Source organism: Bufo gargarizans, chromosome 6 (genome assembly GCF_014858855.1).
Source record: "Bufo gargarizans isolate SCDJY-AF-19 chromosome 6, ASM1485885v1, whole genome shotgun sequence".
In the NCBI taxonomy this organism is placed as follows: domain Eukaryota; kingdom Metazoa; phylum Chordata; class Amphibia; order Anura; family Bufonidae; genus Bufo; species Bufo gargarizans.
Window position 1 is genome coordinate 272,432,556 of NC_058085.1, and position 72,089 is coordinate 272,504,644.

At 45.2% G+C, this 72,089-nt stretch overlaps 1 protein-coding gene across 1 annotated transcript; it reads left to right on the forward strand.

Moving 5' to 3' along the window:
- Window positions 1-38,905: 38,905 nt before the first annotated feature.
- Window positions 38,906-49,981, forward strand: LOC122942140 (protein kinase C delta type-like). The gene is made up of 7 exons (XM_044299636.1): window positions 38,906-39,188; window positions 46,915-47,192; window positions 48,486-48,577; window positions 48,888-48,950; window positions 49,076-49,214; window positions 49,605-49,745; window positions 49,856-49,981. Exons 1-7 carry the CDS (start codon window positions 38,906-38,908, stop codon window positions 49,979-49,981), a joined length of 1,122 nt encoding a protein of 373 aa, XP_044155571.1.
- Window positions 49,982-72,089: the final 22,108 nt, after the last annotated feature.

The window sequence follows — 72,089 nt, forward strand, 5'->3', positions numbered from 1 at the left end:
TCATGTCAGCAGAGAATCAGTCTGCATGTCATAGCAGAGAATCAGGCTTCACGTCAGCCACCACTGCAACAGTCCATTGTCATATATTTAGGCCCAGCACACCAGGCAGAGGAGAGAGGTCCCGTAACAGACTATCTGGCTTCATGTCAGCAGAGAATTAGTCTGCATGTCATAGCAGAGAATGAGGCTTCACGTCAGCCACCACTGCAACAGTCCATTGGCATATATTTAGGCCTAGCACACAGGCAGAGGAGAGAGGTCCCGTAACAGACAATCTGGCTTCATGTCAGCAGAGAATCAGTCTGCATGTCATAGCAGAGAATGAGGCTTCACGTCACCCACCACTGCAACAGTCCATTGGCATATATTTAGGCCTAGCACACAGGCAGAGCAGAGAGGTCCCGTAACAGACAATCTGGCTTCATGTCAGCAGAGAATCAGTCTGCATGTCATAGCAGAGAATGAGGCTTCACGTCAGCCACCACTGCAACAGTCCATTGGCATATATTTAGGCCCTAGCACACACAGGCAGAGGAGAGAGGTCCCGTAACAGACAATCTGGCTTCATGTCAGCAGAGAATCAGTCTGCATGTCATAGCAGAGAATGAGGCTTCACGTCACCCACCACTGCAACAGTCCATTGGCATATATTTAGGCCTAGCACACAGGCAGAGGCAGAGAGGTCCCGTAACAGACAATCTGGCTTCATGTCAGCAGAGAATCAGTCTGCATGTCATAGCAGAGAATGAGGCTTCACGTCAGCCACCACTGCAACAGTCCATTGGCATATATTTAGGCCTAGCACACAGGCAGAGCAGAGAGGTCCCGTAACAGACGAATCTGGCTTCATGTCAGCAGAGAATCAGTCTGCATGTCATAGCAGAGAATGAGGCTTCACGTCAGCCACCACTGCAACAGTCCATTGGCATATATTTAGGCCCAGCACCCAGGCAGAGGAGGGAGGTCCCGTAACAGAGAATCTGTCTTCATGTCAGCAGAGAATTAGTCTGCATGTCATAGCAGAGAATGAGGCTTCACGTCAGCCACCACTGCAACAGTCCATTGGCATATATTTAGGCCCAGCACACACACAGGCAGAGGAGAGAGGTCCCGTAACAGAGAATCTGGCTTCATGTCAGCAGAGAATCAGTCTGCATGTCATAGCAGAGAATGAGGCTTCACGTCAGCCACCACTGCAACAGTCCATTGGCATATATTTAGGCCCAGCACACACACAGGCAGAGGAGAGAGGTCCCGTAACAGAGGATCTGGCTTCATGTCAGCAGAGAATCAGTCTGCATGTCATAGCAGAGAATCAGGCTTCACGTCAGCCACCACTGCAACAGTCCATTGTCATAAATTTAGGCCCAGCACCCAGGCAGAGGAGAGAGGTCCCGTAACAGACTATCTGGCTTCATGTCAGCAGAGAATTAGTCTGCATGTCATAGCAGAGAATGAGGCTTCACGTCAGCCACCACTGCAACAGTCCATTGGCATATATTTAGGCCTAGCACACAGGCAGAGGAGAGAGGTCCCGTAACAGACAATCTGGCTTCATGTCAGCAGAGAATCAGTCTGCATGTCATAGCAGAGAATGAGGCTTCACGTCACCCACCACTGCAACAGTCCATTGGCATATATTTAGGCCTAGCACACAGGCAGAGCAGAGAGGTTCCCGTAACAGACAATCTGGCTTCATGACAGCAGAGAATCAGTCTGCATGTCATAGCAGAGAATGAGGCTTCACGTCACCCACCACTGCAACAGTCCATTGGCATATATTTAGGCCTAGCACACAGGCAGAGGAGAGGTTCATTCAACTTTGGGTAGCCTCGCAATATAATGGTAAAATGAAAATAAAAATAGGATTGAATGAGGAAGTGCCCTGGAGTACAATAATATATGGTTATGGGGAGGTAGTTAATGTCTAATCTGGACAAGGGACGGACAGGTCCTGTGGGATCCATGCCTGGTTCATTTTTATGAACGTCAGCTTGTCCACATTGGCTGTAGACAGGCGGCTGCGTTTGTCTGTAATGACGCCCCCTGCCGTGCTGAATACACGTTCAGACAAAACGCTGGCTGCCGGGCAGGCCAGCACCTCCAAGGCATAAAAGGCTAGCTCTGGCCACGTGGACAATTTAGAGACCCAGAAGTTGAATGGGGCCGAACCATCAGTCAGTACGTGGAGGGGTGTGCACACGTACTGTTCCACCATGTTAGTGAAATGTTGCCTCCTGCTAACACGTTGCGTATCAGGTGGTGGTGCAGTTAGCTGTGGCGTGTTGACAAAAGTTTTCCACATCTCTGCCATGCTAACCCTGCCCTCAGAGGAGCTGGCCGTGACACAGCTGCCTTGGCGACCTCTTGCTCCTCCTCTGCCTTGGCCTTGGGCTTCCACTTGTTCCCCTGTGACATTTGGGAATGCTCTCAGTAGCGCGTCTACCAACGTGCGCTTGTACTCGCGCATCTTCCTATCACGCTCCAGTGCAGGAAGTAAGGTGGGCACATTGTCTTTGTAGCGTGGATCCAGCAGGGTGGCAACCCAGTAGTCCGCACAGGTTAAAATGTGGGCAACTCTGCTGTCGTTGCGCAGGCACTGCAGCATGTAGTCGCTCATGTGTGCCAGGCTGCCCAGGGGTAAGGACAAGCTGTCCTCTGTGGGAGGCGTATCGTCATCGTCCTGCCTTTCCCCCCAGCCACGCACCAGTGATGGACCCGAGCTGCGTTGGGTGCCACCCCGCTGTGACCATGCTTCATCCTCATCCTCCTCCACCTCCTCCTCATCCTCGTCCTCCTCGTCCTCCAGTAGTGGGCCCTGGCTGGCCACATTTGTACCTGGCCTCTGCTGTTGCCAAAAACCTCCCTCTGAGTCACTTCGAAGAGACTGGCCTGAAAGTGCTAAAAATGACCCCTCTTCCTCCTCCTCCTCCTCCTCCTCCTGGGCCACCTCCTCTTCCATCATCGCCCTAAGTGTTTTCTCAAGGAGACATAGAAGTGGTATTGTAACGCTGATAACGGTGTCATCGCCACTGGCCATGTTGGTGGAGTACTCGAAACAGCGCAACAGGGCACACAGGTCTCGCATGGAGGCCCAGTCATTGGTGGTGAAGTGGTGCTGTTCTGTAGTGCGACTGACCCGTGCGTGCTGCAGCTGAAACTCCACTATGGCCTGCTGCTGCTCGCACAGTCTGTCCAGCATGTGCAAGGTGGAGTTCCACCTGGTGGGCACGTCGCATATGAGGCGGTGAGCGGGAAGGCCGAAGTTACGCTGTAGCGCAGACAGGCGAGCAGCAGCAGGATGTGAACGCCGGAAGCGCGAACAGACGGCCCGCACTTTATGCAGCAGCTCTGACATGTCGGGGTAGTTGTGAATGAACTTCTGCACCACCAAATTCAGCACATGCGCCAAGCAAGGGATGTGCGTCAAATTGGCTAGTCCCAGAGCTGCAACGAGATTTCGCCCATTATCACACACCACCAGGCCGGGCTTGAGGCTCACCGGCAGCAACCACTCGTCGGTCTGTTGTTCAATACCCCGCCACAACTCCTGTGCGGTGTGGGGCCTGTCCCCCAAACATATGAGTTTCAGAATGGCCTGCTGACGTTTACCCCGGGCTGTGCTGAAGTTGGTGGTGAAGGTGTGTGGCTGACTGGATGAGCAGGTGGAAGAAGAGGAGGAGGAAGCCGAGAAGGAGGAGGTGGCAACAGGAGGCAAAGAATGTTGCCCTGCGATCCTTGGCGGCGGAAGGACGTGCGCCAAACAGCTCTCCGCCTGGGGCCCAGCTGCCACTACATTTACCCAGTGTGCAGTTAGGGAGATATAGCGTCCCTGGCCGTGCTTACTGGTCCACGTATCTGTGGTTAGGTGGACCTTGCTACAGATGGCGTTGCGCAGTGCACACTTGATTTTATCGGATACTTGGTTGTGCAGGGAAGGCACGGCTCTCTTGGAGAAGTAGTGCCGGCTGGGAACAACATACTGTGGGACAGCAAGCGACATGAGCTGTTTGAAGCTGTCTGTGTCCACCAGCCTAAATGACAGCATTTCATAGGCCAGTAGTTTAGAAATGCTGGCATTCAGGGCCAGGGATCGAGGGTGGCTAGGTGGGAATTTACGCTTTCTATCAAATGTTTGTGAGATGGAGAGCTGAACGCTGGCGTGTGACATGGTTGAGACGCTTGGTGACGGAGGTGGTGGTGGTGGTGTTGGTGGTACATCCCCTGTTTGCTGGGCGGCAGGTGCCAACGTTCCTCCAGAGGCGGAGGAAGAGGCCGAGGCGGCAGCAGCAGAATAGGCCGAGGCGGCAGCAGCAGAAGAGGTAGCAGGGGGAGCCTGAGTGACTTCCTTGGTTTTAAGGTGTTTACTCCACTGCAGTTCATGCTTTGCATGCAGGTGCCTGGTCATGCAGGTTGTGCTCAGGTTCAGAACGTTAATGCCTCGCTTCAGGCTCTGATGGCACAGCGTGCAAACCACTCGGGTCTTGTCGTCAGCACATTGTTTGAAGAAGTGCCATGCCAGGGAACTCCTTGAAGCTGCCTTTGGGGTGCTCGGTCCCAGATGGCGGCGGTCAGTAGCAGGCGGAGTCTCTTGGCGGCGGGTGTTCTGCTTTTGCCCACTGCTCCCTCTTTTGCTACGCTGTTGGCTCGGTCTCACCACTGCCTCTTCCTCCGAACTGTGAAAGTCAGTGGCACGACCTTCATTCCATGTGGGGTCTAGGACCTCATCGTCCCCTGCATCGTCTTCCACCCAGTCTTGATCCCTGACCTCCTGTTCAGTCTGCACACTGCAGAAAGACGCAGCAGTTGGCACCTGTGTTTCGTCATCATCAGAGACATGCTGAGGTGGTATTCCCATGTCCTCATCATCAGGAAACATAAGTGGTTGTGCGTCAGTGCATTCTATGTCTTTCACCGCTGGGGAAGGGCTAGGTGGATGCCCTTGGGAAACCCTGCCAGCGGAGTCTTCAAACAGCATAAGAGACTGCTGCATAACTTGAGGCTGAGACAGTTTCCCTGGTATGCATGGGGGTGATGTGACAGACTGATGGGGTTGGTTTTCAGGCGCCATCTGTGCGCTTTCTGCAGAAGACTGGGTGGGAGATAATGTGAACGTGCTGGATCCACTGTCGGCCACCCAATTGACTAATGCCTGTACCTGCTCAGGCCTTACCATCCTTAGAACGGCATTGGGCCCCACCATATATCGCTGTAAATTCTGGCGGCTACTGGGACCTGAGGTAGTTGGTACACTAGGACGTGTGGATGTGGCAGAACGGCCACGTCCTCTCCCAGCACCAGAGGGTCCACTAACACCACCACGACCATGTCCACGTCCGCGTCCCTTACTAGATGTTTTTCTCATTGTTATGGTTCACCACAACAACAAATATATTATTTGGCCCAATGTATTGTATTCAAATTCAGCGGGATATAAATTTGAGGCCTAGTATTTAGGCGCTGGGTGACCGGTATGGATTTAGTGACAGAATTAGACTTGGAAATGCACAGAAGCGTGTGTGTGTGAAGTTATTCTGAATGACCCAATGTGCACCTTGAATATTATATACCCTTTTAGGGATAGATTTCAAATAGCTCTGATATAGCAGAAACCACTAAATTATGAAATTGCTAAATTGGGAATTGTATTTCAACCCAGAACAAGAAATGTGCTTGAACGGACACTAAATAACTCGCCCAGCTACAGCACTAACGAGAGATTTAGCAGGATATAAATTTGAGGCCTAGTATTTAGGCGCTGGGTGACAGGTATGGGTTTAGTGACAGAATTAGACTTGGAAATACACAGTAGCGGGTGTGTGTGAAGTTATTCTGAATGACCCAATGTGCACCTTGAATATTATATACCCTTTTAGGGATAGATTTCAAATAGCTCTGATATAGCAGAAACCACTAAATTATGAAATTGCTAAATTGGGAATTGTATTTCAACCCAGAACAAGAAATGTGCTTGAACGGACACTAAATAACTCGCCCAGCTACAGCACTAACGAGAGATTTAGCAGGATATAAATTTGAGGCCTAGTATTTAGGCGCTGGGTGACAGGTATGGGTTTAGTGACAGAATTAGACTTGGAAATACACAGTAGCGGGTGTGTGTGAAGTTATTCTGAATGACCCAATGTGCACCTTGAATATTATATACCCTTTTAGGGATAGATTTCAAATAGCTCTGATATAGCAGAAACCACTAAATTATGAAATTGCTAAATTGGGAATTGTATTTCAACCCAGAACAAGAAATGTGCTTGAACGGACACTAAATAACTCGCCCAGCTACAGCACTAACGAGAGATTTAGCAGGATATAAATTTGAGGCCTAGTATTTAGGCGCTGGGTGACAGGTATGGGTTTAGTGACAGAATTAGACTTGGAAATACACAGTAGCGGGTGTGTGTGAAGTTATTCTGAATGACCCAATGTGCACCTTGAATATTATATACCCTTTTAGGGATAGATTTCAAATAGCTCTGATATAGCAGAAACCACTAAATTATGAAATTGCTAAATTGGGAATTGTATTTCAACCCAGAACAAGAAATGTGCTTGAACGGACACTAAATAACTCGCCCAGCTACAGCACTAACGAGAGATTTAGCAGGATATAAATTTGAGGCCTAGTATTTAGGCGCTGGGTGACAGGTATGGGTTTAGTGACAGAATTAGACTTGGAAATACACAGTAGCGGGTGTGTGTGAAGTTATTCTGAATGACCCAATGTGCACCTTGAATATTATATACCCTTTTAGGGATAGATTTCAAATAGCTCTGATATAGCAGAAACCACTAAATTATGAAATTGCTAAATTGGGAATTGTATTTCAACCCAGAACAAGAAATGTGCTTGAACGGACACTAAATAACTCGCCCAGCTACAGCACTAACGAGAGATTTAGCAGGATATAAATTTGAGGCCTAGTATTTAGGCGCTGGGTGACAGGTATGGGTTTAGTGACAGAATTAGACTTAGAAATACACAGTAGCGGGTGTGTGTGAAGTTATTCTGAATGACCCAATGTGCACCTTGAATATTATATACCCTTTTAGGGATAGATTTCAAATAGCTCTGATATAGCAGAAACCACTAAATTATGAAATTGCTAAATTGGGAATTGTATTTCAACCCAGAACAAAAATGTGCTTTGACGGACACTAAATAACTTCCCAGCCACAACAGGACAGCGTTAACGAGAGATTTAGCAGGATATAAATTTGAGGCCTAGTATTTAGGCGCTGGGTGACAGGTATGGGTTTAGTGACAGAATTAGACTTGGAAATACACAGTAGCGGGTGTGTGTGAAGTTATTCTGAATGACCCAATGTGCACCTTGAATATTATATACCCTTTTAGGGATAGATTTCAAATAGCTCTGATATAGCAGAAACCACTAAATTATGAAATTGCTAAATTGGGAATTGTATTTCAACCCAGAACAAGAAATGTGCTTGAACGGACACTAAATAACTCGCCCAGCTACAGCACTAACGAGAGATTTAGCAGGATATAAATTTGAGGCCTAGTATTTAGGCGCTGGGTGACAGGTATGGGTTTAGTGACAGAATTAGACTTGGAAATGCACAGAAGCGTGTGTGTGAAGTTATTCTGAATGTCCCTATGTGCACCTTCAATATGATCTACCCTTTTAGGGATAGATTTCAAATAGCTCTGATATAGCAGAAACCACTAAATTATGAAATTGCTAAATTGGGAATTGTATTTCAACCCAGAACAAGAAATGTGCTTGAACGGACACTAAATAACTCGCCCAGCTACAGCACTAACGAGAGATTTAGCAGGATATAAATTTGAGGCCTAGTATTTAGGCGCTGGGTGACAGGTATGGGTTTAGTGACAGAATTAGACTTGGAAATACACAGTAGCGGGTGTGTGTGAAGTTATTCTGAATGACCCAATGTGCACCTTGAATATTATATACCCTTTTAGGGATAGATTTCAAATAGCTCTGATATAGCAGAAACCACTAAATTATGAAATTGCTAAATTGGGAATTGTATTTCAACCCAGAACAAGAAATGTGCTTGAACGGACACTAAATAACTCGCCCAGCTACAGCACTAAGGACAGATTTAGCTGGATATAAATTTGAGGCCTAGTATTTAGGCGCTGGGTGACAGGTATGGGTTTAGTGACAGAATTAGACTTGGAAATGCACAGTAGCGGGTGTGTGAAGTTATTCTGAATGACCCTATGTGCACCTTGAATATTATATACCCTTTTAGGGATAGATTTCAAATAGCTCTGATACAGCAGAAACCACTAAATTTTTAAATTGCTAAATTGGGAATTGTATTTCAACCCAGAACAAAAAATGTGCTTTGACGGACACTAAATAACTTTCCCAGCCACAACAGGACAGCGGTAACGAGAGATTTAGCGGGATATAAATTTGAGGCCTAGTATTTAGGCGCTGGGTGACCGGTATGGATTTAGTGACAGAATTAGACTGGGATATGGCCAAAAAATAACCACACTATTGCTGGTTAAATGCACTTGGTGATGGGCGCAGCTTGCCCCTGATGTAGTATATGGCCAAAAAATGAACAGACTATTGCTGGTTAAATGCACTTGGTGTCACAGCTTGACCAACCACACTACTGAGGGTTAAATGCACTTGGTGACGGGCGCAGCTTGCCCCTGATTTAGTATATGGCCAAAAAATGAACAGACTATTGCTGGTTAAATGCACTTGGTGTGATAGCTTGACCAACCACACTACTGAGGGTTAAATGCACTTGGTGTGACAGCTTCACCCTGATGTAGGCTTTAGCCAAAAAACAACCACACCATTGAGGGTTAAATGCACTTGGTCGCAGCTTGTGCTGGCGCACCACAAGACACAAAATGGCCGCCGATCACCCCAGAAAAATGTGACTGACAAACGGTCTGGGCAGCCTAAAAACAGTGAGCAATTGAGGATCAGCAGCTCAATGATCCACAGCTGCAGATCGATCAGTTAATCAAGTCCTTTGGAGGAGTTAATCTGCCTAATCTCGCCCTACTGTCGCAGCCGCAACCTCTCCCTACGCTAATCAGAGCAGAGTGACGGGCGGCGCTATGTGACTCCAGCTTAAATAGAGGCTGGGTCACATGGTGCTCTGGCCAATCACAGCCATGCCAATAGTAGGCATGGCTGTGATGGCCTCTTGGGGCAAGTAGTATGACGCTTGTTGATTGGCTGCTTAGCAGCCTTTCAAAAAGCGCCAAGAAAGCGTCACAAAAGCGCGAAGAAAGCGACGAACACCGAACCCGAACCCGGACTTTTACGAAAATGTCCGGGTTCGGGTCCGTGTCACGGACACCCCAAAATTCGGTACGAACCCGAACTATACAGTTCGAGTTCGCTCATCCCTAGTTAAGATCTTCTAAAATGGGCATTGATTTTCCTGGCCTGCCGCAAGACGTTTTGGACCCCGGGGTATTTGGCAACAAATCGCTGCACGACTAAGTTAAAGGATGTGTGCCATGCACGGCATGTGTGTCATTTTGCCCTGTTTCAGCGCGCTCAGCAGATTTGCACCGTTGTCGCATACCACTTTGCCAACTGTGAAATTGAGCGGGGTTAGCCACTGATCAGTCTGTGACTGCAAGGCTAAAAGGAGTGCAGGACCAGTGTGGCTCTTGGCTTCCAGGCACAACAGCCGCAGCACAGCATGGCAACGTCTCACTTGGCACGTTGAATAGGTTCTGGGGAGCTTAGGGGTTGCAGCGGATGAGGTAGTAGCAGTGGAAAAGGAGGCGAAGAGGAGACGGAGGATGTAGTAGAAGGAGGAGAAGAGGCAGGCCTGCATGCAATCCGTGGCGGTAACACCAAATCAACATGGGTGCCATGGGTTGTGTTGAGGAAGGGTTGAGACGTATGCATATATATCCATGCATGCCTGCAAACACGTGCGGGCATGTATGGTATATATGTGCATACATTAACCACAGCATCATGGGACGATGTGCGCAGATGTGCCCAGCATCTGCGCACGTCTGCCCATGGTGATCCCCAGGGGCTCATGGTGGCCCCTGTGGGAAATATGTGGTCCCTGGAAGCTGTGCCCCCTTATAATCCCCCTTATATTAGTATATATGTGTCCCCTTATAGTTAGTATATATTTCCTGTATGACCGTGTATATATTGGCCATGTATGGCAAGTGGGGACATATGCATGTCCCCTGTATGTGATGCCCCAGATATATGCGAGGGTGTGTGTATATATAGATATGTGTGTATGTATTTGCACACGTGTCTATGTATATACACTTATGTCAGTATGACAGTATGTATGTAGGCTTATTGCTGCCCATTCATACCCCCGGTTCAATTCCAACTGTTATCAACAGAGTTGTTTAGAGTAAAACTTGTGCTGATAGCCTGTAGGATAACAGCTGATTAGCATCTAGTCCCCTTTTGTTCAGGCCTAAAGCAATCAGACACTTTGGCACCATTTGTGAGGGGACCTTCTAACCAGAGACATCAAAAACCACACTATGATGTCACATGCCTGAGGAAGGAGGAGGGGGCTGTTTTGGGGCTATAATAACCCAAACCGAACAGAGGCCTGGGCTCTTGCAACCAGACTAGATTCAGAGACACATGGGAGAGAGCGGCTCCATGATGACGGTCTGGAAGAGGCCTACTAACGCTGGAAGGATTAAGTATATCCCCTGACCCCCGACCGCTATATCTCTCACCCCTGGTCCTGTAACCCCTATATTTGTGTCCCTGATGTGCACCTTGGGCCCTGCCTTATAACCCTTGCCCCTGGTGTGTACCCTGGGCCCTGATTACTGGACACCCTGACCCCCCAAACCCTTGCCTTATTGTATCCTTGTTTGTACCCCTGATCCCACTGGTCCCCCCCCCCCTCACTGTACACTTGCAGGGTATTTATCCCCTGCATTGCTGTACAATTATCCCCATTGTTAATACCCCAGCTCTCCTGCTGGTATTAACCTCAGCACTCACTGGCAAATAACCCTTGCAGTGCTGAATCTATACCCTCTTGGAACCCCGTAGGGACAGTATAGAGCTAGGCGGGTGGGTTGTTATACTTGTATGTGTGTATTGTATAGTTAGTTTATGGGTGGAATTGGGAACTTGTAGCGTAGTTTGAGTATTGTATATGTGTAGTGCTGTGTATTGTTAGTGTATTGCGTGCTTAGTGTGTTAAATAAATACCGTTATATTTGTACCCTTTGTGTAGTGTGTACTTGTTAGCGGTAGCGAGTTAGTAAGGCGCATGCAGCTAGTATTAGTGATTAGTGTAAAGCATAGCGAAAGTATTGTGTTATTATTATATAAAGGTATAAATAGGCGGAGTCATCACCAGGTGGTTCCTCCTATTTAGGAATATTAATTATCGATATTCATAATATTGGTGATTATTATTCCCCCATTACATTGGCGAGTCAGGCCCACTGCTTAGATTTTGAAATCTGTGTTTGGTTTTGAGGCTAGAGGTCAGTTGTCCTGTGAATTGTCAGGCAAGAGAGACGTGGTCAGCGGTCTGAGCGTCTAGGAGAGACGTGGTCAGCGGTCTGAGCGTCTAGGACCTGATAATTCGGACAGGTAACGCGACTCTTCCTCACAGCACCAGGCGCAGATCAAAATCTTTAGCAGAGAATCTATAATTGTTCTGTGAATTAATATTTTGCTATTCGCTTTCAACGGTCACTGCATCGCTCAAGTGATTGCGAGGGAGAAGAGGATACGTCACTGGAAAAGATCCATCTTCGTGGGAGCAGCGTACAAAGTCAGGCTGGTCGGGAAGAGGCGTTCCGGGAAAATGGACTTCTTCCAAGCAGCTGCGAGGAGGTACGGCCCCAAGGAGAAGATGGACGCTCAAACGGTGAGTATGGACTTCCCCACACTGCAACACTTGAGCAAACACAGTACATTCAATCCCATCCTCCCCACCACATACAAGTCAGCAGAAATGCTGTGGTCCGATTTGTTGGCACAGGCTTGTAGTTATGACAAGCTTTGTGTTAACAAACGGACGGTGTTGAATAAGGCCACTAAACGGCTTCGGATGCTGGCCAAACTCGTTCATACGTTTGAGGCTAGCATCTGTAAGCCAAAGGAAGTGGCGCTGGTGTCTCAGTCAACAGAGACAATTCCTCCGGCTGTTCACTGCCAGTGCTGTGCCAATAGTTCCGACCAGGTTTCGGCATTGCGGGCACAGCTGGCGGAGAATGTGCAGTCTACTGTTGACCGAGATGCGCAGGTGGCTCGAATACAGTCACAATTAGTGGAAATGCAGAAGCAGAAGGAGGAAATTGAGGCTCAGTTGACTCAGTCTTATACTGAGGTCAAGGCCTTCAAGGAACGCACTGCCTCTACTAGTGTGACGGTAGCCAAATTGAAGGCTCACGTTGCTGTAAGCTCCCAGATAATAACTGGCTTGCAACAGGTCATCACCAAGTTGGTGCCGGCCCTTTCTTTTCCCATAAAGTCAGGGTCGGAATATCCCAAAACTTTGCCCTATGCAGGGCAAATAGGGGGGAGAGTAGTCTGTGACAGGCCAAATCACCAGACCAAGCCTGTCCAGACTAACAGAGATTTTTCCCTGACTTTGGGGAAAAGAAACATCGTGAAAAGTGCCTCCCTGAAGATGGAACAATTCAGGGAGCGCGGTTGCAGTGTGGACGGACCTAGGCCACACCGGGCAAACATCAAATGCTTTGCTTGTGGTGGCTTGGGTCATATAGCGAAGCACTGCAAAACACACAGGACAGAAAGCCCAATCAGGTGCTTCAGGTGTGGGAACAAAGGACACATTGCAAGGAATTGCCCTTGTGCAAGTAATTGCAATGTGTCCAGTGATGGGATTCAGGTAGCAAATCGTGCAGCGGGGTCTAGTCAGCTTGGCCATAAAGGGGTAACCTCTTGGCAGCATCATCAGCTGCTGAGGAGCCAGAGTGGCCAAGCTAGGCTAGGCAACATTTGACACCCCTGTACTATTTGTTACACCGTTTGTTCCCTATACATGTCCATGTTGTGTGTTTTTGTTGTCCATTGTAACGTTCTCTTTGATGTTGATGGTGGTCCTTGTCTATGAGTGTGTTCCACCAGGCTGATTTATGTAGTGTTGTAATGTCCCGTCTGCTGTCTTGTTTCATTCTGTGTCCCCTTGGAGTGGAGCAGTGTTATACTGTGGATCGAGAACGTATAGGGTAGCGAGCAGATAATATCACACGGGAAATCCTGCTGGTCGGGAGAAGGCATAAGGACCTTCTTCATGCAGCACACAAAGGATGATGTGATATTATTCTGGGCAACCAGGGTCTCGGATCGATACAGATAACACTGTTGTGCTCAAGGTTTTCGGTAGGGCTGTGTTGCGCTGGGGACTGGGGCGGACAGACAACATTGGGGTAATGTTGTGCTGCGCACTTAATTCTAGTCCGAGCAGGTAGCACAGCTCTGACAGGGATTGGACGCAGAGTGTTTGGCAGCAGAGTGTGGACTGTGTTCTTGTGTTGTGGGGTCCTGAGGAGCCAGGGCATGCCTATGCCGTTGGTTCTGCAGGCCTCCACAAGATGGGATCACAGGGGGAAGTCAGCCTGGGTACACATGAGTGGACAGGGATGCAGTGCCATCAAGATGGTGCTTTGTCCACAGAACTCCAGTTATCCTAACCTAGTAGGGAGGCCATCCTTATCTGTTGGTGCAGAGGGATGTGTAGCAGAGGACACGCTCCTCTGAAGGTAGGGTGTTCAGACACCAGTGTTGGGATAATGAGGAGTCCTGTGAGACAAAGGGCAGCCCAATACCTTTCTCTACCCATGGGTCAAAGGTATTGGTGCTGGGAATTTTTGTACATTTAACTGCACCGTTAGGGGAGAAATTCCCCTGGGAGCGCCTGGTATTTTCTTCTGCCATAGGTTTTATATGGAGCGGAAGAAAAACCCAGGAGAGGCCACGGAAGAGGCCAGCTATTCCCCCTGACGCTCTTGGGAGACTCCAGAGGATCCCACTGGATTTTGGCAACCAAGCGACCTCTGCCTAGAGGTGTTTTAGAGATGGAGGACTGTGCCACAATCCAGCGGGAGCATTATTTAAGGCTCTGGAGGAAGATTCGGAGACGTTCGGGTGGAAGAGCACTTGTTTCACCCAGTGAAACTTCTTCTGGTTCTGGTGATCGTCATCTACAGTAGCGGAGGGTCAAGGGACTTATTGACCAAAATACACCAGAACCAGACAGAACTGTACAGAACTATCCGGAGGAGGAGGCTCAGGACATAACCAAACATGGTTCCTGTAGCCAAATATTATTGTATGGACACGTTTTGTTTTCAATGGGGGTTCGGGACGTATAACATGTACTACCCTGAAACCCCATAACACATTGTATTGGATTTTGTTTGTCGGTCGATGGTGTACCCATAGACACTCTAGGTACAAATGTGTGACAGCCCAAAACTCGCCCAACGCACTGCGGTGAGCTATATTTTGACTGTACACATTTGTATCCTATAGTCGTTTCCCATTGACACAGGGGTCTACGACCTACCTGTGTCTTTGGAGGTAGAGAGGAATGCCAGGTTGCATGAGTCTCTATGGGTACACACATATAATGGAATTTGGTGTTGGGAGGGATGTAACATGTATTTTGTGTGAATGGGGATAAGGTTAGGTCACGATAGGGACAGGATCATTCATTTGCCACCTTGAACCCTGGAACGGTGAAGTTCTTAAGGGAAGGGCTGGATGTGTAGTGTGGCGGAGGTGTTCTCCGCAGTAGAATTTAGGTACTATGACATCACCGCTTAAGAGTCTGACCTGCCTTGTAAAGACCTATTAATCTGTTCACGGGAGAACCGCACCCGTCAAGATGGAAACAGACGTTGGAAAGTTGTGATAGAAGAAAGTTGGGACTGAGACTGTGAGGGTGAACCCGCTCCAGATTCCTTGGAGGCGGGCCATACCGGAAGATCGGCATAACTACCGAGAGACTGTGGGGGTGTGGTCACTCCAAAGTGGGGGTGGCTGACACCAAGAGACGGATAAAAGAAAGGCCAGTTAAAGACTGTAAGGGTGAACCCGCTCCAGAATTGGGGGGGACGAAGATACCTGAAGATCGGCAGAATTACCGAGAGACTGTGGGGGTGTGGTCACTCCAAAGTGGGGGTGGCCGACACTAAAAGACTGTTAAAGAGATTGTGGGTGTGTGGTATCCTAAAGATGTCAAGAAGAAGACTGTGTATCCTGTGGACGGAGTAGTAGGTTACGGTGAAGGGCAGGTCGGAGGAAAATGGATTAGGGATGTCTAAGTACCTAAAGAACAGTGTACACTACAGTTCTTCCTGAACTTCCACCTAGGATGGGGTTGAGGGGGGGGCAAATATATCTCAACCCGTTCCCCCAATATATTGTCGTATTATATAGTCCGACAACAGGGGGATTGTTGAGGAAGGGTTGAGACGTATGCATATATATCCATGCATGCCTGCAAACACGTGCGGGCATGTATGGTATATATGTGCATACATTAACCACAGCATCATGGGACGATGTGCGCAGATGTGCCCAGCATCTGCGCACGTCTGCCCATGGTGATCCCCAGGGGCTCATGGTGGCCCCTGTGGGAAATATGTGGTCCCTGGAAGCTGTGCCCCCTTATAATCCCCCTTATATTAGTATATATGTGTCCCCTTATAGTTAGTATATATTTCCTGTATGACCGTGTATATATTGGCCATGTATGGCAAGTGGGGACATATGCATGTCCCCTGTATGTGATGCCCCAGATATATGCGAGGGTGTGTGTATATATAGATATGTGTGTATGTATTTGCACACGTGTCTATGTATATACACTTATGTCAGTATGACAGTATGTATGTAGGCTTATTGCTGCCCATTCATACCCCCGGTTCAATTCCAACTGTTATCAACAGAGTTGTTTAGAGTAAAACTTGTGCTGATAGCCTGTAGGATAACAGCTGATTAGCATCTAGTCCCCTTTTGTTCAGGCCTAAAGCAATCAGACACTTTGGCACCATTTGTGAGGGGACCTTCTAACCAGAGACATCAAAAACCACACTATGATGTCACATGCCTGAGGAAGGAGGAGGGGGCTGTTTTGGGGCTATAATAACCCAAACCGAACAGAGGCCTGGGGCTCTTGCAACCAGACTAGATTCAGAGACACATGGGAGAGAGCGGCTCCATGATGACGGTCTGGAAGAGGCCTACTAACGCTGGAAGGATTAAGTATATCCCCTGACCCCCGACCGCTATATCTCTCACCCCTGGTCCTGTAACCCCTATATTTGTGTCCCTGATGTGCACCTTGGGCCCTGCCTTATAACCCTTGCCCCTGGTGTGTACCCTGGGCCCTGATTACTGGACACCCTGACCCCCCAAACCCTTGCCTTATTGTATCCTTGTTTGTACCCCTGATCCCACTGGTCCCCCCCCCCTCACTGTACACTTGCAGGGTATTTATCCCCTGCATTGCTGTACAATTATCCCCATTGTTAATACCCCAGCTCTCCTGCTGGTATTAACCTCAGCACTCACTGGCAAATAACCCTTGCAGTGCTGAATCTATACCCTCTTGGAACCCCGTAGGGACAGTATAGAGCTAGGCGGGTGGGTTGTTATACTTGTATGTGTGTATTGTATAGTTAGTTTATGGGTGGAATTGGGAACTTGTAGCGTAGTTTGAGTATTGTATATGTGTAGTGCTGTGTATTGTTAGTGTATTGCGTGCTTAGTGTGTTAAATAAATACCGTTATATTTGTACCCTTTGTGTAGTGTGTACTTGTTAGCGGTAGCGAGTTAGTAAGGCGCATGCAGCTAGTATTAGTGATTAGTGTAAAGCATAGCGAAAGTATTGTGTTATTATTATATAAAGGTATAAATAGGCGGAGTCATCACCAGGTGGTTCCTCCTATTTAGGAATATTAATTATCGATATTCATAATATTGGTGATTATTATTCCCCCCTTACAGGTTGCATGCTTGACAGCCGTCAGAAGGTTCACCCAGTGGGTAGCAAAAGTTATGTACCTTCCCTGCCCATGTTTGCTAGACCATGTGTCTGTGGTCAGATGTATCTTGGCACCGTCACTGTGTGTCAGAGATACATTCACTTGACGTTAAACGTGGCCATATAGCTCCAGGATGCCCTTCTGGGAGAAATACTTCCTTCCGGGTACCTTCCATTGCAGTGTGCCAATGGCCACAAATTTTCTAAAGGTCTCGGAGACCACCAATTTATATGGCAGTAGTGTGCGGGTTGGCAGTTCCGACAAGCCGGCGGTTAGCTGTTGGGCAAGAGGGTTATCCGGAGTCATCATCTTTTTACACTCTAACATTTGGGCCATGGAAGCCTGCCTTTTGCCAGATGAACGTGGCGACGGCACGGTGGAAGGTGGAGTGGAGGACAAATGGGAAGAGAGAGGGGAAGGAGAAGAGGCAGCACGTGGAGCACCAGGAGTGTGTCTTTGTGGGTTCTGATGGTGTTGCTCCCACTGGGCTCCTTGATGGGAGGCCACGTGCCTTCTTAAGGCGGTCGTCCCTAGGTGAGTGTTGGGCTTACCGCGACTTCACAGAACAGGCTGCAGATGGCAACACTATTGTCAGCAGCGGACACGTTAAAAAAAGCCCACACTGCAGAGCTATGTGCCAGCGTCCTGGGAGCGCCACATGTGACCTTGCATGGTGGATGGCTCATTCCAGAGACATTAGCAGTCTCCTTTCTGACTCCTGTGCACTGCAAGTTCTGTCTGCTTCTCCTCCTTCTCCTCCCTATCTGCTGTTTCGTCTCTCCCTCTAAACTCCCCTCCTCTTCCTCTCTTGTGTGCACCCACGTGACGTCCATAGACACAGCATCATCGTCCCCTTCACCACCACTGACATTAGAAATCTCAGAGTAGGCAGCAACAGCGGGGAATACCCTCCTTGGGCTGATCTGGGTACTGTCGTCAGACTGCTGGGTGGCGACCGTTGCTACCTCCTCTTCCTGATCCGATGCCAAGAATGGCTACGCATTGCTAAGGTCTTGTAATGGATGGCAAAATAATTCCTCTGACTTGAGCGGAGGGGATATGGTGGTGGTGGTGGTGTCTTTGGAGGTGCACACAGCAGAAAGTGAAAAGGGTGCAGATAGAGATGATGAGGATGGTGCAGAAGCGGAAGGCTAAGTGAGACACTCAACCAAGTCTGGTGCTTCCTTTGACGTAATCACACGCACCTTCTTCAACTTTCCACTTAGGCTCCGGCCTGGTGCACGTGCCCGACCTCTACCACCCCTGCGGAACGGTCTGCCTCTTCCTCTGCCTGTCATTTTCAAAATGACCCTGTGACAAAAGTCCCGATAGAAGAGCAGTATTTGTGGAAGAAGGTATATCACACCCCTGCTTCAATCACTTTTTTTGGTGGGGCTACTGGTATATCACACCAGTAGAAATTATTTGTTCCAATGTCGTTTGTCCCTATCTGTAGCTGAAGTAACGCAGCTAAACCGCAAACCAATACTGCACTACCCAACTGCACTATATAGAAAGTATATAATTGGTATATAACACTCCTGCTTCAATCAGTTTTTTGGTTGGGCAACTGGTATATCACATCAGTAGAAATTATTTGTTCTAATGTCGTTTATCACTCTGTGTAGCTGAGGAAAAAGTAGCTAAACCGCAAACCAATACTGCACTACCCAACTGCACTACATAGAATGTATATAATTGGTATATAACTCCCCTGCTTCAATCAGTTCTTTTGGGGGCAACTGGTATATCACACCAGTAGAAATTATTTGCTCTAATGTCGTTTATCACTCTGTGTAGCTGAGGTAACGTAGCTAAACCGCAAACAAATGCTGCACTACCCAACTGCACTATATAGAAAGTATATAATTGGTATATAACACCCCTGCTGCAATCAGCTTTTTTGGGGGCAACTGGTATATCATACCAGTAGAAATTATTTGTTCCAATGTAGTTTGTCTCTATCTGTAGCTGAGGTAATGCAGCAAAACCGCAAACCAATGCTGCACAACCCAAATGCACTATATAGAAAGTATATAATTGGTATATACCACCCCTGCTTTAATCCGTTTTTTGGGGGGGGCAAATGGTATATCACACCAGTAGAAATTATTAGTGTTGAGCGCGAATATTCGAATATCGAATTTTTTTCGCGAATATTTCGAATATAGTGATATAAATTCGATATTTCGAATATATATTTTTCTTTTTATATTTTTTTCTTTCCCACTTCCCTAAAGTTGTTCTTACCTGTCCTTTGGATTCCTGGCTTCCTGGCTGCTCCAGTCAGTGCCCGTTGCCGCTTCTGCCGACTTGCGTGCTCATGGAGCGTCCCCATCACCATGGGAACGTCTCCATATACTAGAATGTACTGTCGGATTTGAGAATTACGTTGAAATCGCAATTCGATTATTTCAAGTTATAATAATCGAATTTCGATTTTAACTTAAAGGCTACTCTCCTATTGAAATAGCAATGCGATTATTTCAAGTTATAATAATCGAATTTCGATTTTAACTTAGCACTGCTATATTCCATATTCGTTAATTCTAGCCTAATATGGAATATAGCAGTGCTAAGTTAAAATCGAAATTCGATTATTATAACTTGAATTAATCGAATTGCGATTTCAACTTAGACCTGGTTTACTATGGTTGGCTTGGTAGAATTAGCGAATATGACGAATATATTCGTTATATTCCACAAAACGAATATGGCGAATGTATTCGTTATATTCCACAAAACGAAGATAACGAAATATTGGACATAATATCGCTATCATAACTACTGCTCTGCACGCAGCCAAATCGGCAGAGTGAGACAAAAATTTGCAAAGAAAGATAGCCTAATCCCTAATTAAATAAATAAAAATACATACAGTACAAATATATATTACTGCATATGGTGTTACTTTACTTTATGAATAAAAATGAATAATTTATATACATGTATATGTGCGTGTATATAAATATATATTATAATTATTATTATTTATATTATAATATAACTTGTAATATATTTTTATATTTGTAAAAAATGCATTGCTAGTTATCAATAATATCAGTATTTACATTTCTATGCAGTCATGCATTGCGATTGGTAGTGGAACTATGTATATACACAATATACTGCTGCACTGGATATAAATATAACATAAAAAACTTCTGGGGACTTAAGCTTATATTAGCAAATGTATATCAAATGAACTTTACTGAGGCTCTGAATAAGGTTGCACCCCATACCCCCTCCCCTACAGGCAGTCTGTGAATGAGATCGCACGCTATCTCTCTACACACTGATACCCTGCCCTCCCATTCACTGAAAGCCCGTAGACAAAAGGAACTCCCTGTTTGGGGGAAGGGGGGTATTGTCTGCAGGCTGAAAGTGCAGGTTATTTTCTGGCTGGATACCCTTTCACTGCGCTTCTGGTGGAGTACGTGTTTATTAACTAAAATCAGGACAATAGCTAAAATAATGACCAGCAATAAAAAATAGCAATACATATAAATAAGTGATAGATCCAGGAGCATACACAAACAAATAAATTAATATCCCATAAATACTGTAGGTCCTTCACTAACTGCCTGCTGTCTCTGTTATATGGCAAATTCCATTAAAAGTTTGAAGCGCTGACATTGATAGTTACTTACCAACTACTGACACCTTGTCTATACTGCAACAAATTGCTGTGAACTGTGATACATATATATCTATATATTCTCTATTCTCCTATCCTATGCTGCTGATTATATTAGAATATGGAAGTGTCTTATTCCCCTCTGTGAATTGGAACACTATCTAACTCTGCTACATAAACTATGATATTTATGGGATATTAATTTATTTGTTTGTGTATGCTCCTGGATCTATCACTATTTTAAATGTATTGCTATTTTTTATTCATTGCTATATTTTATTGCTGGTCATTATTTTAGCTGCTATATAGATTTATTATATGTAAATATATTTTGTAACAATCTGAATATACAACTGGGACATAATATCGCAATCATAACTACTGCTCTGCACACAGCCGAATCGGCAGAGTGAGACGTGAAGCCGGACACTGCGCTGCAGTATGTACCGGTAGTATATAAGTCTTTGTCTTTGCTGTGGATAGTAGGGTTAGGAGGGGGAGGTGACTTGGATTGACAGCCTGGGGAAGCAGCCCTATGCTGGATGAAGGAGTGTGAGAGCGGAGGAATGTAATTACCTAGTTGAAATCGCCATGCGATTACTTCGAGTTATATTAGTCGCATGGCGATTTCAACTTGGACCTGGTTTACTATGGTTGGCTTCAATGGCTTGGTAGAATTAGCGAATATGACGAATATATTCGTTATATTCCACAAAACGAAGATAACGAATGTATTCGTCATATTCCACAAAACGAAGATAACGAAATATTCTCCATCTTCGTTTTAGCTACCTATTCATCAACTTCGCTAATTCTAGCAATCATATAGGAAAGTTTACTATAGAGACAGCTAAGTTTAATTCGCTATGCGATTATATTACTTTGCTTTTTTTTATAAATAGAATAATTATAATAATTATCAGGTATTATAATTATTCCATTTGTTTTTTTTTTTTAAAAAGCTGTCATATAATCGCATAGCGAATTAAACTTAGCTGTCTCTATAGTAAACTTTCCTATATGATTGCTAGAATTAGCGAAGTTGATGAATAGGTAGCTAAAACGAAGATGGAGAATATTTCGTTATCTTCGTTTTGTGGAATATAACGAATACATTCGCCATATTCGTTTTGTGGAATATAACGAATATATTCGTCATACTCGCTAATTCTACCAAGCCAACCATAGTAAACCAGGTCCAAGTTGAAATCGCAATTCGATTAATTCAAGTTATAATAATCGAATTTCGATTTTAACTTAGCACTGCTATATTCCATATTAGGCTAGAATTAACGAATATGGAATATAGCAGTGCTAAGTTAAAATCGAAATTCGATTATTATAACTTGAAATAATCGCATTGCTATTTCAATAGGAGAGTAGCCTTTAAGTTAAAATCGAAATTCGATTATTTAAATCGCATATTCATCGCGATAACAAGAATAATGACGAATATTCGATTTCGACGAATATAAAATGAATATTCTATCGAATATTCGCGAATTTCGTCGAAATCGAATATGGCACCTGCCGCTCATCACTAGAAATTATTTGTTCCAATGGCATTTTTCACTCTTTGTATCTGAGGTAATGCAGCTAAACCGCAAACAAATGCTGTACTACCCAACTGCACTATATAGAAAGTATATTATTGGTATATCACACCGCTGCTTCAATCAGTTTTTTTATGGGGCAACTGGTATTTCACACCAGTAGAAATTATTTGTTCTAATGTCGTTTGTCACTATCTGTAGCTGAGCTAACGCAGCTAAACCACAAACAAATGCTGCACTACTGTCACGGTAGGTAAGATACGGAAAGGAAACAGAACATGGCAAAACTGACTAGGCCCCAAATGCTAGGCCCTAAAACACTTTCCGTAAGCTGCTATGCCCATGTGCATATCTCGATGGTAGACATGCACATGCCCACGTACCTCAGACTATAACACACTGAACCAAACCCTCAGATGTAGGGAAGAGGGAAAGAGCCACCCAGATCAACAACCGAAGGAGCTAGCGTCACCCTAGAGGCCTAGTAAAAACAGACACAGAAGGAAAAGGGGAAAAGGACTTATCTAGAGATATGTTGGAGCTGACGATCCACCAAACTTCCTGAGCTCACACAAGGCAGAACTATAACCCGCAAAGGCTATAGGGAGAGGGAGGAATACATAGCCTCACCAATTACCTAAAGAACAACACCTGGGAGGAGGTGGGATTCTGTTCAAACCCACAACAAAACAAACTGTCAGACCGAATCACGTGCAGCAACTCTGACAGATCTCCTCAGAACACCCACAGGGCAGGGCATGAGAACTGCCTAAATGCACTATATAGAAAGTATATTATTGGTATATAACACATCTGCCTCAATCAGTTTTTTTGGGGGGCAACTAGTATATTACACCAGTAGAAATTATTTGTTCCAATACCGTTTGGCACTCTGTGTAGCTGGAGTATTGCAGCAGAACCGCACACAACTGCTGCACAATACAAATGCACTATAATATACTTTCTATGTTAGAAAGTATATTATAAGTATATTAACACCCCTCAGTAAGTCACACCTATCGATAGCACACCAATACTAGTCCTTAAAAGGACTTTTGTGGTCCTATTAGCTAGTGTTTGGTGTCCCTTACAGTCTGTCCCTGCTCCACACAGCAACCTCTCCCTACACTGGCAAAAGACTGAATGTAAAATGGCAGCCAGATCAGGTTTATTTATAAGGTAGGGGTATGTCCATGTGCTGAAACGGATCAATGGGCTGTCCTGTACCACCTGATGGATGTGTCATGGGTCAAACTTCTTCACAATGTAAAAGAATATGGCGCCGGCGGATATCGCCATATGTTCACCCGTTTGACGAACCGCGAACGAACAAAGTTCATCGCAAAACGACCGCTGGGTGAACCGCAAGGCCATCTCTACCTGAAAGTACAGGTATTTAGCTCCTATAAGTAAAACAGATAAAAGGTCCTCTTTAAAGGAAACATTTTAATTAACTTTTGGGTTTTTTCATTTCCACCCGGCAAATATTTTTTTTCTAATTTTCCAATATAATGGGACAATCAATGATAACAGAAGCTACAGATTTTTTTGCAATGGCAGCCTGGGAAGAAAAAGTGGAGGATGGGAGTTGCAGTGGTCTAAAAACCTGGGCATGGCGCTGGTGGGAAAGGGCCGGTAGGCCTGTCTCAATTATAATTTTCTAGGTCTGTTTAAGGCATACAAAATGGTCTAAATGTAAGCCACCAAGGCAGCTGGCATACATTTAGACTGCCGCTGGATACGCCGAAGTTATGTTGTAGCCAGCTCTTCTTCATAACTTCGGCAGATCCACCGTCAGCTAGAGGAGTTACTAGTAAATAATAAATGACATCCTAGCTGTAGTGTTGGGCGAGCATGCTTGGCCCAACACCATTTTAACTCACAGCCAATAAACATGCAGGGAATTACTGGCACTCACTGTAATGCTGTAGCCATGTTGGTTACTGGCATTACAGTGATTGGCTGGCCGAAACGCGTCATGTTTTTATAGGCAGGGTTTAGTGTTGAAAGGTGTTAGAAATCCAAAACTGTGACATTCAGTGTAATTTTTTCTTAGCCACTGGTGACAGCGACATTACATGCGCTACATCTCCTGTATAACGTCTGCGCATCCTAAATATCTCTGACATCCAGTGACATTTAATTGCGCATACACTTACAAAACCTGCGCTACTGTACGTGTGACATACTTGCAAGCATGTATACCATTTAATATGCGCAAGGCGAGCAGTAAGGGACGGGGAAGTGGCCGTGCTGCTGATGGTGCACGCAGAGGCCGTGGCCCTGGGCGCGGTGAAACTGTGCCTACTGCCAGAGCACAAGAAAAACACTGATCCCCGATCCCTAGCTTCATGTCCCAGTTTTCAGGGCTGCGCAGGACACCACTTTAGAAGTCAGACCAGGTGGTCGGTTGGCTTGCAGCAGATAATGCTTCCAGTCGGTGAAGCACCACCCTGTCTTCCACAAAGTCCAGTCTCAGTAGCCAAGAGTCTGGTAAACAGAATCCTCACCCTAATTCTCCTTCCTCCCAACATGGAGAGTCTTGGCAAACAAATGATTTCACACTCGGATATTCCGAGGAGCTATTTTCATCGCCATTCCTTGATTTGGGCCTCTCAACAAGCCCGCTTGAAGAGGGTCATGAGGAGATCTTGTGCACTGATTCCCAAACTCTTGAGCATCCACAGTCAGAAGATGATGGCGGGAATGGCAATTAGTGTTTTACGAGGTGGATGATGATGAGACACAGTTGCCAATAAGTCAGTGGCAATTAGTCTCTCAAGAGGTTGATGATGAGGATGAGACATAGTTGTCAATAAGTGAGGTTCTTGTTAGGTCAACAAGTCAGGAGGATGACTAGAGTGAGGAAGTGGAAGAGGAGGAGGTGGACGATGAAATCACTGACCTAACCTGGGAAGGTGGCAAGCCAAGCAAGGACAGCAGTACAGAGGGGGAGGGATCCACAGCATTGACAGAATGAAAGAGGCAGTGGGGTGGGAAAAGGGAGAAGGTGGGCCACACCAAACAGGCCTGCACCTGTTCTATGGAGCACCCCCATGCGGAAATTTCCCTTGCCAAGGGGTAGGTGTTCCGCAGTCTGGCGCTTTTTTGAAGAAAGTGCGGACAATAAAAGAATTGTCATTTGCATCCTGTGCCGTGCAAACATGAGCAGGAGCGTGAACACTAGCAACCTCAACACCACCAGCATTATCCGCCACATGGCATCAATGCACCCTAATAGGTAGGGTGAACGCCTGGGTCCACAATCAGTGTCTGCGGGTCACACCATCGCCTCCTCTTCCCCTATGTTACGTGCTGGCCAATCCCCTTTGTAAGACACAGGCCCGGATGCCTCCCACCCTGCACCTGGACCTTCGCAAGCACCATCAGCTAGCACATCCACTTCTGTGTCCCAGCGCAGCGTATTAATGTCCATACCCCAGGCCTTTGAACAAAAAGGCAAATATCCAGCCAACCACCCAGAGGCCATAGCACTAAATGCTCACCTTTCCAAATTGCTGGCTCTGGAATTGTGCTTGTGGACACTGAGGCTTTCCGCAACTTGATGGCGGCAGCCGTCCCTCAATACTCAGTCCCCAGTCGCCACTATTTTTCCTGGTGTGCCATCCCTGCCTTACACCAGCATGTCACCCATGGCCTGACCAACACAGTTAATGGAAAGGTCCACTTAACAACTGACACATGGACAAGTGCTTTTGCTCATGGACACTACATTTCCATGACGGCACACTGGGGGAACATTGTGGAGGCCGGGAGCGAGTCGTAACCTGGGATGGCACAGGTGCTATCAACGCCAAGGATTGCGGGCCTTTCTTCCATCAGGATTTCCGCCACCACCTACATTAGTGGCTGCAAACCCTTCCTTCTCCTCCTCCACTTCCACCTCTGAATTCTCATCTTGCAGCACCAGTCAGCTATTAGTCAGTAGCTGGAAGCAGTGTAGCACTGCAGTGAGGAAGCGGCAACAGGCTGTGCTGAAACTAATTTGCTTAGGTGACAAACAGCACAACGCCGCAGAGCTATGGCAGGGCATAAGGGACCAGAATGAGCTGTGACTCTCGACACTCAACCTACAACCAGGCATGGTTGTGTCTGATATTGGCCGTAACTTGGTGGCAGCTTTGGAGCTCGGCAAGCTCACACACATACCATGCCTAGCCCACGTGTTCTACTTAGTAGTTCAGCGGTTTCTCAAAACCTACCCCAATTTGTCTGAGCTACTGGTGAAGGTGTGCCACGTGTGTGCTAATTTCTGAAAGTCATCTACAGCTGCTGCCAGTCTGGCAACGCTGCAGCAGCGCTTGCAATTGCCAGCTCACCGACTGTTGTGTGACGTGAGTATGCACTGGAACTCCACGTTCCACAAGTTTTGTGAGCAGCAGAGGGCAGTAGTGGAATACCAGCTGCAACATGGTCGTCGCCTTTCCAGTCAGTTTCCGCTCTTCACAAGCGATGAGTGGGCATGGATGTCTGACCTCTGTGAGGTTTTACGCAACTTTGAGGAATGAACACAGATGGTGAGCGGCGATGCCGATATTATCAGTGTAACCATCCCACTTCTGTGTCTACTGAAACACTCGCTGCTCACAATGAAGGCGGATGCTTTGCATGTGGAAGAGGTGGAAATGGGGAAAGACAGTACACAGGGTAATAGCCAGACCACCCTCAATTCGTCTTTTCAGTGCGAATTGGACGATGATGAGGAGGAGCAGGAGACGGTTGCCTCTGCTACAGAGGGTAGTACCCGTGGAAGTTTTATTCCATCTGTTAAGCGTGGATGGGTGCAAGAGGAGGAAGAGGATGAGGAGATTGAGAGTCATCCTCCTGATAAGGAAAGCAAAGTCTTGTCTGTTGGGACTCTGGCACACATGGCTGACTTTATGTTATATACGATTGTAGATAGAAAGGAAAGCAGGCGGCACTCACCACTGGTGCAAATCACGTCTTCTTTATTGTAGACTCAAATGCAAATTATGGTGGGGCTGGGGCGGACTGAAGTCTTCACAGAGAGCTCTGTGAAGTCTTTGGTCCGCCCCAACCCCACCGCGATTTGTATTTGAGTCTACAATAAAGAAGACGTGATTTGTACCAGTGGTAAGTGCCGCCTGCTCTCCTTTCTATCTACAATCCTATGTTGCTTATCTATAGGAGGTAGTGCACCACCTGTACCTGGGCTGTGAAGAGGGTACTGAGTGTATGTATAACCGTGGAGGGAACGCTTGGCAGTGCCGCCCGCTATTTCTATATCTTTCTGGAATGTTTGACTTTATGTTATGCTGCCTTTAACCGTGACCCTTGCGTTATATGAATTTTGGCCAACAACGATTACTGGTTTTTCACCATTCTCGACCACCGCTACAAAGAGAACTTCTCATCTCTCATTCCTGTGGTGGTGAGGACTAGCAAACTGGTGCAATACCAGAAGGTCCTTGTGGAAAAATTACCCCAAAAATTTCCAGCTGACAACGCTGGTGGCAAAGTACGTAGTTCATTGGGCATCCGAGGAGGGGAGATGAGGGGAACACACAGCAGTTCCAACAGAGGCAGGGCAACACTCCCCAAGGCCTGGGACAGTTTCATGACACACCGCCAGCACCCTCACCCTGATGCATAGCCTAGTGTCACAAGGAGGGAAAAGTTTTGGAAGATGGTGAAGGAGTACATAGCAACTGCAGTTTAATGTGACCTCAGCGCATGTGGGCGTTTACTATATGAGTGAACTAACCAGAGGTCCAACCGGACCTATCTGACTTTGTCAACATCCTCAGAGATCCCTCTGTGCTTAACAACTATTGGGTGTCCAAGCTGGACACGTGGCACGAACTGGCGCTCTATGCCTTGGAGGTGCTGGCCTGCCCCGCCACCAGCGTTTTGTCATAGCGTGTATTTAGTGCTGCTGGGGGCATAATAACTGATAAGCGCATCAGCCTGTCAACTGAAAATGCTGACAGGTTGACTCTTATCAAAATGAACAAGGCCTGGATTGCCCCTGACTTCTCTACTCCACCAGAGGAAAGCGGCTAAACATAAAGGCACTTTAAATGTGTCTTTTATGGTGTATTCCCATGCACCCCTTCCACCGCAAAAAAGGGTATATGGTTCAATCTCCCTTTTCTCGTCCTCTTCCTCCATCATATCAACATGCTTATTAGGCTGTTCTCGATCCTAATGTTTTAGAGGGTCAGCTCAGCAGCAGACCCTCACCTGTAATGTTTTGGAGGGTCACCAGCAGGCCCTCGCCCATAATGTTTTAGATGGTCAGATCAGTAGTAGGCCTTCGCCCCTAATGTTTTAGATGGTGAGATCAGCAGCAGGCACTCACCCCTAATGTTTTAGAGGGTCAGCTCAGCAGCAGACCCTCACCCATAATGTTTTAGATGTTCAGATCAGCAGAATTCCGTCGCTCCTAATGTTTTAGAGGGTCAGCTCAGCAGCAGACCCTCACCCGTAATGTTTTAGATGGCCAGATCAGCAGCATTCCCTCGCCCCTAATGTTTTAGAGGGTCAGCTCAGCAGCAGACCCTCACCCCCAATGTTTTAGAGGGTCACCAGCAGGCCATCAATCATAATTTTTCAAGGGTGTGTATGATGCCCTCCTTTATGTGTAATCTTTGTCATGTTTTTAAAGGTCTGCGCATGTGCAGGCTGCAACACTGGATACGTTTTCTGGAACACTTGGGGCCGGATCCGGCATTAATGCATTTCAATGTAATATAATGCCGGATCCGGCATTCCGGCATGTGTTCCGGAATTTGGGATGGAGAAAATACTGCAGCATGCTGCAGTATTTTCTCCGTCCAAAAACCATACAGTGACTGAACTAAAGACATCCTGATGCATACTGAACAGATTGCTCGCCATTCAGAATGCATTAGGATAAAACTGATCCGTTTTTTTTCCGGTATTGAGCCCCTAGGACGGAACTTAAATCCGGAAAAGTTGAATTCAAGTGTGAAAGTACCCATAGTGCATAGGCTTTATGAGTGTATGAGTCCCACTACCTGAACAATTGTACCACAATGTGAATGAGGCCCTCCTTTATGTGATGTACAGGTTGTATCGGAGTGACTCTTCCTTGTAATTTTTGGCAGCACTTACACTTTATATACAAGTAAATATACAGGAAAGAATGTTTCCTAACAATTTTTCCTCTAAAATTGATTTTATCTTTGGTTTTATGCATATTATTGTCAGTCTGTAAAGTGGCGTACTATTCGGACAACATCGTTCCCAGCAGCGACCTGGGAGTCCAAGATGCAACCAGACATCCTCCCCATGCTTTTCCCGAACCATTTCAGTAGTGTTTCCATCAATTTCTGACCTTTTCCTGTGAACCGGACACCCTCACCTCTTCAGAGCAGGGCAGGGCGGGCTGGGACGGGGGGCAGGGAGGCAATTGCTTTTCAGGCCTCCCTAAAAAAACGTCTTTAACAAAAAAAAAAAAGTTTTGTTCCTCAGGGCTGCACCGCCGATCAGCACAGGCGGCGCGGCCCTGGATGTAATTGCGGCGGCGGTCAGTAGGAGATGAGCGCTTCCATTGTGGAAGAGCTCATCTTCATATTCATCTGTATCGCCGTCCTCAGGACAGTGATACAGATGCCTGTGCTGCGGCAGGGCAGGGGAGGGAGAGGCGTCTCCCTTCCCTGTTCTTCTGATAGGACGCAGGCACTAATGCCTGCAGCCTATAAGAGGCCAGCTCAGGCGGCGCAATGACGTCATTATCATCGCGCCTCCTGAGCCGGGCAGCACACAGCGGGAGACACAGGCTGGAAGAGGCCTGCATCACATCGCTGCTGATGGAGGTAAGTATTAGTGTGGGTTTTTTTGTAGGGGGAGCTGGCACTATGGGGAGAGCTGGCACTACGGGGGGTGCTGGCATTTCTTACAGCCCCACTTTTTTTGGGGTGGCATTCTGTGGACATTTTTTTTGCCCATTTTTGAGGGGGCACTATGGGGGCATTTCTTACTGGCACATTATGGGGAGGCACCATGGGGGAGAGGAGCACTATGGGGGCATTTGGGGGCTCTAAAGGGGCTTTTTTATTGGCACATTATGGGGGGCACTATGGCATCTGGTGGCACTAAGGGGGCATTTTTTAAGGCACGTTATGGGAGGCATTATAAGGGAGAGCGGCACTATGGGGTATTATTTGGGGGCACTACGGGGGAGTGGAGCACTATTGGGGCATCTGGTGGCACGAAGAAGGGGCATCTGGTGGCACGAAGAAGGGGCATTTTTTACTGGCACATTATGGGGGAGAGGAGTACTATAGGGGCATATGCTTGGGGCACTAAGAAGGGGCATTTTTTTACTGGCATATTATGGGGACACTATGGGGAAGGGGGGAGGAGCACTATGAGGGCATTTACTGGGGCACTATATAGAGGTATTTTATACTGGCAGATGGTGGGTGGAACCACAGGCCTTGAGCAGGATCTGGGGAGGGAGGCGCTTCCTGGCTGTAGCCTGCTGTGTATTGTATAATGTGAAGCAGGCAGTGCAGCCAGGACAGGCCTCCCCTCTCCGTATGATGTGTAGTGACAGGCCTCAGCAATAGAATTTCAGCTGTACAGTGTTTGTTGGGAGTGGCCTATTATATGTAGGAGGGGCTTTTAATACTGGGCAGGGCTAAAAAATGGGCCACTTGACTGGATTTGCCCCCCAGGACTAAGGCTACCAGCCCTCCCCTGGAGAAGGGGGTACCTGGTGTAATGCTCTGGTTCTCCCATTGATTTCCATTGTGCTCTGGTGCTTTGTTCTACTCGAGCACCAGAGCACCCGAGCACCCGAGCACATTGGTGCTCAATTAACACTACATAACTGTCTAAAAACCGGGGGTCTGACCACTTGTCCCCTATCCTGTGGCTGTCATGGGAAAACCCCTTTACGGTGTAGTGTTCTATTAACAAACTTTTGATATGTATTAATTACATAACAAGGATGTTGATTAGTGGGGATCTGAGTGCTGATAAAAACTTTTGATATATGATGACAAATCAGTCAAAGTTTGTTAAAAGTGCAGGCACACTCAGCATCGGACTGTAGTCCCTTGGGCCAAGCAGAAGAAACGATTCTGAGGGCCCAATCTCTGTGTACACTGATCCTTCAAGATACAATGGCCTCATGATACAATATTTTCAACATACAATGGTCTTTTCTGACCCATGGTAAGTTGAAACTAGACTCCACATACAATGCCCCAGACTCAGATCCAACCAATCAAGGCCACTTCTCTGATAAATTAGCTGTATTAGTTGCTAGTTGGCAGCTTTTCCTGACTGTTATATGTAAGGACTTGTTTTATCTATCTTAGTTATCTGCTTATTTTTCTTAAATCTTTATTTTCTCTTATCTTGGATGACATTTTGGGATTTTGGAATAGATTACTCAACTTACAGTGGTTTCAACTTACAATGGTCGTCTTGGAACCAATTAATTGTAACTTGAGGGGCCACTGTATATAGGACCTTAACCTCTTCAGGACACATGACGTATCGGTACGTCATATTGTCCTGGTACTTAAGGACACATGACGTACCGGAACGTCATGCATGGTTCCGATCACTGCCGCCCAGCTACATGCGACGGGGGACCTGTGACCCCCCCATGTCGGCGATCGCAGCAAACCGCAGGTCAATTCAGACCTTTGGTTTGCTGAGCTTTCTGCAGTTTCTGATCCCTGTGGTCCCTGACCGCGGGGATCAGAAACTTTAAAATGCCGGAAATATAGATTTTTAACCGCCCCTGCATCCCCAAATGATTATTATGGCGACGGGTGGTGCAGGGTGGGGGTTGCAGGCGGTGCGGGAGGCGGGCGGTGCGGCAGGCGGGATTGTGATCCTCCGCCCACCTCCTCTTGAATATTCATTGGTCTCCAGTGGTTATATCAGAGTGTCAGCACATTGATGACACTCTGGTATAAATGGCTGACATCTGTGCTGCGATGTCAGCCGTTTAACCCTTTCCATACCGCGGTGCGTACGGGCCGCGGTATGGAAAGGGTTAACAGTCAGGGAGCTCCCTCCCTCTCCCATTGGGGAGCTTCTGTGCCTTTGCAGCCCCCAGACAGGATGGGGTCACAGAGGGATGGAGCTCCCCTCCTTCCTCTTCCCCGTCTGCTCAGTTGTGGCAGACGGGGAAGGTTCCCATGGCAACAGGACGCCTTCTCAGGCATCCTGCTGTCCATGGTGCTGAACAGATCTGTGCTAAAGGCATACTTCTGTTCAAAGTGTAAGTAAAATACAGTACAATACACTATATAGTGTACTGTACTGTATTATACAGATATCACACCCACTGGATCTTCAAGAACCAAGTGGGTCTGGGTCAAAAAAAAGTTTAGAAAAAGTGAAAAAAAAGTACAAATCAAAAAACAAATTTATCACTGATTCAAAATGAAAAAAATAAAATTCCCTACACATGTTTGATATCACCGCGTCCTTAACAACCTGATCTATAAAACGGTTTTGTTACTTTACCCGAACAGTGAACGCCATAAATATAAAAAATAAAAAACTATGATGAAATAGAAATTTTTCCCATCTTACTTCCCAAAAAAGGCAATAAAAGTAAAAAAACAAAAGTCATATGTGCGCTAAAATAGTACCAATCAAACCGTCACCTCATCCCAAAAAAATGAGACCCTAACTAAGATAATCGCCCCAAAACTGAAAAAAACTATTGCTCTCAGAATATGGAGACACTAAAACTTGATTTTTTCGTTTTTGTTTTAAAAATGAAATAATTGTGTAAAACTTACATAAATAAAAAAAAGTATACATATTAGGTATCGCCGCAGCCGTAATAACCTGCTCTATAAAAATATCACATGACTTAACCCCTCAGATGAATACCGTTAAAAAAAGTGTAAAAAAAGCTATTTTTTGTCACCTTACATCACAAAAAGTGTAATAGCAAGCAATCAAAAAGTTTTATGCACCCCAAAATAGTGCCAATCAATCCGTCATCTCATCCTGCAAAAATCCTACCCTACCCAAGATATTTGCCAAAAAACTGAAAAAACTATGGCTCTCAGACTATGGAGACACTGAAACATGATTTTTTTTTTCAAAATGAAAACAATGTGTAAAACTTACATAAATAAAAAAATAGTATACATATTAGGTATCGCCGCGTCTGTGACAACCTGCTCTATAAAAATATTACATGATCTAACCTTTTAGATGAATGTTGAAAATAACAAAAAATAAAAACGGTGCCAAAACAGCTATTTCTTGTTACCTTGCCTCACAAAAAGTATAATATAGAGCAACCAAAAATCATATGTACCCTAAACTAGTACCAACAATACTGCCACCCTATCCCGTAGTTTCTAAAATAGGGCCACTTTTTGGGAGTTTCTACTCTAGGGGTGCATCAGGGGGGCTTCAAATGGGACATTGTGCCAAAAAAACGGTCCAGCAAAATCTGCCTTCCAAAACCGTATGGCATTCCTGTCCTTATGCACCCTGCCGTGTGCCCGTACAGCGGTTTAAGACCACATATGGGGTGTTTCTGTAAACTACAGAATCAGAGCCATAAATATTGAGTTTTGTTTGGCTATTAACCCTTGCTTTGTAACTGGAAAAAAAATATTAAAATGGAAAATCTGCCAAAAAAGTGGAATTTTGAAATTGTATCTCTATTTTTCATTAAATCTTGTAGAACACCTAAAGGGTTAACAAAGTTTGTAATATCAGTTTTGAATATCTTGAGGGGTGCAGTTTCTTAGATGGGGTCACTTTTATGGAGTTTCTACTCTAGGGGTGCATCAGAGGGGCTTCAAATGGGACATGGTGTAGATAAACCAGTCCAGCAAAATCTGCCTTCAAAAACCGTATGGCATTCCTTTCCTTCTGCACCCTGCCGTGTGCCAGTACAGCGGTTTACAACCACATATGAGGTGTTTCTGCAAACTACAGAATCGGGGCAATAAATATAGCATTTTTTTTGGCTGTTAACCCTTGCTTTGTTACTGGAAAAAATGGATTAAAATGGAAATTTTGCCAAAAAATTGAAACTTTCAAATTTCATCTCCATTTGCCAATAACTCTTGTGCAACACCTAAAGGGTTAACAAAGTTTGTAAAATCAGTTTTGAATACCTTGAGGGGTGTAGTTTCTTAGATGGGTCACTTTTATGGAGTTTCTACTCTAGGGGTGCATTAGGGGGGCTTCAAATTGGACATGGTGTAAAAATAAACAGTCCAGCAAAATCTGCCTTCCAAAAACCATGTACGGCGCACCTTTCCCTCTACGCCTTGCTGTGTGCTCGTACAGTAGTTTATGACCACATATGGGGTGTTTCTGCAAACTACAGAATCGGGGCAATAAATATAGCATTTTGATTAGCTGCTAACCCTTGCTTTGTTACTAGAAAAAATGAATTAAAATTGAAAATTTGCCAAAAATTCTAAATTCTGATATTTTATCACCATTTGCCATTAACTCTTATGGAACACCTAAAGGGTTAACAAAGTTTGTTAAATCAGTTTTGAATACCTTGAGGGGTGCAGTTTCTTAGATGGGGTCACTTTTATGGAGTTTCTACTCCAGGGGTGCATCAGGGGGGCTTCAAATGGGACATGGTGTAAATAAACCAGTCCAGCAAAATCTGCCTTCCAAAACCGTATGGCATTCCTTTCCTGCTGCACCCTGCCATGTGTCCGTACAGCGGTTTACGACCACATCAACAGAATCGGGGCAATAAATATAGCATTTTGTTTGGCTGTTAACCCTTGATTTATTACTGGATAAAATGGATTAAAATGGAAATCTTGCCAAAAAATTGAAATTCTCAAATTTCATCTCCATTTGCCAATAACTCTTGTGCAACACCTAAAGGGTTATCAACGTTTGTAAAATCAGTTTTGAATACCTTGAGGGGTGTAGTTTCTTAGATGGGTCACTTTTATGGAGTTTCTACTCTAGGGGTGCATCTGGGGGCTTCAAATGGGACATGGTGTAAAAAAAACAGTCCAGCAAAATCTGCCTTCCAAAAACCATACGGCGCACCTTTCCCTCTACGTCTTACTGTGTGCTCGTACAGTAGTTTACGACCACATATGGGGTGTTTCTGCAAACTACAGAATCGGGGCAATAAATATAGCATTTTGATTAGCTGCTAACCCTTGCTTTGTTACTGGAAATAATGGATTAAAATAGAAAATTTGCCCAAAAATCTAAATTCTGATATTTTATCACCATTTGCCATTAATTCTTGTGGAACACCTAAAGGGTTAACAACGTTTGTAAAATCAGTTTTGAATACCTTGATGGGTGTAGTTTCTAGAATGGGGTAATTTTTGGGTGGTTTCTATTATGTAAGCCTCACAAAGTGACTTCAAGCCTGAACTGGTCCCTAAAAAGTGGGTTATTGAAAATTTCTGAAAAATGTCAAGATTTGCTTCTAAACTTCTAAGCCTTGTAACATCCCCCAAAAATAAAATATCATTCGCAAATTGATCCAAACATGAACTAGACATATGGGGAATGTAAAGTAATAACTATTTTTGTAGGTATTACTATGTATTATAGAAGTAGAGAAATTGAAACTTGGAAATTTGCAATTTTTTAAAAAAAATAATGTAAATTTGGTATTTTTTATAAATAAAAATTATTATTTTTTACTTCAATTTACCAGTGTCATAAAGTACAATATGTGACGAAAAAACTATCTCAGAATGGCCTAATAAGTCAAAGCGTTTTAAAGTTATCAGCACTTAAAGGGACACTGGTCAGATTTGCAAAAAATGGCCTGGTCCTAAAGGGGTTAAGGCAGGGGCGTAGCTAGAAATGACTGGGCCCCATAGCAAAAAAAAATATGGGCCCCCCCTCCCAGATCTCCCACCCCCACATACCCATCGGACCTCCCACCCCTTCCAGAGCTCCACCCAAACATCCCCACAGCCCTCCCTAGATCCCCGTAAGTGTCATCCACAGATCCCCCCGTAAGTGTCATCCACAGATCCCCCCGTAAGTGTCATCCACAGATACCCCCGTAAGTGTCATCCACAGATCCCCCCGTAAGTGTCATCCACAGATCCTCCGTAAGGAGTCATCCACAGGTCTCCCCCGTAAGTGTCGTCCACAGGTCTCCCCCGTAAGTGTCGTCCACAGGTCTCCCCCGTAAGTGTCGTCCACAGGTCTCCCCCGTAAGTGTCGTCCACAGGTCTCCCCCTCAGTGCCGTCCACAGGTCTCCCCCTCAGTGTCGTCCACAGGTCTCCCCCTCAGTGTCGTCCACAGGTCTCCCCCTCAGTGTCGTCCACAGGTCTCCCCCTCAGTGGTCTTCCCTTTGTGGACCACTTTTGGTAGGTGCTAACCTTTGCATACCAGGAATCTAAGACCTTAAGAGCTGCCATTTTGGAAAGGCTCTGACCCAGGCATCTAGCCATCACAATTTGTCCCTTTCTCAATGCCACTCAGATCCTTACAGATCCTTCCACCTAAAACCCAGAACTACTGGGCAGACTCCTGTAGTCATTGACCACCGCTTTCATTGTTTTCTTGTCTCGCCAGAAACTATAGCGAGATGAGTTCTTATAAGTTATTATCTCCAGTTCATATGTGGAGGAACCTCTTCCATAATCATTCTCGGGTAGTGTGTCCTCTCTGAGTCTCCACTGACTGACACTGCCGGCTGCCGCCTGCCGCTTCGCTCGGACAGACTCAGACAGTGACAGACTCAGTCCCACTCCACTCCCCAGCCAGTCCTCATCTCAGCCACTTGAAGTTGAACCGACCGACACCTGACCGAACCGTACCTGTACTGTGCGCACGCCGCCCGACGAGCCAGCCACCCACACTCCAGCAGCTTCCTTGTATGTGCCGCTCCTAGTCTGACTCCGCCTCCTCCACTTCCAGCGAACCGCCCAGACTGCCTCTCTACCTCCGCCCTCGGCTCTGAGTCCAACCGCCCCCTATCACAGCGCCACCCACGCCCGACCCACTCCCCACATTATTTTTTTTTTTTATATTTATTCTTTTTTAATCCTCAGTCGGCGGCGGGCCCCCAGTGGCGTAGGGCCCCATAGCCATTGCTATGGCTGCTATGGCGATCCCTACGCCACTGGGTTAAGGGCCTTGTTTAATTAGGGGTCCATTATTGTCAGAGCTTGGGAAGTTGGGCCCACCAGAGTATCCTCTGATACTCTGGTGGGCCAGTCCGACCCGGGCACATTGTAATACACGGTTATTAAAAAGTGGTGTATTTTATCATTTTTTAATTCTTTATTTAATTTTTACAGGCAGCCCCTTCTTGGTGGACTACAGTTTTGCAGTACAAAAATGTCTACATCCAAGAAGACGCCATCATCAGGACTTGCTGAGGTAATTCAGACTTGGGCACACATAAGCCCCTTCTTATGCTTTTTCATCCATGCGGCCATGATGCAAACGATAGGACATATCCTATACTTTGCTGCAACATGCAGACAATAGTCCCATTGAATTCAATGGGTCTGCACCGTGATGCAACTTGCACACTGCCAGTATCCATGTTTTGCAGATCTGCGGTTTGTGGACTGAAAAAAACATGGCTGTCTGAATGTATCCTAAGGCCAAGTTCACACACTGGGGATTCTGTCAGGATTTAGTGGAAAAACAGATACGCTGACACTTAATGGCCTGGCATATCCCTACAAGACCCATGAACTTGGTTCACAAGCAAGGTGTGAGCACAGTTTTAGTGTGATGGGTGGTGAGAACCTGCGCAGGATTCTTTTCTCTACAGCCTCTTTAAACAAGGGTCAAGGATCATGGAAAGGTGGTGGCTAAAGGTCTGGCAGTGTCAAAGTCACCATGAAGGTAGATAACACCACTACTATAGGACACACAATCAAAGAGGGAAATGAAGTCCCACTCCTTGGAGAAGGTCAGTGCATAGAGATTGGGTTGAATGATACCTATATGCATTCCTATGCACTGAGCTCCCTCTAGTGGTGGCTGCAGGCGGTCAGTTTTGTCATCTACAATATAAAGGGAAATGAGATTAAAATTGTATAGATGAGAATTATAAACCAGTTTTCTGGTGTAAATGCATTAAAAAGTAAGGTGTTCAGACTAAGCCCCATATTTTTGAAGTCAGTGTGGGTGAGGCCTTAGTGAGGCACAGAGCTCTGCTTTCTGACCTGGCATCTAAGTCTAAGCCAGATTCATCCCCAGGGTGTTATACACTGCAGGGAGGAGATACCGGCACTCCGCATGCATGGTGCATCAGTATTAACAGAGCTCCCCTATAAAGGGGTGTTATTTTGTATGACCACTGCGGGTAGGGACGGACATACTAAGTTATACTATGGGACCTTATAATTTTTATGTACATCCATGGGGTGTGGCAGAGTTATACACCACCAGAAGGAGCCCAATGTTCATCCTTGCCATGAGGCCCTCTCACATATATGGACACCGTTGCCACTGAGATTACTTGAATCACACTCATAAGATGCTCTGTAGAAGCAGAAACGGCTCTTTTCATCTTAAACAATATTGGACAGAATTGTAAATGTCTGTGTGTTATATCTTGGCAAAATGAAAGTTTTCTCTTGAATGTGATTGGTCAGTTGCTGGTCACATGACCAGGGCAATTGTGATGATTACATGTGAATGTCAGTGAGTGACAGTTAGAAGTGACAGTTGGAAGTGACAGACGACGGAGGAGGATATGTCTGCTGGACGTAAGCAGAGCGATAAAATGGATGCGGAGGAAGAAAAGGAGAAGGGAGGAGTGAAGAGAAGAAGACTGACCATGGACTCATCGGCTGATGGGAGGAAGTCTTCAGTCAAGAGGACAAAACAACCGGTCCAGAAGAAAGAAGAGGAGATCCAGAAGATGGGAGCCAAGAAGAGAGCAGCCATCTTCAGCTCAGGATGTGGGGCCAAGAAGTTCAAGAAAGTTGAAGAAGGCCAGAAGAAAGAAGATGTAGAGGACAAGCAGGGAGGCTCAGGTAGATAATGTACATGTGATCAGTATGGGGAGCCATACAATTATACCCACTGGACACACAGCTCATGTCTAATGCTGCTCTGTCACCTGGAATGATTGTATCATGGGAAATGGCCGAACACTGATGGAAATTACGTCTTCTCCTCTTATGTTGTCCTGTAATAGGCTGGGGTTACATGGGGGGTGGATGTGTTTTTGAGCATATTGGAAAAACTGAATGGGGGGGATTTATCAAACTGGTGTAAAGGAAAACTAGCTTTGCTGCCCATAGCAACCAATCAGATTGCAACTTTCATTTTCCAAAGGAGCTCTGCAAAATGAAAGGTGGAATCTGATTGGTTGCTATGGGCAACTAAGCCAGTTTTCCTTTACACCAGATTTGATAAATCTTTCCCAATGTGTTTTTACAGCTGCATTACCTGAAAACACACTTTAGGGAGACTTTCCAAACTGTTACAAATATAAATGGTCCATAGCAACCAGTCAGATTGATCATTTCAGTTTCAGAAGGAGCTCTCCAAAATGAAAAGTGGAAACTGATTGGTTGCTATGGACAACTAAGTCAGTTTTCCTTTGCACCAATTTTTTCATGGTAATTTTTTATTGAGTATTTTCATATTTTAGGGTAACAAACATGAAGTTAGTTTGTCACATATAATGCAAATTGTATGGTTTTGTATCTCGTACAATAAAGGATTTTCTTTCTTTGTGTGGTGGTTATTATTAGTATAAAGTATATATAGAGAGAAGTATAAGTAAGATATAGTAACAGATGGAATAATAAATAGTGTTGATCATGAATATTCGAATTGTGAATTTTAATCGCGAATATCGGCACTTCGAGAATTCGCGAACATTTCGAATATCGCAAAAAATATTCGTAATTGTGAATATTAAATTTTTGGGAAAATACCAGTTCATGCGAATTTTATGCGAAAATTTGAATGCGAATTTTATGAGAATTTTCGCAATCAAGAAAATAATGCCTGGAGATCATGAATTCGCGAATTCTCGAATATATGGCGAATATTCACCCAAATATTCGTGAAATATCGCGAATTCGAATATTGCTTCTGCTGCTCACTAATAATAAGTAGTCGTTATTTTTTCATTATTTGTATAGGTCTTTGGGAGTAAAATTGTGAGACCCAGAGCATGCTGAAATGGTAAAAAGACATCTTTGACCCCCAAAAAATGCACTTCAGGGGTGAAAAAACATTACTACAAAAATAACAAAGAAATATCATATTAATCTGTTGTCTGTTTTTAACATGCTATACTGTTAAAAGAGATAAATAAAAAGCACTGGGGACAGCAGGATAAACCTAACATTTGTGGAGCTTTTATCATCAGGAGTAGTGTCAATATGAGCACTGGAGGCAGAGTGCACTGGAGGCGGAGCCTAACTATGAAGTGCACCCTGCATTTAGCTGCTTCACAGCCTCTTCTCTCTGATTGATAGCTGTAGTAGTCTCCTGGTTGGATGCTACAGCTGTCACTCAGAACAGAGGGGAGGGGATATTAAATGGTTTAATGCAGAGAGCACTTCACAGTCAAGCTCCGTCTCCAATCTACTTAACCACCTCCGGACCGCCTAACGCAGATGTGCGGTCCGGAGGTGGCGGCCCTGCGCAGAGTCACGCATATATGCGTCATCTCGCGAGGGCCGGGATTTCCTGTGAACGCGCGCACACAGGCGCGCGCGCTCACAGGAACGGAAGGTAAGCGAGTGGATCTCCCCCCTGTCATTGATAACCCCCCTGTAAGGCTCCATTCAGACGTCTGCATGTGTTTTGTGGATCCGATCCATGTATCCATGGATCCGTAAAAATCATGCGGATGTCTGACTGGAGCCTTACAGGGGGGGGTGATCAGTGACAGGGGGGTGATCACCCTGATCACCCCCTGTCATTGATAACCCCCCTGTAAGGCTCCATTCAGACGTCCGCATGTGTTTTGTGGATCCGATCCATGTATCCATGGATCCGTAAAAATCATGTGGATGTCTGAATGGAGCCTTACAGGGGGGGTGATCAGTGACAGGGGGGTGATCACCCTGATAACCCCCTGTCATTGATAACCCCCCTGTAAGGCTCCATTCAGACGTCCGCATGTGTTTTGTGGATCCGATCCATGTATCCATGGATCCGTAAAAATCATGCGGATGTCTGAATGGAGCCTTACAGGGGGGGTGATCAGTGACAGGGGGGTGATCACCCTGATAACCCCCTGTCATTGATAACCCCCCTGTAAGGCTCCATTCAGACGTCCGCATGTGTTTTGTGGATCCGATCCATGTATCCATGGATCCGTAAAAATCATGCGGATGTCTGAATGGAGTCTTACAGGGGGGGTGATCAGTGACAGGGGGGTGATCACCCTGATCACCCCCTGTCATTGATAATCCCCCTGTAAGGCTCCATTCAGACGTCCGCATGTGTTTTGTGGATCCGATCCATGTATCCATGGATCCGTAAAAATCATGCGGATGTCTGAATGGAGTCTTACAGGGGGGGTGATCAGTGACAGGGGGGTGATCACCCTGATCACCCCCTGTCATTGATAACCCCCCTGTAAGGCTCCATTCAGACGTCCGCATGTGTTTTGTGGATCCGATCCATGTATCCATGGATCCGTAAAAATCATGCGGATGTCTGAATGGAGCCTTACAGGGGGGGTGATCAGTGACAGGGGGGTGATCAGGGAGTCTATATGGGTGATCACCCCCCTGTCATTGATCACCCCCCTGTCATTGATCACCCCCCTGGTAAGGCTCCATTCAGACATTTTTTTTGGCACAAGTTAGCGGAACTTTTTTGTTTGTTTTTGTTTTTGTTTTTTCTTACTAAGTCTCATATTCCACTAACTTGTGTCAAAAAATAAAATCTCCCATGAACTCACCATACTCCTCACGGAATCTAAATGCGTAAACATTTTTAGACATTTATATTCCAGACTTCTTCTCACGCTTTAGGGCCCCTAAAAAGCCAGGGCAGTATAAATACCCCACATGTGACCCCATTTCGGAAAGAAGACACCCCAAGGTATTCGCTGAGGGGCATATTGAGTCCATGAAAGATTGAAATTTTTGTCCTAAGTTAGCGGAAAGTGAGACTTTGTGAGAAAAAAACAAAAAAAAACAATTTCCGCTAACTTATGCAAAAAAAATAAAAATTTCTAGGAACTCACCAGGCCCCTCATTGAATACCTTGGGGTGTCTTCTTTCCAAAGTGGGGTCACATGTGGGGTATTTATACTGCCCTGGCTTTTTAGGGGCCCGAAAGTGTGAGAAGAAGTCTGGGATCCAAATGTCTAAAAATGCCCTCCTAAAAGGAATTTGGGCCCCTTTGCGCATCTAGGCTGCAAAAAAGTGTCACACATCTGGTATCGCCGTACTCAGGAGAAGTTGGGCAATGTGTTTTGGGGTGTCATTTTACATATACCCATGCTGGGTGAGAAAAATATCTTGGTCAAATGCCAACTTTGTATAAAAAAATGGGAAAAGTTATCTTTTGCCAAGATATTTCTCTCACCCAGCATGGTTATATGTAAAATGGCACCCCAAAACACATTGCCCAACTTCTCCTGAGTACGGCGATACCAGATTTGTGACACTTTTTTGCAGCCAAGGTGGGCAAAGGGGCACATATTCCAAAGTGCACCTTTCGGATTTCACAGGCCATTTTTTACAGATTTTGATTGCAAGGTACTTCTGACACATTTGGGCCCCTAAATTGCCAGGGCAGTATAACTATGCCACAAGTGACCCCATTTTGGAAAGAAGACACCCAAGGTATTCCATGAGGGGCACGGCAAGTTCCTAGAATTCTTTATTTTTTGTCACAAGTTAGCGGAAAATGATGATTTTTCTTTTTTTTTCTTTTTTCCTTACAAAGTCTCATATTCCACTAACTTGCGACAAAAAATAAAAAATTCTAGGAACTCGCCGTGTCCCTCATGGAATACATTGGGGTGTCTTCTTTCCAAAATGGGGTCACTTGTGGCGTAGTTATACTGCCCTGGCAATTTAGGGGCCCAAATGTGTGAGAAGTACCTTGCAATCAAAATGTGTAAAAAATGGCCTGCGAAATCCGAAAGGTGCACTTTGGAATATGTGCCCCTTTGCCCACCTTGGCTGCAAAAAAGTGTCACACATCTGGTATCGCCGTACTCAGGAGAAGTTGGGAAATGTGTTTTGGGGTGTCATTTTACATATACCCATGCTGGGTGAGAGAAATATCTTGGTCAAATGCCAACTTTGTATAAAAAAATAGGAAAAGTTGTCTTTTGCCAAGATATTTCTCTCACCCAGCATGGTTATATGTAAAATGGCATGCCAAAATACATTCCCCAACTTCTCCTGAGTACGGCGATACCAGATGTGTGACACTTTTTTGCAGCCAAGGTGGGCAAAGGGGCACATATTCCAAAGTGCACCTTTCGGATTTCACCGGTCATTTTTTACACATTTCGATTGCAAAGTTCTTCTCACACATTTGGGCCCCTAAATTGCCAGGGCAGTATAACTACCCCACAAGTGACCCCATTTTAGAAAGAAGACACCCCAAGGTATTCCGTGAGGGGCATGGCGAGTTCCTAGAATTTTTTATTTTTTGTCGCAAGTTAGTGGAATATGAGACTTTGTAAGAAAAAAATAAAAATAAAAAATCATCATCATTTTCCGCTAACTTGTGACAAAAAATAAAAAGTTATATGAACTCACTATGCCCATCAGCGAATACCTTAGGGTGTCTACTTTCCGAAATGGGGTCATTTGTGGGGTTTTTCTACTGTCTGGGCATTGTAGAACCTCAGGAATCATGACAGGTGCTCAGAAAGTCAGAGCTGCTTCAAAAAGCGGAAATTCACATTTTTGTACCATAGTTTGTAAACGCTATAACTTTTACCCAAACCATTTTTTTTTTTTGCCCAAACATTTTTTTTTTATCAAAGACATGTAGAACTATAAATTTAGTGAAAAATGTATATATGGATGTCGTTTTTTTTGCAAAATTTTACAGCTGAAAGTGAAAAATGTCATTTTTTTGCAAAAAAATCGTTACATTTCGATTAATTACAAAAAAAGTAAAAATGTCAGCAGCAATAAAATACCACCAAATGAAAGCTCCATTAGTGAGAAGAAAAGGAGGTAAAATTCATTTGGGTGGTAAGTTGCATGACCGAGCGATAAACGGTGAAAGGAGTGTAGTGCTGAAGTGTAAAAAGTGCTCTGGTCATGAAGGGGGTTTCAGCTAGCGGGGCTGAATTGGTTAAAGGGGTTGTTTCATCTGAGACATTGGTGGCATATCACTATTATATACCACCAATGTCAGATAGGTGTGTGTCCTACCCAGGGCCGGATCCAGGTTCATGTGGGCCCTTGGGCGATAAATCCCAGTGGGCCCCCTTGAGGCATTTTTTTACATTTACATGTCCTACTGTGGTTCCCACACGGTAGAAAGACCCCCAGTGGCCCCACACACAGTATAATGACTCCACAGCGGCCCTCCATTCAGAATAATAACCCCCAGTAGCCCCCACACTGGGGGTTTTACTGTATGGAGGGGGCACTGGGGGTCATTATATTGAATGGGGGCTCTGGTGGTCATTATACTAAATTATAAACGGAGGGTCAATGGGGATCATTATACTAAATGGGGGGAACTGGGGGTCATTATATTTAATAAGGGGCCCTTACAGTGTAATGACCCCCCAGTGGCCCCCTAACATACCTATCATTGCTGGAGCACAGGGGAGCCGGCGGTCCTGTCATTCACTAACCGCAGCTCCCTGCGCTTCTTCTCTCCTGAGGCCCGCTGCAGCAGTGAGACACACGTGATGATGTCACCCCTGGGCCGGGCCTGGAGTAGAGAAGGAGATGTGCATCGATGTAGTTAGAACTGACTGAGCCCCACAGCAAATTTTTGTAGCTCCCCCCTCCCCCCCGTGGGTTCTCATCACGTTTTTTTCTATTGATTTCATGTATACAAATATGCAGCACTCCACATTTTTGTATCCTGCAGATATGGCCATCCAGTTATTACCACCGCCATACAATGATAACACCGCCATACAATGATAACACCGCCATACAATTATAAAACCACTATACAGTGACTAGATAAAAGGGTATAAGAGGGCACAGTATAGGGAAAGACTAGGGGCACTGCACAGGGTGTGGTAAGAGGGCACAGTGAAGGCGTGCCCACCCCCATTCCCTTCTATGGGGATCCGAATAAAGCCGAGCGCACTTTTATGGAGAACACACCGGACAATGCAGAGTACAACGTGCATGTGCAGTGGCTCTTGTTCACTTTAGGGGCCGCATTCTAGAGATAGATACAAGTCCCAGAGTTGAGATATGCACCTATCAGACATTAGGGGCATAACCTAGCAATATGACACCAATGCCTCAAATAACACAACCCTTTTAAGAAGAAGAATTTAGCAGAGTAAACGTTCATATTCACACTATTCCTGATATTAAAAACTCTGCAGTTTATTTATTTTACTCATATAGCGCTGACATATTCTGCTGCGCTTTAAAGACATTCTCATCACTTGCTGTCCCCGATGGAGCTCACAATCAAAGTTCTCGATCAGTCTGTCATAGGAGTGTGGTCAGGGGTGGACTGGCCATAGACTCTAAAAGTGAACTGCTGGCTGGGTACATAACAATATGATGCTGGAAGCATTAATTAAAGGGAACCTGTCACCAGTTTTATGGTGTCCTAACTAAGGGCAACATAAATAAGTGACTGATTCGCTCAGCAAAATGCTGGCTCACTTTCTTTAATTGATCCAGTCAATTTGCCAACATCTTGTATTGAAAAGCTCCAGCTCATAATGATGAGTCCTGAATATTCATGAGCTCCTGACTCTTCCCGCCCACCTGCTGCTGATTGACAGTTATTTTACATATGAATCAGCAGCAGGTGGGAAGGGGAGTGGCTTTAGCTGTTAATTAAATAAACGCTGGACTCAATGACATCACGCTGGATTCAAATCAGCTCATTAGCATGCAGCATCTTTGTGTGTATATTATGAGGTAACCATCTGTCAAACCAGTAAGTGAATACATCTAAGGCACTTTTTAGTAGTTAATGATTGTATATAATTAGTTAGATTATAATCAAATATCCACATGACAGGTTCCCTTTAATGCTGGGAGCATCAGGTACTTATGCCCCTGGCCATTGGCCGCAGGTGCCCTCCTGAACATAACTATATTACCATCCTCAGTTATTTGGTTCTTCTGAGTTGGTATTTTGACTGTACTATGGTATTGCAGACCCTGCCTACTTCTGTCCCTGCCTATTTCTGTTGCCCCATCTTCTATTAATTTGGACCCTCCTATGACATCCCACCCACCCAAAAACAGGGCGTGCATTGTAACTAAACGTTGGAGCATCTAGTTTTAGAAAAATCAATAGCACTTTGCTCACAAAGAGGATGTCGCTTAGTAAAACATGGGCATGGCTTACCAGGAAAAGGCAGTGACCAGAAATGCAACATTTTGCACTGAAATTGCATGACAATTTAGAAGTTAGCCAACCAATAGGTGGTTTAAAATAAGACCAAGGTGTCTAGCCATGCAACTGAGATATCATCCAGTCTGAATCCCTGTGATAAATTTGGCGCATCTTCAGATTGCCTTAATCTGTCCACATTAGAGGTAGGATTAGTAAATCTGCCCCGTGTAATTCCTCTATTTATTCTCCTCCTAGGAAGCAGCGGTGTTCGGCCAACCGGCTCCAGCAGCACAGTCTCCGATAACATCAGAAGGAGATTATTATTCCATCATGTGCTCGGCCGGGGAAGTTTTGGAACAGTCATGCTGGCGGAAGATCCATCTACCCGCAAACACTTTGCTGTTAAGGTCATCAGCAAAAGAGCCCTGCTTGCTGAAGGTGATGATGAGTCTGTGATGGTGGAGCGACGAGTTTTCCAGCTGGCATCTGGGAGTCCTTTCCTTGTCCACGCAGACTTTGCATTTCAGACCAAGGTAGAGTATGGACTACAGGATATTAGGAAATGCCATTATATGTACCATGTCCTTCACTGACTCATGGGCCCCAATGATCTCATCTTCTGACAACATATCATATGGGTACCTCAGTCTATAACATACATGTCATGTAAATGGGATAATGTACCCCTACTGTAAAAAAAATATTACCAGTCACCCAAGGTGTGCCATGGCCTAAAGTGACTACTGATATTATTAATATAGTCAGGGCCACATTGGGCCCCTTTTACCAAAATGTCTAATACAAAAATTGGCCTTGTCACCTATAGCAGTGGTTCTCAACCTTTTCACACCTAGTAACCCCTTTTGAAAAGAAGTTGAAGGATTTGTGGTGTCAGTTAGGGGTGAGTGAATCAAGCTTTGGATCCACGGTCCGAAGTTGACTTCTTGCAAAATTTTATTTTAATGCTGTAGCGGGACCTGTCTCCGTATAGTATAAAAATGTATATGATTCAATGAGGCAAAGATGGTTAAATCGAAAGTTGCGTGAGACTTTAGTGAATAACATCGGGCTTTGATTCTAGGACTTTAAAAACATTTTAAAACAGGAATTCATATCAACATTATAAAACTACCAGAAAGTGCATGAACTGTAGAAATTCCTACGCAGCAATGAGCTCCCCCTAGTGGTGGTTGCAAGATTGCAGTTTTGAATTATATTCACTGTATGAAGGGAAACTGGACAGAACAGTTTGGGGTAAAGATCAATGTATTTATGTCAGGATACTAAAATATGGTATTCAGAATGAGCACCGTATTTATGAAGAACCGCTCCCCTTATTTCTGATGTGAGGGCAAAGATCAATTGGTTTCTTTGTATTAAAAAAACATGGTGCATGGAAAAATGGGTCAATGAGTCTGCGAAAAAATGTGAACAGCAACACGGACACCATTTATATTTTGTGGATCTGAAATTTGTGAACCGCAAAATACATATGGTTGTGTGACTGTAGCCTTATACTTACTGCAAAAGTAACTTATGGCAGGCGACTTCTATAGGAAGATATATGTGGTGACTATAGAGCTCCACTGATCTCTGTATAATGGTCAGGTTCTGACATCAGTATGTGACGGTATATATATATATATATTTATGTGGTTGTGTTATATGTAATCATATATGTAAATGATCATACAGAAGGGCATCACTTTCAAGTCCAATGTCCCGTATGGTCACCAACTAGAACGTAACTAATACAAAGAGTACAGTTATACTGCCCTATAGTACCATGTGTAGCAATATAGCTGTATGTCTGTTCTGTGTAACAGCTGCATGTGCTGCTCGGCCTGGAGTACATGAGCTGCGGGGACTTTTACACCTACCTACTGATGAAGGACCAGCTTGACATCCCCAGTGCAAGGTAAAGGTTTCTATTAACTACAAATCTGATCAGAACTGTATATGAGATATAAGATCGTCTCTCTTCAAATCTGTGTTGTTTTATGTGCATTTAGGGTTCTAGTATTTTCTGTGGTAACAATAGTGTAGACTGCGGCCATATTCTAGTCACCAGAACCTCATCAGAAGCCTGACTGACCCATTATTAGTCACTGGGGTCTGACAGGATTCGTTGTGTGTTCTGTGGACAATCATCCATGGAGCAGAAGAAATATCTTAGCACTTCTTATATTATCCCAGGATGTTACACTCGTTCATTGTCTTTCTGTCAGATTCTATGCCGCTGAACTCGTCTGTGGAATCCAATTCCTGCACTCAAAGGGCGTCATCCACAGGTAATTACACTTTAATTGTCTGTTCCAGGGTTCACCCTAAAGTCTAACCTCAAAATCAGCCATTTGTCAAAGATATCTAATTGTAGGATCAACTCTCCAACAAATAGTTTTTATATATTTAACAGAGACCTGAAGCCCGAGAACATCTTGGTGGCTGAAACGGGCCATATAAAGATCACCGATTTTGGTCTTGCACTTGTCAACATGCATGGAGACCGAACAGCCACCTCATACGCTGGAACAATCGGTTACATAGCTCCTGAGGTGAGCAGAATAGAGATTTTCCATTATTGTATTGTATAAGTCATCATGGATCATACACATGGCCCGACATATGCCCATTACAGTTCTTCTTCAGGGAATGAGACATTCTGACAACATAGTTAGAGATCCAAGAGTCAGAAACAAAGAAGCACAATCTCAGAGAGGGATTGGTGGTAGTCACAGGGTAGAGACCCTCACCCGTTATAGGTCAAAAAGATATGTAAAGCTTAACATCATCTCAAATTCAGGCTGCATGCAGCCATAACTAGAGATCATCAAATCTCAGTGTATTACATAATCACCCGGATTATTATAGTGATAACTCAGCATGGTGACGTCAGTTGTAGAACATGTTGACCAATTCAGTATCTACTCTCTTCCTCCGGATAGATGCTGGCTAGGAAGGAGTATAACGCCGGAGTAGACTGGTATTCTTTCGGTGTCATCTTGAAAGAAATGGTTACCAGTGATTGTGCGTACCATCAGACAATCGATGATGCATCCTCCGGCATTAAGAACATCATTAGAAAGGTCAGTAGTCATACAAGGTATTAGCACTACGGTGTATACAGTGATGGCTGTGAGCATGGTTTATTGGCTGTATCTCTTCTATTTACGGGTTTTTATTTGATCATTTTAAGCTCCTTCGGAAAGATCCTGCCAGACGCTTAGGAGTTAATGGTAACATCAGAAAGCACCGATTCTTCCAGCGTATGGACTGGGTCTCTGTGGAAGCCCTAGAGTTGCCTCCACCATACACACCCTGAGGTAAGTACATAACCAAATGTTGTTCCAGCACCTCTTCTATTACAGGTTACAGAACTGATTATTTATAAGAGAAGCACTGATAGGAAGAGGACATTCAGTAATCTTGAAGTTGTTGAGTATTACTGGTGGCACTAATACTGGAAAGATAATAACATCTAGAGCTGCTGTCCCACCCATGGCGTACTCTACATGGAGGCAGACCACACCAGTGCTATAGGACTAGTAGTGGGGGGCTCTCTTGCTGCTAACCACTGCATTTCCCTGCAGTTACCACTGGGGGGTTAAAGTAGATTTTTACCGTTTCTATTGCTGCAGGCATCCACTTTTATCATGTACCATGTGATGAGAGGAAGGAGAGAATTGATCATGAGGCTAATATTTGAAGTCAGTTTATCTTGAGTCTACACTAGCATATTTTTCGCCAAATAAGGCCCCATGCACACGGCCGTGTTTCACAGCCGTGTGCGGGCCGTGGAACCGCGGCCTGGATCCCTCCTGAGAGCAGGAGCGCACGGCGTCACTGGTTGCTATGACGCCGTGCGCTCCCTGCTGCCGGCACAGTACAGTAATACACTGGTATAGATCATACCAGTGTATTACTGTATTGTGGCGGCAGCAGGGAGCGCACGGCTTCATAGCAACCAGTGACGCCGTGCGCTCCTGCTCTCAGGAGGGATCCAGGCCGCGGTTCCACGGCCCGCACACGGCTGTGAAACACGGCCGTGTGCATGGGGCCTAAGTCAAATGTCACATATTGTTTGATGAATTTGCTACGTTTTTAAACCTAACAGAAATGCTGTTCCAGGTTGTATACTCCACCCTGCTATGTATGGAGTAAAACTATTCCACATAACTATCCACTGTCCTAACCCCTTTTCAAAACTCGAATTTTCGAGTGCAGGGTATAATAAATTCTCTCCATTTTGTTTAAAAAGAACAACATATTTATGAAGTACATGTTGCACTTTTTTGTGGCATAGAAGTCAAAGTCTGTGTGACAGAAAAATCTAACCTATGCCAACTCATACAGTTTAGTGTAGAAAATTGCATTTTATAGAGAAAATCAGTGGTGCAAAAGGTGCCTCATTATTTGCACCATTTTTACACCATAAAAAGACTAAAGACAATGATAATTCTGCCCTAATTTTTAACAGAGGACTGTTATCGAAAGACATAATCCTAATATAATTCTGTCTTGTTATAGCCAACTGAACCTCGTCATCGTCCTAAACCATTCCATCTGGACAGACTGGAGGCAGCAGAGGTCAGAACATCTATATCAGCAGCGCACCAGGCCTTGTTCGAGGGATTTTCTTTTTGACAACTTGGAAACCCTTGACGAAACACCAGCTCCATAGTCACCGGAGCAAGCTGCCCCCTGAGCCTCTGGAAGAGGAAGATAAGTGAAGAAGAGAAGGCCGGACATCACTGCAGAGATCTACAAGCAAGTCCTGCAGGAATGAAGAGGAGGAGAATGAAGCACCTTGCTGCGTCTGGCCCCACATTCCAGAAGAAAGAGAAGAACAAAGACAAGGATCGCCTCCTTAATATATTCACATAAGTTATGGTAGGTAAGGTAGGTATAGGTAAGTATAGTTTAGAAATATTTATAGTTAATAGAAATGAAAAAAAACAAAAAAAACAAAAAAAAATAGAGTATTATAGTTTAGAAATATTTATAGTTAATAGAATTGAAAAAACACAAAAAAACAAAAAAAATAGAGTATTATAGTTTGTTTTTATGATTTAGACTAAGTGTAGTTGAAAATTCTAATTGAATGATTATTACACTTAACAATATTTTAGTCTTTGATAATTTGGCTCCCTACTGCACAAGACAGAGATAAGGTAGATAAAGGAGGTCTGAACAGCCTAGATATAAAATGGGGTAGACATTAGATAGACATGAGATGAATAAGTTAGATATAATGTGTACCTGCAGGTTTTCAAAACTTTTGATATGTCATAGTGACATAGTGATCGCTGGGGTCTGAGTGCTGAGACCCCCACCGATCACTAGGAAGAGTAGTTATCGTTGTTTCTCCTCCTGCAGAAATGAAGACGGCCTCATTGGATTTCTACTGACCCCATCTTCATTTCCGTGTTCAGCAGTGAGGAGAAATGGCGCTAACTCCTCGTTTTAACCATCAGTGGGGGATCTCAGCACTTGGACCCCCATGATCAAAACCTTTGATATGAAACTGTGACACATTAAAAGTTTTGAAAAAGTGAATTTTTTTCTTTAAAGGGAACCTGTCATCGGGATTTTGTGTATAGAGCTGAGGACATTGGTTGCTAGATTGCCGCTAGCACATCCACAATACCCAGTCCCCATAGCTCTGTGTGCTTTCATTGTGTAAAAAAAACTATTTGATATATATTCAAATCAACCTGAAATGAGTCCTGTCCCTGATTTATCTCACATACAGGACTCATGTCAGGTAAATTTGCATATGTATCAAATCGAGTTTTTTTTTCCATAATAAAAGCACACAGAGCTATGGGGACTGGATATTGCAGATGTGCTAGTGGCCATCTAGCAACCCATGTCCTCAGCTCTATACACAAAATCCCGGTGACAGGTTCCCTTTAAGAAAAAAAGGTCATTAGATACATATAATAGGTGCAAAAAAAAAAAAAAAAAATACAAAATATAGCACAATTATAGGATCGGGATAGGATAAGAATAAGTTATCAGATATAAGAGAGTAGTAACTTACATATGAGATAGTGAACTGATAAGTGTAGGTTTAATATAACTTAGGCTACTTTCACAGCAGCATTTTTGCTGAATCCGTCATGATAATACAACCATCTTCATCCATTATGAACGGATCCGGTTGTATTATCTTTAAAATTGCCATGGCAGATCCATCATGAACACCATTGAAAGTCAAAGGGAGGCGGATCCGTTTTCTATTGTGTCCGAAAAAACTGATCCGTCCCCATTAACTTACATTGTGAGTCATGATGGATACGTCTTTCTCCAAACCACATCACGGACGGAAAAAAACGCTGCTTGCAGCGTTATTCTGTCCGCGATGGGGACGCAACCAAACGGAAAGGAATGCATTCTGGTGCACTCCGTTTCGTTCAGTTCAGTGTTTGTCCCCATTGACAATGAATGGGGACAAAACAGAAGCGTTTTCCCCCCGCTATTGAGATCCTATGACGGATCTCAATAGCGGAAAGGGAAAGCTCAGATGTGAAAGTAGCCATAGTTATCAGGTGTTAGTATAAGGTAAAGGGGTATTCCCACCTTATACATTTATGGTATTTCCAAACCTCTTCATTGACTCCGAATGGGACAAGGGACCCTCATTCTCTCCATAGATGAGATTCTCAGAGGTGAGAACAGCACATATCAGGCTGTAGGTATGCCATAAATGTTTAAGATAGGAATTGTCACTTAATGATAAGGTAGAAAGATAAGAAAGATAGAAGATATATTAGAGATTAGATAAAGGGGAGCCATAATCAGGTCCTGTTCCACAGACGGATGATAAAGAACAAGCGTTAGCTCCGCTGTTCCTGCTCCTGATCATTGCGGTGTGTACAAAATCCTCGCTCATCGGTGATCAGATCTTTTATGTGGCATTAGAAATGTCCGTTTGTTGGCAGCACATCACCCTGTGTAAACGGCATATGCTGCCGACAAATGAGCACTGTATGGGGATGAATGATCCTATTACCGATCATTTATCCCCATACTAATGATCATTGCTGCACATAAATGTAGGTAATGAGCACCAAACAACATGGTGTTACCGATCTTTACCGGACAGAATATCTGCCAGTGTGACAGAACCTGATATATAATATAGAGATAAGTTATGTAAGATATAAGATAAGTATCATAGAGAATAAGTTACAGATAAGATATAAGTTAAGCACTAGGTAAAAATGGCCATAGACAGAAGTTGTCACCTAAACCCAGGATGGTGAATGTTTTACAATCTAACATTCCCTCCACTGCTGACAATCAGTCTGACAACATGATCCGCCATGCTTCTTATGTGTTGGATAGAACCTATCATTGATGTTGTCAGGCTTATAGGGGCCGATCAGACCTTACAGAAGAGCACAGGGGGTTATAATGATATCGGATATTCCTCGTCTGTGCCGGGTTATTTGGGTTTAAAATGTTATCGGCCAATAACATGAGCGAGGGACTAATAAGTCATCCATCAGTCGCCCATCATTTGCTTTGTATGTCTATGACCCGTTAAAGGGTAATTTAGCTATAAGGGGTTGTATAAGGTAAGATTTTGGGATGTATGTACTAGCTATTAGGCTACTTTCTCATCTGCACTTTTCCTTTCCACTATTTAGGTCATAGGATCTCAAAAGCGGAGGAAAACGCTTCCGTTTTGTCACCATTCATTGTCAATGGGGACAAAACTGAACGGTGTGCACCAGAATGCATTCTGTTCCGTTGCGTTCCCATGACGCACACAAAAGCTCTGCAAGCAGCGTTTTAGAGTGCGTCATGGGACACTGATCAAGACGGATCCGTTATGAAACACAATGTAAGTCAATAGTGACGGATCCGTTTTTTCTGACACGAAAAAAAACAGATCCAGCGCCCATTGACTTACAATGGATTTAGTGGCGGATCTGTCTTGTGCATTTGGGATATAATACAACCAGATCCGCTCTGAACGGATGCAGATGTTGTATTATATACCGGATGCGTTTTTGCTGAACCCATGACGGATCCAGCAAAAACACAGATGTGAAAGTAGCCTTAATCAGATATTGTAAGATATAAGATAAGTATTAGTCAGAAATAAGCCATAAGTAAGATAAATATAGAGATAAGATAGAAATATATATTAGGATTAGAATAATATTACATATAAGGGGTGACAGGGCCCATCCAGCGCTGACACTGCAGAGAACCAGGGAGTAGCCGATCGCCAGTTGATGGGGTCAGGAAGGAATTTTTTCCCCCACAGGGGGTTATGTTTTGCCTTCCTCTGGTTCATATCTTCTTACGCAGTAAATTCTATAAAGAGTACTGGATGGTTAATTAGTCCAAATTTAATAACAGATAGGAATAAAATAATTATTTCACTTTAATTCACCGTGTCTGTGTCTTCTTTTCTGTGTGCTGTGATTCATTGTGAGTCTCCTGATCTTCCGTCATTGCCGTTCATGTTTCTACACCACAGATCTGCCTGACAATATTGTTACATAATGGGGGTTCCAGGAAATAACTATTAATTACCTATCTTCAGTATAGACCATCAATATCTGATTATTGGGGGACCCACATCCAGAACCCCAGCCGATCAGCTGTTTGAAAGGATCTCAATGCCCAGCGGTGGAACTACCACTGTAGCGGCCATATTACCTGCTAGAGGGACTGCAATATCAAGGGGGCATCCAGACAGTCATTGTCCTTGCATTAGCTGAGACCAAAGCTAACTAAAGGGGGGCTTCTTTAACCACCTCCGGACCGCCTAACGCACGGATGCGTCCGGAAGGTGGTTGATCTACTCCTCCTGGACGCATCCGTGTGTCATCTCGCGATAGCCGAGATTCCCTGTGAACACGCGCTCACAGCTTCGGAAGGTAAGCGAGTGGATCTCCAGCCTGCCAGCGGCGATCGCTCGCTGGCAGGCTGGAGATGTGATTTTTTTAACCCCTAACTGGTATATTAGACGCTGTTTTGATAACAGCGTCTAATATACCTGCTACCTGGTCCTCTGGTGGTCCCTTTTGTTTGGATCGACCACCAGAGGACACAGGCAGCTCAGTAAAGTACCACAATACACTACACTACACCCCCCCCCGTCACTTATTAACCCTTTATGAACCACTGATCACCCCCCTGTAAGGCTCCATTCAGAGGTCCGTATGATTTTTACGGATCCACGGATACATGGATCGGATCCGCAAAACACATGCGGACCTCTGAATGGAGCCTTACAGGGGGGTGATCAATGACAGAGGGGTGATCACCCATATAGACTCCCTGATCACCTCCGTCATTGATCACCCCCCTGTAAGGCTCCATTCAGACGTCCGTATGATTTTTGCGGATCCACTGATACATGGATCGGATCCGCAAAACACATGCGGACGTCTGAATGGAGCCTTACAGGGGGGTGATCAATGACAAGGGGGCAGGGGCGTAACTATAGGGGAAGCAGGGGAAGCGGCAGCTTTGGGGCCCTGACCCAGAAGGGGGCCCATCCATGAGGAGGAGGACTAAAACATTTTGTCAGGGCCCCCTCAACAGTATTACACAATGAAATAATATACAGTGATGGTACAGACAGTGTACAAAATAGATGGAACAGCGGCCGGGCCTGGTCTGAGAGAGCGATCTTTACTAGCCACAGGAATGGGGGCGGCATGAAAGGAAAGGGTTGTGAAAAAATTACTGGGGGAGGGGGGCCCCATTCAAAAATATGCTGTGGGGCCCAGTCATTTTTAGTTACACCACTGCAAGGGGGTGATCACGCATATAGACTTCCTGATCACTTCCCTGTCATTGATCACCACCCTGTCATTGATCACCCCCCTGTAAGGCTCCATTCAGATGTCCGTATGATTTTTACAGATCCACGGATACATGGATCGGATCCGCAAAACACATACGGACGTCTGAATGAAGCCTTACAGGGGGGTGATCAATTACAGGGAAGTGATCAGGGAGTCTATATGGGTGATCACCCACCTGTCATTGATCACCCCCCTGTAATGCTCCATTCAGACGTCCGTATGCGTTTTGCGGATCCGATCCATGTATCCGTGGATCCGTAGAAAAATCATACGGACGTCTGAATGGAGCCTTACAGGGGGGTGATCACCCATATAGACTCCCTGATCACCCCCCTGTCATTGATCACCCCCCTGTAAGGCTCCATTCAGAAGTCCGCATGCGTTTTGCGGATCCGATCCATGTATCCGTGGATCCGTAAAAACTCATACGGACGTCTGAATGGAGCCTTACACGGGGGTGATCACCCATATAGACTCCCTGATCACCCCCCTGTCATTGATCACCCCCCCTGTAAGGCTCCATTCAGACGTCCAGATGCGTTTTGCGGATCCGATCCATGTATCCGTGGATCCGTAAAAAATCATACGGACGTCTGAATGGAGCCTTACAGGGGGGTGATCAATGACAGGGGGGTGATCACCCCATATAGACTCCCTGATCACCCCCCTGTCATTGATCACCCCCTGTAAGGCTCCATTCAGACATTTTTTTGGGCCCAAGTTAGCGGAATTTTTTTGTTTGTTTTTGTTTTTTCTTACTAAGTCTCATATTCTACTAACTTGTGTCAAAAAATAAAATCTCACATGAACTCACCATACCCCTCAAGGAATCCAAATGCGTAAAATTTTTTAGACATTTATATTCCAGACTTCTTCTCACGCTTTAGGGCTCTAAAATGCCAGGGCAGTATAAATACCCCACATGTGACCCCATTTCGGAAAGAAGACACCCCAAGGTATTCCGTGAGGGGCAAATTGAGTCCATGAAAGATTGAAATTTTTGTCCCAAGTTAGCGGAAAGGGAGACTTTGTGAGAAAATACAAAAAAAAAATCAATTTCCGCTAACTTGTGGCAAAAAAAAAAAATTCTAGGAACTCGCCATGCCCCTCACGGAATACCTTGGGGTGTCTTCTTTCCAAAATGGGGTCACTTGTGGCGTAGTTATACTGCCCTGGCAATTTAGGGGCCCAAATGTGTGAGAAGTACTTTGCAATCAAAATGTGTAAAAAATGGCCTGCAAAATCCGAAAGTTGCTCTTTGGAATGTGTGCCCCTTTGCCCACCTAGGCTGCAAAAAAGTGTGACACATCTGATATCGCCATACTCAGGAGAAGTTGGGGAATGTGTTTTGGGGTGTCATTTTACATATACCCATGCTGGGTGAGATAAATATCTTGGTCAAATTCCAACTTTGTATAAAAAAATTGGAAAAGTTGTCTTTTCCCCAAGGTATTCCGTGAGGGGCATGGCGAGTTCCTAGATTTTTTTTATTTTTTGTCGCAAGTTTTTTTTATTTTTTTGCCCAAACATTTTTTTTTTATCAAAGACATGTAGAACAATAAATTTAGCGAAAAATGTATATATGGATGTCGTTTTTTTTGCAAAATTTTACAGCTGAAAGGGAAAAATGTCATTCTTTTGCAAAAAAAATCGTTAAATTTCGATTAATAACAAAAAAAGTAAAAATGTCAGCAGCAATAAAATACCACCAAATGAAAGCTCTATTAGTGAGAAGAAAAGGAGGTAAAATTCATTTGGGTGGTAAGTTGCATGACCGAGCAATAAACGGTGAAAGTAGTGTAGTGCAGAAGTGTAAAAAGTGGCCTGGTCATTAAGGGGGTTTTAGCTAGCGGGGTTAAAGTGGTTAACCTGATCTATCTCAGTCTGCATAGCAGCTAGAGATAGGAGCTATATTTTGCTTTTAAGCTAACACTATAAGTTTCAAACAACTGTGATCACCGTGTTAGCCGCCATACAGCCAGAAATAGTAACCCAGTTGGAAATTAGATCTGCTCCTATCTTGTCCTTTTTCCATGTTTTGTGCTATTTTTGTACAAAAGTTGTAAATAGAAATAACAAAAAAACTTTTAACACATAATAAACTATTTGGTTTCGCCATGATCACTTAAATAACGACACAACATTTATGCTACATGGTGGTGGTGGGCATTCAAAAGTTTTCTATGGGGTCCTACTTTATATAGTCATGTGCATCACAGGATACCAAGGACAGCGCCAAGTATTGTATAGTGGTTGTGCTGGCTATTGCAACTAAATACCATTCACTTGAATGGGACTGAGCTGCACAAAGGTCATGTGACCAATGGAAGTGACATCATAGGCTAAAGAAGAGGTTGCGTTGCAGTTCCTTCCAGCATCTGATGTATGCAGATAAGGATATCACTGCTGTGGAGGGAGCTCTGGTACCTGCCGCACTATGGAGCCGGAGCCCCTACTATAACAAAAGCTATCTGTAATCTAATTGTCCAATAACTGCCTGCAATAATACCAGTCAGATCCTCCATGTGCTGGGCTGAGGAGGGAAATGCCCGTAATGGAGCACTTACTGTCTGTGGGACTATGGGGAAGATTTACTAATCCTGTAGACCATGTAAAGACAGACTGTCTAGACCTGCACAAAATATATCACAGTGGCCCCTGGTGGATGATAAATCTGGCACCGGCTAGACACTCTAGTCTAACTTCATAGCAAATAATGGTTGGCTTACTTTCTGACAGAATTTTACGCCGGAATTGTGGTGCAAAACGTCACATTTTAGGTCATGCCCTTTCCCACTAAAACGCCCCTTTGTCAAGCTCAGAGATTGATATAAAACTATATGCGGTAAATTGTGCCAAATTGTAACACATTTTATTGCAGTTTACATTCCCTACGTGCAATAACATTGAAATGTGGACCTTTGTGTTCCAGTAATCCTGACTAAGGGGGCTCCGCAGTTTCTGTTCCTGATTCTTCCGGTCCCCAGTGGACTAGAATAGGGATGAGCGAACTCGAACTGTATAGTTCGGGTTCGTACCGAATTTTGGGGTGTCCGTGACACGGACCCGAACCCGGACATTTTCGTAAAAGTCCGGGTTCGGGTTCGGTGTTCGTCGCTTTCTTCGCGCTTTTGTGACGCTTTCTTGGCGCTTTTTGAAAGGCTGCAAAGCAGCCAATCAACAAGCGTCATACTACTTGCCCCAAGAGGCCATCACAGCCATGCCTACTATTGGCATGGCTGTGATTGGCCAGAGCACCATGTGACCCAGCCTCTATTTAAGCTGGAGTCACATAGCGCCGCCCGTCACTCTGCTCTGATTAGCGTAGGGAGAGGTTGCGGCTGCGACAGTAGGGCGAGATTAGGCAGATTAACTCCTCCAAAGGACTTGATTAACTGATCGATCTGCAGCTGTGGATCATTGAGCTGCTGATCCTCAATTGCTCACTGTTTTTAGGCTGCACAGACCGTTTGTCAGTCTCATTTTTCTGGGGTGATCGGCGGCCATTTTGTGTCTTGTGGTGCGCCAGCACAAGCTGCGACCAAGTGCATTTAACCCTCAATGGTGTGGTTGTTTTTTGGCTAAAGCCTACATCAGGGTGAAGCTGTGACACCAAGTGCATTTAACCAGCAATAGTCTGTTCATTTTTTGGCCATATACAAAATCAGGGGCAAGCTGCGCCTGTCACCAAGTGCATTTAACCCTCAATGGTGTGGTTGTTTTTTGGCTAAAGCCTACATCAGGGTGAAGCTGTCACACCAAGTGCATTTAACCAGCAATAGTCTGTTCATTTTTTGGCCATATACAAAATCAGGGGCAAGCTGCGCCTGTCACCAAGTGCATTTAACCCTCAATGGTGTGGTTGTTTTTTGGCTAAAGCCTACATCAGGGTGAAGCTGTCACACCAAGTGCATTTAACCAGCAATAGTCTGTTCATTTTTTGGCCATATACAAAATCAGGGGCAAGCTGCGCCTGTCACCAAGTGCATTTAACCCTCAATGGTGTGGTTGTTTTTTGGCTAAAGCCTACATCAGGGTGAAGCTGTCACACCAAGTGCATTTAACCAGCAATAGTCTGTTCATTTTTTGGCCATATCCCAGTCTAATTCTGTCACTAAATCCATACCGGTCACCCAGCGCCTAAATACTAGGCCTCAAATTTATATCCAGCTAAATCTGTCCCTAGTGCTGTAGCTGGGCGAGTTATTTAGTGTCCGTTCAAGCACATTTCTTGTTCTGGGTTGAAATACAATTCCCAATTTAGCAATTTCATAATTTAGTGGTTCCTGCTATATCAGAGCTCTTTGAAATCTATCCCAAAAAGGGTATATAATATTGAAGGTGCACATAGGGTCATTCAGAGTAACTTCACACACACCCGCTACTGTGTATTTCCAAGTCTAATTCTGTCACTAAATCCATACCGGTGACCCAGCGCCTAAATACTAGGCCTCAAATTTAATTCCCTCTAAATCTCTCGTTACCCACCGCTGTACTGTTGTTGCTGGGCAAGATATTTAGTGTCCGTCAAAGCACATTTTTTGTTCTGGGTTGAAGTACAATTCCCAATTTAGCAATTTCATAATTTAGTGGTTTCTGCTATATCAGAGCTATTTGAAATCTATCCCAAAAAGGGTATATAATATTGAAGGTGCACATAGGGTCATTCAGAATAACTTCACACACACCCGCTACTGTGTATTTCCAAGTCTAATTCTGTCACTAAACCCATACCTGTCACCCAGCGCCTAAATACTAGGCCTCAAATTTAAATCCCTCTAAATCTCTCGTTACCGTTGTCCTGTTGTAGCTGGGAAAGTTATTTAGTGCCCGTCAAAGCACATTTTTTGTTCTGGGTTGAAGTACAATTCCCAATTTAGCAATTTCATAATTTAGTGGTTCCTGCTATATCAGAGCTATTTGAAATCTATCCCAAAAAGGGTATATAATATTGAAGGTGCACATAGGGTCATTCAGAATAACTTCACACACACCCGCTACTGTGTATTTCCAAGTCTAATTCTGTCACTAAATCCATACCGGTGACCCAGCGCCTAAATACTAGGCCTCAAATTTAATTCCCTCTAAATCTCTCGTTACCCACCGGTGTACTGTTGTTGCTGGGCAAGATATTTAGTGTCCGTCAAAGCACATTTTTTGTTCTGGGTTGAAGTACAATTCCCAATTTAGCAATTTCATAATTTAGTGGTTTCTGCTATATCAGAGCTATTTGAAATCTATCCCAAAAAGGGTATATAATATTGAAGGTGCACATAGGGTCATTCAGAATAACTTCACACACACCCGCTACTGTGTATTTCCAAGTCTAATTCTGTCACTAAACCCATACCTGTCACCCAGCGCCTAAATACTAGGCCTCAAATTTAAATCCCTCTAAATCTCTCGTTACCGTTGTCCTGTTGTAGCTGGGAAAGTTATTTAGTGCCCGTCAAAGCACATTTTTTGTTCTGGGTTGAAGTACAATTCCCAATTTAGCAATTTCATAATTTAGTGGTTCCTGCTATATCAGAGCTATTTGAAATCTATCCCAAAAAGGGTATATAATATTGAAGGTGCACATAGGGTCATTCAGAATAACTTCACACACACCCGCTACTGTGTATTTCCAAGTCTAATTCTGTCACTAAATCCATACCGGTGACCCAGCGCCTAAATACTAGGCCTCAAATTTAATTCCCTCTAAATCTCTCGTTACCCACCGCTGTACTGTTGTTGCTGGGCAAGATATTTAGTGTCCGTCAAAGCACATTTTTTGTTCTGGGTTGAAGTACAATTCCCAATTTAGCAATTTCATAATTTAGTGGTTTCTGCTATATCAGAGCTATTTGAAATCTATCCCTAAAAGGGTATATAATATTGAAGGTGCACATAGGGTCATTCAGAATAACTTCACACACACCCGCTACTGTGTATTTCCAAGTCTAATTCTGTCACTAAACCCATACCTGTCACCCAGCGCCTAAATACTAGGCCTCAAATTTATATCCAGCTAAATCTGTCCCTAGTGCTGTAGCTGGGCGAGTTATTTAGTGTCCGTTCAAGCACATTTCTTGTTCTGGGTTGAAATACAATTCCCAATTTAGCAATTTCATAATTTAGTGGTTCCTGCTATATCAGAGCTCTTTGAAATCTATCCCAAAAAGGGTATATAATATTGAAGGTGCACATAGGGTCATTCAGAGTAACTTCACACACACCCGCTACTGTGTATTTCCAAGTCTAATTCTGTCACTAAATCCATACCGGTGACCCAGCGCCTAAATACTAGGCCTCAAATTTAATTCCCTCTAAATCTCTCGTTACCCACCGCTGTACTGTTGTTGCTGGGCAAGATATTTAGTGTCCGTCAAAGCACATTTTTTGTTCTGGGTTGAAGTACAATTCCCAATTTAGCAATTTCATAATTTAGTGGTTTCTGCTATATCAGAGCTATTTGAAATCTATCCCAAAAAGGGTATATAATATTGAAGGTGCACATAGGGTCATTCAGAATAACTTCACACACACCCGCTACTGTGTATTTCCAAGTCTAATTCTGTCACTAAACCCATACCTGTCACCCAGCGCCTAAATACTAGGCCTCAAATTTAAATCCCTCTAAATCTCTCGTTACCGTTGTCCTGTTGTAGCTGGGAAAGTTATTTAGTGCCCGTCAAAGCACATTTTTTGTTCTGGGTTGAAGTACAATTCCCAATTTAGCAATTTCATAATTTAGTGGTTCCTGCTATATCAGAGCTATTTGAAATCTATCCCAAAAAGGGTATATAATATTGAAGGTGCACATAGGGTCATTCAGAATAACTTCACACACACCCGCTACTGTGTATTTCCAAGTCTAATTCTGTCACTAAATCCATACCGGTGACCCAGCGCCTAAATACTAGGCCTCAAATTTAATTCCCTCTAAATCTCTCGTTACCCACCGGTGTACTGTTGTTGCTGGGCAAGATATTTAGTGTCCGTCAAAGCACATTTTTTGTTCTGGGTTGAAGTACAATTCCCAATTTAGCAATTTCATAATTTAGTGGTTTCTGCTATATCAGAGCTATTTGAAATCTATCCCTAAAAGGGTATATAATATTGAAGGTGCACATAGGGTCATTCAGAATAACTTCACACACACCCGCTACTGTGTATTTCCAAGTCTAATTCTGTCACTAAACCCATACCTGTCACCCAGCGCCTAAATACTAGGCCTCAAATTTAAATCCCTCTAAATCTCTCGTTACCGTTGTCCTGTTGTAGCTGGGAAAGTTATTTAGTGCCCGTCAAAGCACATTTTTTGTTCTGGGTTGAAGTACAATTCCCAATTTAGCAATTTCATAATTTAGTGGTTCCTGCTATATCAGAGCTATTTGAAATCTATCCCAAAAAGGGTATATAATATTGAAGGTGCACATTGGGTCATTCAGAATAACTTCACACACACGCTTCTGTGCATTTCCAAGTCTAATTCTGTCACTAAATCCATACCGGTGACCCAGCGCCTAAATACTAGGCCTCAAATTTAATTCCCTCTAAATCTCTCGTTACCCACCGCTGTACTGTTGTTGCTGGGCAAGATATTTAGTGTCCGTCAAAGCACATTTTTTGTTCTGGGTTGAAGTACAATTCCCAATTTAGCAATTTCATAATTTAGTGGTTTCTGCTATATCAGAGCTATTTGAAATCTATCCCTAAAAGGGTATATAATATTGAAGGTGCACATAGGGTCATTCAGAATAACTTCACACACACCCGCTACTGTGTATTTCCAAGTCTAATTCTGTCACTAAATCCATACCGGTGACCCAGCGCCTAAATACTAGGCCTCAAATTTAATTCCCTCTAAATCTCTCGTTACCCACCGTTGTACTGTTGTTGCTGGGCAAGATATTTAGTGTCCGTCAAAGCACATTTTTTGTTCTGGGTTGAAGTACAATTCCCAATTTAGCAATTTCATAATTTAGTGGTTTCTGCTATATCAGAGCTATTTGAAATCTATCCCTAAAAGGGTATATAATATTCAAGGTGCACATTGGGTCATTCAGAATAACTTCACACACACACGCTTCTGTGCATTTCCAAGTCTAATTCTGTCACTAAATCCATACCGGTCACCCAGCGCCTAAATACTAGGCCTCAAATTTATATCCCGCTGAATTTGAATACAATACATTGGGCCAAATAATATATTTGTTGTTGTGGTGAACCATAACAATGAGAAAAACATCTAGTAAGGGACGCGGACGTGGACATGGTCGTGGTGGTGTTAGTGGACCCTCTGGTGCTGGGAGAGGACGTGGCCGTTCTGCCACATCCACACGTCCTAGTGTACCAACTACTTCAGGTCCCAGTAGCCGCCAGAATTTACAGCGATATATGGTGGGGCCCAATGCCGTTCTAAGGATGGTAAGGCCTGAGCAGGTACAGGCATTAGTCAATTGGGTGGCCGACAGTGGATCCAGCACGTTCACATTATCTCCCACCCAGTCTTCTGCAGAAAGCGCACAGATGGCGCCTGAAAACCAACCCCATCAGTCTGTCACATCACCCCCATGCATACCAGGGAAACTGTCTCAGCCTCAAGTTATGCAGCAGTCTCTTATGCTGTTTGAAGACTCCGCTGGCAGGGTTTCCCAAGGGCATCCACCTAGCCCTTCCCCAGCGGTGAAAGACATAGAATGCACTGACGCACAACCACTTATGTTTCCTGATGATGAGGACATGGGAATACCACCTCAGCATGTCTCTGATGATGACGAAACACAGGTGCCAACTGCTGCGTCTTTCTGCAGTGTGCAGACTGAACAGGAGGTCAGGGATCAAGACTGGGTGGAAGACGATGCAGGGGACGATGAGGTCCTAGACCCCACATGGAATGAAGGTCGTGCCACTGACTTTCACAGTTCGGAGGAAGAGGCAGTGGTGAGACCGAGCCAACAGCGTAGCAAAAGAGGGAGCAGTGGGCAAAAGCAGAACACCCGCCGCCAAGAGACTCCGCCTGCTACTGACCGCCGCCATCTGGGACCGAGCACCCCAAAGGCAGCTTCAAGGAGTTCCCTGGCATGGCACTTCTTCAAACAATGTGCTGACGACAAGACCCGAGTGGTTTGCACGCTGTGCCATCAGAGCCTGAAGCGAGGCATTAACGTTCTGAACCTGAGCACAACCTGCATGACCAGGCACCTGCATGCAAAGCATGAACTGCAGTGGAGTAAACACCTTAAAACCAAGGAAGTCACTCAGGCTCCCCCTGCTACCTCTTCTGCTGCTGCCGCCTCGGCCTATTCTGCTGCTGCCGCCTCGGCCTCTTCCTCCGCCTCTGGAGGAACGTTGGCACCTGCCGCCCAGCAAACAGGGGATGTACCACCAACACCACCACCACCACCTCCGTCACCAAGCGTCTCAACCATGTCACACGCCAGCGTTCAGCTCTCCATCTCACAAACATTTGATAGAAAGCGTAAATTCCCACCTAGCCACCCTCGATCCCTGGCCCTGAATGCCAGCATTTCTAAACTACTGGCCTATGAAATGCTGTCATTTAGGCTGGTGGACACAGACAGCTTCAAACAGCTCATGTCGCTTGCTGTCCCACAGTATGTTGTTCCCAGCCGGCACTACTTCTCCAAGAGAGCCGTGCCTTCCCTGCACAACCAAGTATCCGATAAAATCAAGTGTGCACTGCGCAACGCCATCTGTAGCAAGGTCCACCTAACCACAGATACGTGGACCAGTAAGCACGGCCAGGGACGCTATATCTCCCTAACTGCACACTGGGTAAATGTAGTGGCAGCTGGGCCCCAGGCGGAGAGCTGTTTGGCGCACGTCCTTCCGCCGCCAAGGATCGCAGGGCAACATTCTTTGCCTCCTGTTGCCACCTCCTCCTTCTCGGCTTCCTCCTCCTCTTCTTCCACCTGCTCATCCAGTCAGCCACACACCTTCACCACCAACTTCAGCACAGCCCGGGGTAAACGTCAGCAGGCCATTCTGAAACTCATATGTTTGGGGGACAGGCCCCACACCGCACAGGAGTTGTGGCGGGGTATAGAACAACAGACCGACGAGTGGTTGCTGCCGGTGAGCCTCAAGCCCGGCCTGGTGGTGTGTGATAATGGGCGAAATCTCGTTGCAGCTCTGGGACTAGCCAATTTGACGCACATCCCTTGCTTGGCGCATGTGCTGAATTTGGTGGTGCAGAAGTTCATTCACAACTACCCCGACATGTCAGAGCTGCTGCATAAAGTGCGGGCCGTCTGTTCGCGCTTCCGGCGTTCACATCCTGCTGCTGCTCGCCTGTCTGCGCTACAGCGTAACTTCGGCCTTCCCGCTCACCGCCTCATATGCGACGTGCCCACCAGGTGGAACTCCACCTTGCACATGCTGGACAGACTGTGCGAGCAGCAGCAGGCCATAGTGGAGTTTCAGCTGCAGCACGCACGGGTCAGTCGCACTACAGAACAGCACCACTTCACCACCAATGACTGGGCCTCCATGCGAGACCTGTGTGCCCTGTTGCGCTGTTTCGAGTACTCCACCAACATGGCCAGTGGCGATGACACCGTTATCAGCGTTACAATACCACTTCTATGTCTCCTTGAGAAAACACTTAGGGCGATGATGGAAGAGGAGGTGGCCCAGGAGGAGGAGGAGGAGGATGAGGAAGAGGGGTCATTTTTAGCACTTTCAGGCCAGTCTCTTCGAAGTGACTCAGAGGGAGGTTTTTTGCAACAGCAGAGGCCAGGTACAAATGTGGCCAGCCAGGGCCCACTACTGGAGGACGAGGAGGACGAGGATGAGGAGGAGGTGGAGGAGGATGAGGATGAAGCATGGTCACAGCGGGGTGGCACCCAACGCAGCTCGGGTCCATCACTGGTGCGTGGCTGGGGGGAAAGGCAGGACGATGACGATACGCCTCCCACAGAGGACAGCTTGTCCTTACCCCTGGGCAGCCTGGCACACATGAGCGACTACATGCTGCAGTGCCTGCGCAACGACAGCAGAGTTGCCCACATTTTAACCTGTGCGGACTACTGGGTTGCCACCCTGCTGGATCCACGCTACAAAGACAATGTGCCCACCTTACTTCCTGCACTGGAGCGTGATAGGAAGATGCGCGAGTACAAGCGCACGTTGGTAGACGCGCTACTGAGAGCATTCCCAAATGTCACAGGGGAACAAGTGGAAGCCCAAGGCCAAGGCAGAGGAGGAGCAAGAGGTCGCCAAGGCAGCTGTGTCACGGCCAGCTCCTCTGAGGGCAGGGTTAGCATGGCAGAGATGTGGAAAACTTTTGTCAACACGCCACAGCTAACTGCACCACCACCTGATACGCAACGTGTTAGCAGGAGGCAACATTTTACTAACATGGTGGAACAGTACGTGTGCACACCCCTCCACGTACTGACTGATGGTTCGGCCCCATTCAACTTCTGGGTCTCTAAATTGTCCACGTGGCCAGAGCTAGCCTTTTATGCCTTGGAGGTGCTGGCCTGCCCGGCAGCCAGCGTTTTGTCTGAACGTGTATTCAGCACGGCAGGGGGCGTCATTACAGACAAACGCAGCCGCCTGTCTACAGCCAATGTGGACAAGCTGACGTTCATAAAAATGAACCAGGCATGGATCCCACAGGACCTGTCCGTCCCTTGTCCAGATTAGACATTAACTACCTCCCCATAACCATATATTATTGGACTCCAGGGCACTTCCTCATTCAATCCTATTTTTATTTTCATTTTACCATTATATTGCGATGCTACCCAAAGTTGAATGAACCTCTCCTCTGCCTGTGTGCTAGGCCTAAATATATGCCAATGGACTGTTGCAGTGGTGGCTGACATGAAGCCTGATTCTCTGCTATGACATGCAGACTAATTCTCTGCTGACATGAAGCCAGATTGTCTGTTACGGGACCTCTCTCCTCTGCCTGGGTGCTGGGCCTAAATTTATGACAATGGACTGTTGCAGTGGTGGCTGACGTGAAGCCTGATTCTCTGCTATGACATGCAGACTGATTCTCTGCTGTCATGAAGCCAGATTGTCTGTTACGGGACCTTTCTCCTCTACCTGGGTTCTGGGCCTAAATTTATGAAAATTGACTCTTACAGTGGTGGGTGACGTGAAGCCTGATTCTCTGCTATGATATGAAGACTGATTCTCTGCTGACATGAAGCCAGATTGTCTGTTACGGGACCTTTCTCCTCTGCCTGGGTTCTGGGCCTAAATTTATGAAAATTGACTCTTACAGTGGTGGGTGACGTGAAGCCTGATTCTCTGCTATGATATGAAGACTGATTCTCTGCTGACATGAAGCCAGATTGTCTGTTACGGGACCTTTCTCCTCTGCCTGGGTTCTGGGCCTAAATTTATGAAAATTGACTCTTACAGTGGTGGGTGACGTGAAGCCTGATTCTCTGCTATGATATGAAGACTGATTCTCTGCTGACATGAAGCCAGATTGTCTGTTACGGGACCTCTCTCCTCTGCCTGGGTGCTGGGCCTAAATTTATGACAATGGACTGTTGCAGTGGTGGCTGACGTGAAGCCTGATTCTCTGCTATGACATGCAGACTGATTCTCTGCTGTCATGAAGCCAGATTGTCTGTTACGGGACCTTTCTCCTCTACCTGGGTTCTGGGCCTAAATTTATGAAAATTGACTCTTACAGTGGTGGGTGACGTGAAGCCTGATTCTCTGCTATGATATGAAGACTGATTCTCTGCTGACATGAAGCCAGATTGTCTGTTACGGGACCTTTCTCCTCTGCCTGGGTTCTGGGCCTAAATTTATGAAAATTGACTCTTACAGTGGTGGGTGACGTGAAGCCTGATTCTCTGCTATGATATGAAGACTGATTCTCTGCTGACATGAAGCCAGATTGTCTGTTACGGGACCTTTCTCCTCTGCCTGGGTTCTGGGCCTAAATTTATGACAATGGACTGTTGCAGTGGTGGCTGACGTGAAGCCTGATTCTCTGCTATGACATGCAGACTGATTCTCTGCTGTCATGAAGCCAGATTGTCTGTTACGGGACCTTTCTCCTCTACCTGGGTTCTGGGCCTAAATTTATGAAAATTGACTCTTACAGTGGTGGGTGACGTGAAGCCTGATTCTCTGCTATGATATGAAGACTGATTCTCTGCTGACATGAAGCCAGATTGTCTGTTACGGGACCTTTCTCCTCTGCCTGGGTTCTGGGCCTAAATTTATGAAAATTGACTCTTACAGTGGTGGGTGACGTGAAGCCTGATTCTCTGCTATGATATGAAGACTGATTCTCTGCTGACATGAAGCCAGATTGTCTGTTACGGGACCTTTCTCCTCTGCCTGGGTTCTGGGCCTAAATTTATGAAAATTGACTCTTACAGTGGTGGGTGACGTGAAGCCTGATTCTCTGCTATGATATGAAGACTGATTCTCTGCTGACATGAAGCCAGATTGTCTGTTACGGGACCTTTCTCCTCTGCCTGGGTTCTGGGCCTAAATTTATGAAAATTGACTCTTACAGTGGTGGGTGACGTGAAGCCTGATTCTCTGCTATGATATGAAGACTGATTCTCTGCTGACATGAAGCCAGATTGTCTGTTACGGGACCTTTCTCCTCTGCCTGGGTTCTGGGCCTAAATTTATGAAAATTGACTCTTACAGTGGTGGGTGACGTGAAGCCTGATTCTCTGCTATGATATGAAGACTGATTCTCTGCTGACATGAAGCCAGATTGTCTGTTACGGGACCTTTCTCCTCTGCCTGGGTTCTGGGCCTAAATTTATGAAAATTGACTCTTACAGTGGTGGGTGACGTGAAGCCTGATTCTCTGCTATGATATGAAGACTGATTCTCTGCTGACATGAAGCCAGATTGTCTGTTACGGGACCTTTCTCCTCTGCCTGGGTTCTGGGCCTAAATTTATGAAAATTGACTCTTACAGTGGTGGGTGACGTGAAGCCTGATTCTCTGCTATGATATGAAGACTGATTCTCTGCTGACATGAAGCCAGATTGTCTGTTACGGGACCTCTCTCCTCTGCCTGGGTGCTGGGCCTAAATATATGCCAATGGACTGTTGCAGTGGTGGCTGACGTGAAGCCTCATTCTCTGCTATGACATGCAGACTAATTCTCTGCTGACATGAAGACAGATTCTCTGTTACGGGACCTCTCTCCTCTGCCTGGGTGCCGGGGCCTAAATATCTGAGAATGGACTGTTCCAGTGGTGGCTGACGTGAAGCCTCATTCTCTGCTATGACATGCAGACTAATTCTCTGCTGACATGAAGACAGATTCTCTGTTACGGGACCTCCCTCCTCTGCCTGGGTGCTGGGCCTAAATATATGCCAATGGACTGTTGCAGTGGTGGCTGACGTGAAGCCTCATTCTCTGCTATGACATGCAGACTAATTCTCTGCTGACATGAAGACAGATTCTCTGTTACGGGACCTCCCTCCTCTGCCTGGGTGCTGGGCCTAAATATATGCCAATGGACTGTTGCAGTGGTGGCTGACGTGAAGCCTCATTCTCTGCTATGACATGCAGACTGATTCTCTGCTGACATGAAGCCAGATTCTCTGTTACGGGACCTCTCTCCTCTGCCTGTGTGTGTGCTGGGCCTAAATATATGCCAATGGACTGTTGCAGTGGTGGCTGACGTGAAGCCTCATTCTCTGCTATGACATGCAGACTGATTCTCTGCTGACATGAAGCCAGATTCTCTGTTACGGGACCTCTCTCCTCTGCCTGTGTGTGTGCTGGGCCTAAATATATGCCAATGGACTGTTGCAGTGGTGGCTGACGTGAAGCCTCATTCTCTGCTATGACATGCAGACTAATTCTCTGCTGACATGAAGACAGATTCTCTGTTACGGGACCTCCCTCCTCTGCCTGGGTGCTGGGCCTAAATATATGCCAATGGACTGTTGCAGTGGTGGCTGACGTGAAGCCTCATTCTCTGCTATGACATGCAGACTGATTCTCTGCTGACATGAAGCCAGATTCTCTGTTACGGGACCTCTCTCCTCTGCCTGTGTGTGTGCTGGGCCTAAATATATGCCAATGGACTGTTGCAGTGGTGGCTGACGTGAAGCCTCATTCTCTGCTATGACATGCAGACTGATTCTCTGCTGACATGAAGCCAGATTCTCTGTTACGGGACCTCTCTCCTCTGCCTGTGTGTGTGCTGGGCCTAAATATATGCCAATGGACTGTTGCAGTGGTGGCTGACGTGAAGCCTCATTCTCTGCTATGACATGCAGACTAATTCTCTGCTGACATGAAGACAGATTCTCTGTTACGGGACCTCCCTCCTCTGCCTGGGTGCTGGGCCTAAATATATGCCAATGGACTGTTGCAGTGGTGGCTGACGTGAAGCCTCATTCTCTGCTATGACATGCAGACTAATTCTCTGCTGACATGAAGACAGATTCTCTGTTACGGGACCTCTCTCCTCTGCCTGGGTGCCGGGGCCTAAATATCTGAGAATGGACTGTTCCAGTGGTGGGTGACGGGAAGCCAGATTCTCTGCTATGGAACCTCTCTCCAATTGATTTTGGTTAATTTTTATTTATTTAATTTTTATTTTAATTCATTTCCCTATCCACATT

Excerpts from the sequence above, each read along its gene's own strand:
- LOC122942140 (XM_044299636.1), top strand. The coding sequence starts at position 38,906 with ATGTCTGCTGGACGTAAGCAGAGCGATAAAATGGATGCGGAGGAAGAA. Across the intron at positions 39,189-46,914 it reads GGACAAGCAGGGAGGCTCAG|GAAGCAGCGGTGTTCGGCCA; the intron begins GTAGATAATGTA and ends TTCTCCTCCTAG. Across the intron at positions 48,951-49,075 it reads TCAAAGGGCGTCATCCACAG|AGACCTGAAGCCCGAGAACA; the intron begins GTAATTACACTT and ends TATATTTAACAG.